At 40.8% G+C, this 70,529-nt stretch overlaps 3 protein-coding genes and 1 pseudogene across 8 annotated transcripts in view; 3 read left to right on the forward strand and 1 right to left on the reverse strand.

Annotated features, from left to right (window-relative positions):
- Window positions 1-31,372: 31,372 nt before the first annotated feature.
- On the reverse strand, window positions 31,373-48,619 carry LOC111520913 (F-box only protein 43). The gene is given in 6 exon segments (XM_023184024.1): window positions 31,373-31,667; window positions 31,774-31,977; window positions 34,853-34,955; window positions 44,180-45,665; window positions 48,536-48,577; window positions 48,580-48,619. Coding segments are annotated over 6 exon segments (2,124 nt in total). The 3' UTR covers window positions 31,373-31,418.
- Window positions 48,620-49,989: 1,370 nt separating this feature from the next.
- LOC111520914 lies at window positions 49,990-50,790 on the forward strand (annotated as a pseudogene). Its single transcript, XR_002724796.1, has one exon. The product of XR_002724796.1 is annotated as a 60S ribosomal protein L7a pseudogene (transcript).
- A 4,500-nt stretch (window positions 50,791-55,290) lies between these two features.
- Window positions 55,291-58,922, forward strand: LOC111520895 (DNA-directed RNA polymerases I, II, and III subunit RPABC4). Of its 5 annotated transcripts, none has more exons than XM_023183996.3 (4): window positions 55,291-55,682; window positions 56,802-56,871; window positions 57,289-57,381; window positions 58,584-58,922. In XM_023183996.3, the coding sequence occupies exons 2-4, from the start codon at window positions 56,811-56,813 to the stop codon at window positions 58,604-58,606; spliced, it is 177 nt and encodes a 58-aa protein (XP_023039764.1). In that variant the 5' UTR covers window positions 55,291-55,682; window positions 56,802-56,810; the 3' UTR covers window positions 58,607-58,922. The 5 variants fall into 5 exon arrangements, with proteins under 5 accessions (XP_023039764.1, XP_023039762.1, XP_023039765.1 ...); XM_023183994.1 differs by lacking the exon at window positions 55,291-55,682 and adding an exon at window positions 56,065-56,145; XM_023183997.3 differs by lacking the exon at window positions 55,291-55,682 and adding an exon at window positions 56,077-56,168.
- Window positions 58,923-68,351: 9,429 nt separating this feature from the next.
- LOC111520886 (sperm-associated antigen 1) overlaps window positions 68,352-70,529 on the forward strand; it is a 78,225-nt gene continuing 76,047 nt past the window's right edge. The window contains exon 1 of the mRNA XM_023183980.1: window positions 68,352-68,491. Coding sequence (XP_023039748.1) covers window positions 68,352-68,491 — 140 coding nt within the window. The remainder of the gene's footprint in view (window positions 68,492-70,529) is intronic.

Genomic DNA, 70,529 nt, shown 5'->3' on the forward strand with positions numbered 1-70,529 from the left:
AGAGTTAAGAGGATTTCCTGACAAGTTGGACATGGGAGTGAAACAAAGTAGTTGAGAATGACTCCAGATTTGGTCTGAACAGCCAGGAAAGTTTAGTTGCCATCAACAGAGTTGGAGAAAGCTGTGAGTGGACCACATTGAGAGAGAGAGTTTAAGAAGTCTATTACCCTAAACCAAGTTGAAAAACATACTTCAGGATACAATACAGGAGAATGTCACCAACCTAGCAAGACAGCCAACATTCAAATTCAGGAAATGCAGGAAACCCCAGAAAGATACTCCATAAAAAGATCAACCCCAAGACACATAATCATCAGATTCTTCAAGGTCAAAATGTTAGAAAAAATGTTCAGGGCAACCAGAGAAAAAGACCAGGTCACCTACAAAGAGAAACCCCTCAGACTATCAGCGGACGTCTCAGTGGAAACTTTACAAGTTAGAAGAAATTGGGGGCCAGTATTCGGCATTCTCAACTGAATTTCCAACCCAGAATTTCATATCCAGCCAAAGTAAGCTTCATAAGTGGAGAAGTAATAAGATCCTCTTCAGACAAGCAAATGCTGAGGGAATTTGTCACCACCAAACCTGCCTTGCAAGAGCTCCTGAAGGAAGCACTAAATATGGAAAGGAAAAACCATTACTAGCCAGTAAAATAAACAAACACTGAATGAAGTACACAGACCAGTGACACTAGGAAGCAACCACATAAACAAGTCTGCAAAATATCCAGCTACCTTCATGAAGACAGGATCAAATCCACACATAACAATACTAACCTTAAATGTAAATGGCTAAATGCCCCAATTAAAAGACACAGAATGGCAAGCTGGATAAACAACCAAGACCGAGACTGCTGGCAAGATGGCCGAATAGGAACAGCTGTGGTCTGCAGCTCCCCGCGAGATCAACACTAAACGAGGGTGATTTCTGCATTTCCAACTGAGGTACGCAGTTCATCTCATTGGGACTGATTGGACAGTGGGTACAGCCCACAGAGGGCAAGCCGAAGCAGGGTGGGATGTCACCTCACCCAGGAAGTGCAAGGTGTCAGGGAATTTCTCCCCCACCCAAGGGAAGCTGTGAGGAACTGAGCCTGAGGAACTAGAGCACAGATACTGCACTTGTCCCATGGTGTTTGTGACCCACAAACCAGGAGATTCCCTCTGGTGCCTACCCCACCAGGGCCCTGGGTTTCAAGCACAAAACTGGGTGGCCATTTGAGAAGACACCAAACTAGCTGTAGGAGTTCTTTTTTTCCATACCCCAGTGGCACCTGAAACACCAGTGAGACAAAACCATACACTCCCCTGGAAAGGGGTGCTGAAGCCAGGGAGCCAAGCGGCCTGGATTGGGGGTCCCACCTTCACAGAACCCAGCACACTAAGATCCACTGGCTTGAAATTCTCGCTGCCAGCACGGCAGTAGTCTGAGATCAACCTGGGACACTCAAGCTTGGTGGGGGGAGGGGTGTCCACCATTGCTGAGGTTTGAGTAGGTGGTTTTACACTCCCAGTGTAAACAAAGCTACTGGGAAGTTAGAATTGGGTGGATCCCACTGCACCTCAGCAAGGCTGCTGTGGCCAAACTGCCAGATTTCCCTTCTCTGGGCAGGACATCTCTGAAAAAAATGTGGCAGCCCCAGTCAGGGACTTACAGATGAAACCCCCATCTCCCTGGGACAGAGCACCTGGGGAAAGGGGTGCTGTGGGCACAGCTTCAGCAGACTTAAATTTCCCTGCCTGACAGCTCTGAAGAGAGCAACAGACCTCCCAGCACAGCATTCCAGCTCAGCTAAGGGTCAGACTGCCTCCTCAAGTGGGTCCCTGACCCCCGTGTATCCTGACTGGGAGACACATCCCAGTAGGGGCCGACAGACACCTCATACAGGAGAGCTCTGGCTGGCATCTGGCAGGCACCCCTCTGGGACTAAGCTTCCAGAGGAAAGGTCAGGCAGCAATCTTTGCTCTTCTGCAGCCTCTGCTGGTGATACACAGGCAAACAGGGTGAGGAGTGGACCTCCAGAAAACTCCAGCAGAGCGGCAGTAGAGGGGCCTGTCAGAAGGAAAACCAACAGAAAGAAATAGCATGTCCACTCAAAGACCTCATCTGAAGGTCACCAACATCAAAGACCAAAGGTAGATAAATCCACAAAGATGGGGAGAAACCAGCGCAAAAAAGGCTGAAAATTTCAAAAACTAGAACGTCTCTTCTCCCGTAAAGGATCACAACTCCTTGCCAGCAAGGGAGCAAAACTGGATGGAGAATGAATTTGACGAATTGACAGAAATAGGCTTCAGAAGGTGGGTAATAACAAACTCCTCCGAACTAAGGGAGCATGTTCTAACCCAATGCGAGGAAGCTAAGAACCTTGAAAACAAAGGTTAGACAAATTGCTAACTAGAGTAACCAATGTAGAGAAGAACATAAATGACCTGATGTAGCTGCATAACACAGCATGAGAACTTTGTGAAGCATACACGTTTCAATAGCTGAATCAATCAAGCGGAAGAAAGGATATCAGCTCTTGAAGATAAACTTAATGAAATAAAGAGAGAAAACAAGATTAGAGAAAAGAGAGTGAAAAGGAATGAACAAAGCCTCCAAGAAATATGGGACTATGTGAAAAGATCAAATCCACGTTTGACTGGTGTACCTGAAAGTGACGAGGAGAACTGAACCAAGTTCAATTTGCAAACCAAGTTCAGGATATTATCCAGGAGAACTTCCCCAACCTAGCAAGACAGGCTAACATTCAAATTCAGAAAATACAGAGAACACCACAAAGATACTCCAAGACACATAATCGTCAGATTTGCCAAAGTTAAAATGAAGGAAAAAATGTTAAAGGCAGAGAGAAGGGTGGGGTTACCCACAAAGGGAAGCCCATCAGGCTAACGGCAGATCTCTCTATAAGCCAGAAGAGAGAAGGGGTCAATATTCAACCTGCCTAAAGAAAAGAATTTTCAACCCAGAATTTCATATCCAGCCAAACTAAGCTTCGTAAGTGAAGGAGAAATAAAATCATTTACAGACAAGCAAATGCGGAGAGATTTTGTCACCACCAGGCCTGCCTTACAAGAGAAGGAAGCACTGAACATAGAAAGGAACAACTGGTACCAGCCACTGCAAAAACATGCCAAATTGTAAAGAACATTGACACTGTGAAGAAACTGCATCAACTTATGGGCAAAGTAAGTAGCTAACATCATAATGACAGGATCAAATTCACACATAACGATATTAAAGTTAAATGTAAATGGGCTAAATGCCCCAGTTAAAAGACGCAGATTGGCAAATTGGATAGAGTCAAGACCCATCAGTGTGCTGTATTCAGGAGACCCATCTCACATACAAAGACACATAAAGGCTCAAAATAAAGGGATAGATGAATATTTACCAAGCAAATGGAAAGAAAAAAAAAAAAGCAGGAGTTGTAATCCTAATCTCAGCTAGAATAGACTTTAAACCAACAAAGATCAAAAGAGACAAAGAAAGACATTACATAATGGTAAAGGGATCAATGCAGCAAGAAGAGCTAACTATCCTAAATATATATGCACCCAATACAGGAGCATCCAGATTCATAAAGCAAGTTCTTAGAGACCCACAAAGAGACTTAGACTCCCACACAAGAATAGTGGGAGACTTTAACACGACATATCAACATGACAGAAAATTAACAAGGATATTTAGGATTTGAACTCAGTTCTGGACCAAGCAGACCTAATAGACATCTACAGCACTCTCCACCCCAAATCAGCAGAATATACATTCATCTCAACATCTCATTGCACTTATTCCAAAATTGACCACATAATTGGAAGTAAAACACTCCTGAGCAAATGTAGAGAACAGAAATCATAACAGTCTCTCAGATCACAGTACAATCAAACTAGGACTTAGGACTAAAAAACTCACTCAAAACTGTGCAACTACATGGAAACTGAATGACCTGCTCCTAAATGACTACTAGATAAATAACAAAAAGAAGGCAGAAATAAAGATGTTCTTTGAAACCAATGAGAACGAAAACACAATGTACCAGAATCTCTGGGATATATTTAAAGCAGTGTGGAGAGGGAAATTTATAGCACTAAATGCCCACAAGAGAAACCAGGAAAGATCTAAAATTGACACCCTAAAATCAAAATGAAAATAACTAGAGAAGCAACAGCAAAGAAATTCAAAATCTAGCAGAAGACAAGAAATAACTAAGATCACAGCAGAACTGAAGGAGATAGAGACACTAAAAACCCTTCAAAAAATCAATGAATCCAGGAGCTGGTTTTTTGAAAAGATCAACACAATTGACAGATCACTAGCAAGACTAATAAAGAAGAAAAGAGAGAAGAATCAAATAGATGCAATAAAAAATGATAAAGTGAATATCACCACCGACCCCACTGAAATACAAACTACCACTAGAGAATACTATAAACACCTCTACACAAATAAACTAGAAAATCTAGAAGAAATGGATAAATTTCTGGACACATACACCCTCCCAAGTCTAAACCATGAAGAAGCCAAATCCCTGACTAGACCAATAACAAGTTCTGAAATTGAGGCAGTAATTAACAGCCTACAAACCAAAAAAAGTCCAGGACCAGACAGATTCACAGCCTAATTCTACCAGAGGTACAAAGAGGAGCTGGTACCATTCCTTCTGAAACTATTCCAAACAATAGAAAAAGAGGGAATCCTCCATAACTCATTTTACGAGTCCAGCATCATCCTGATATCACAACCTGGCAGAGACACAACAAAAAAAGAAAATTTCAGGTCAATATCCCTGATGAATGTCGATGCCAAAATGCTTAATAAAACACTGCCAAACCAAATCCAGCAGCACATGAAAAAGCTTATCTACCATGATAAAGCTGGCTTCATACCTGGGATGCAAGACTGGTTCAACATACACAAATCAATAAACGTAATCCATCATATAAACAGAAACAATCACAAAAACCACATGATTATCTCAATAAATGCAGAAAAGGCCTTCAACAAAATTCATCACTCTTTCATGCTAAAAACTCTCAATAAACTGGGTATCAATGGAACATATCTCAAAATAATAAGAGCTATTTATGACAAACCCAATATCATACTAAATGGGCAAAAACTGGAAGCATTCCCTTGGAAAACCAGCACAAGACAAGGATGCCCTCTCTCACCATTCCTATTCAACATAGTATTGGAAGTTCTGGCCAGGGCAATCAGGCAAGAGAAAGAAATAAAGGATATTCAAATAGGAAGGGAGGAAGTCAAATTGTCTCTATTTGCAGATGACATGATTGTATATTTAGAAAACCCCATAGTCAAAATGCAAAATCTCCTTAAGCTGATAAGCAACTTCAGCAAAGTCTCAGAATACAAAATCAATGTGCAAAAATCACAAGCATTCTTATACACCAATAACAAACAGAGCCAAATCATGACTGAACTCCCATCACAATTGCAACAAAGAGAATAAAATACCTAGGAACACAACTTGCAAGAGATGTGAAGAACCTCTTCAAGGAGAACTACAAACCACTGCTCAAGGAAGTAAGAGAGGACTCAAACAAATGGAAAAACATTCTATGCTCATGGATAGGAAGAATCAATATCGTGAAAATGGCCATATTGCCCAAAGTAATTTATAGATTCAATGCTATACACATCAAGCTACCACTGACTTTCTTCACAGAATTGGAAAAAACTACTTTCAAGTTCATATGGAATCAAAAAAGGGCCCGCATAGCCAAGACAATCTTGGGCAAGAAGAACAAAGCTGGAGGTATCACACTGCTTGACTTCACACTATACTACAAGGCTACAGTAATGAAAACAGCATGGTACTGGTACCAAAACAGATACATAGACCAATGGAACAGAATAGAGGCCTCAGAAATAACACCACACATCTACAACCATTTGATCTTTGACAAACCTGACACAAACAAGGAACGGGGAAAAGAATTCCCTATTTAATAAATGTTGTTGGGAAAACTGGCTAGCCATATGCAGAAAACTGAAACTGGACCCCCTCCTTGCACCTTATACAAAAATCAACTCAACACGGATCAAAGACTTAAATGTGCTAAGACCTAGGGCCATAAAAATCCTAGAAAAAAACCTGGGCAATACCATTCAGGACATAGGCATGGGCAAAGACTTCATGTCTAAAACACCAAAAGCAATGGCAACAAAAGCCAAAACAGACAAATGGGATCTAATTAAACTAAAGAGCTTCTGCACAGCAAAAGAAACTATCATCAGAGTGGAGAAATAGGAATGCTTTTACACTGTTGATGGGAGTGTAAATTAGTTCAACCATTGTGGAAGACAGTGTGACAATTCCTCAAGAATCTAGAACTAGAAATACCATTTGACCCAGTGATTCCATTATGGGGTATATACCCAAAGGATTATAAATCATTTTACTATAAAGGCACATTTTTATCGCAGCACTATTCACAATAGCAAAGAATTGGAACCAACCCAAATGTCCATCAATAATAGACTGGATAAAGAAAGTGTGGCATATATACACCATGGAATACTATGCAACCATAAAAAAGCATGAGTTCATGAGTTCACATCCTTTGCAGGGACATGGATGAAGCTGGAAACCATCATTCTCAGCAAACTGTCACAAGAACAGACAACCAAACACCACATGTTTTTACTCATAAGTGAGAGTTGAACAATGAGAACACATGGACATAGGGAGGGGAAGATCACACACCAGGGCCTGTCAGGGAGTGGGGGGCTAGAGGAGGGATAACATTAGGAGAAATACATAATGTAGGTGGCAGGTTGATGGGTGCAGCAAACCACCATGGCACATGTATACTTATGTAACAAAACTGCACTTTCTGCACACGTACCCCAGAACTTAAAGTAAAAAAAAAAAAAAAGAAAAGATATTTTTAAAATAATAATAAATAAAGAGGTAACACACACAAACAAGAACCAAGAACCATCAATATGATGTCTTTAAGAGACCCATCTCACATGCAAAGACACACAAAGGCTCAAATAAAGGGATGGAGTAAAATTTACCAAACAAATGGAAAACAGAAAATACCAGGGGTTGCAATTCTAGTTTCTTACAATAAGGACTTTAAACCAACAAAGATTAAAAAAAAAAACAAAGAAGGGCTTTACATAACGGTAAAGGGTTCAATTAAACAAGAAGAGCTAAGTATCTGTGATGGTTAGTACTGAGCGTCAACTTGACTGAAGGATACAAAGTATTGATCCTGGGTGTATCTGTGAGAGTGTTGCCAAAAGAGATTAACATTTGAGTCAGTGGGCTGAGGAAGGCAGATCCACCCTTAATCTGGTGGGCACAATCTTATCAGCTGCCAGCGAAAATAAAGCAGGCAGAAAAGGCCTAGCCTCCCAACCATCTTTCTGCCATGCTGGATGCTACCTGCCCTCGAACATTGGACTCCAAGTTCTTCAGTTTTGGGACTCAGACTGGCTCTCCTTGCTCCTCAGGTTGCAGACAGCCTATTGTGGGACCTTGTGATTGTGTGATTGTGTAAGTTAATACTTAATAAACTCCCCTTTACATACATACATCTGTGTGTGTGTGTGTGTGTGTGTATCCTAATAAATTCCCCTTTTATATATATATATATATATAATTTTATATATATATATAAAATTAGGATATATAGGGATCTCTCTACACCATAGGGATATATATAGACACACACACCCCTATATATAAATACATATATATCCTATTAGTTCTGTCCCTCTAGAGACCTGTAATACACTATCCTAAATATATATGCACCCAATACAGGAGCACCTAGATTCATAAAGCAAGTTCTTAGAGACCTTCAATGAAACTTAAACTCCCATACAATAATAGTGGGAGACCTTAACACCCTACTGACAATATTAGACAGATCATTAAGATAGAAAATTAACAACGATATTCAGGACCTGAACTTAGCTCTGGATCAAGCGGACCTGATAGACATCTACAGATCTCTCCACCACAAAACAACAGAATATACATTCTTCCCATTGCCACACAGTACTTACTCTAAATTTGACCACATAATCAGATGTAAAATAGTCCTCAGCAAATGCAAAATAACTGAAATCCTAACAATCTTTCAGACCACTGGGCAATCAAATTAGAACTCAAGATTAAGAGATTTACTCAAAACCACACAACTACATGGGAATTGAACAATCTGCTTCTGAATGACTCTTGGGTAAATAATGAAATTAAGGCAGCTATCAAAAAGGTCTTTGAAACTAATGAGAACAAATTTACAACATGCCAGAAACTCTGGGACACAGCTAAAGCAGTGTTAAAAGGGAAATATACAAAACTAAATGCTCACATCAAAAAGATAGAAAGATCTCAGTTTAACAACCTAACATCACAACTGAAAGAACAAGAGAACCAAGACCAAACAAACCCCAAAGCTAGCAGAAGACAAGAAATAACCAAGATTAGAGCTGAACTGAAGGAGATAGAAACTTGAAAAACCCTTCAAAAGAGTATCGAATCCAGAAGCTAGTTTTTTTTTTTTTTTTTTTTTTAAGTAACAGACCACTAGCTAGACTAATACAGAAGAGAGAAGATTCAAATAAACACAATCAGAAATGTTAAGGGGGATATCACCACTGATTCCACAGAAATACAAACCACCATCAGATAAGACTATAAACACCTCTATGCACATAAACTATAAAATCCAAAGGAAATAGATAACTTCCTAGACACATACACCCTCCCAAGACTGAACCAGGAATAAATCAAATCTGTGAATAGACCAATAATGAGTTCTGAAATTGAGGCAGTAATAAACAGTGCAACAACAACAACAACAACAACAACAATAAAAGTGCTTAGGACCAAACAGATTCACAGCTGAATTCTACCCAGAGATACCAAGAATAGCTGGTACCATTTCTACTGAAACTATTCCAAACAGTTGAAAAGGAGGGACTCCTCCATAACTCATTCTATGAGACCAGCATCATCCTGATACCAAAACCCGGCAGAGACATAACAAAAAAAAGAAAACTTCAGGCCAATATCCTTGATGAACATCAATGCAAAAATCCTCAATAAAATACTGGCAAACCAAATCCAGCAGTACATCAAAAAGCTTATCCACCATGATCAAGTAGGGTTAATTCCTAGGATGCAAGGTTGGTTCAATATACACAAATCAATAAATGTGATGCATCACATAAACAGAACTAAAGAAAAAAACCACATGATTATCTCAACAAATGTAAAAAAGGCCTTCAATAAACTTCAACATCCCTTCATGTTAAAAATTCTCAATAAACTAGGTATTGAAGGAACATGCCTCAAAATAATAAGAGCCATACCTGACAAACTCACAACAAATATCATATATAATGGGCAGAAGCTAGAAGCATCCCCCTTGAAAGTCAACACCAGGATGCCCTCTCTTGCCACTCCTATTCAACATAGTATTGGAAGTTCTGGCCAGGGCAGTCAGGCAAGAGACAGAAATAAAAGGTATTCAAATAGGAAGAGAGGAAGTCAAGCTATCTTCGTTTGCAGATGACATGATCCTATATCTAGAAAACCACATTGTCTCAGCCCAAAGGCTTCTTAAGCTGATAACCAACTTCAGCAAAGTCTCAGGATATAAAATCAATGTGCAAATATCACTGGCATTCTTATACACCAACAACAGGCAAGCAGAGAGCCAAATCATGAATGAACTCCCATCACAATTGCCACAAAAAGAATAAAATACCTAGGAATACAACTAACAAGGGAAATGAAGGACCTCTTCAAGGAGGACTACAAACCACTGCTCAAATAAATCAGAAATGACACAAACAAATGGAAAAACATTCCATGCTCATGGAAAGGAAGAATCAATATCGTGAAAATTGCCATACTGCCCAAAGCAATTTATACATTCAGTGCTATTCCCATTAAACTACCATCAACATTCTTCACAGAATTAGAAAGACTATTTTAAAGTTCATATAAAACCAAAAAGGAGCCCAAATAGCCAAGACAATCCTAAGCAAAAAGAACAAAGCTGGAGGCATCACGCTACCTGACATCAAACTACACTACAGGGCTACAGTAGCCAAAACAGCATGGTACTGGTACAAGAATAGACACATAGACCAACTGAACAGAATAGAAGCCCAGAAATAAGATCACACATCTACAACCATCTGATCTTCAACAAACCTGACAAAAACAAGAAATGGAGAAAGGATTCCCTATTTAATAAATAGTGCTGGGATAGCTGGCTAGCCATATTCAGAAAATTGAAACTGGACCCCTTCCTTACACCATACACAAAAATTAACTCAAGATGGATTAAAGATTTAAATGTAAAATCCAAAACTTGGCCAGGTGTGGTGGCTCATGCCTGAAATCCCAGCACTTTGGGAGGCCAAGGCGAGTGGATCACTTGAGGTCAGGAGTTCGTGACCAGCCTGGCCAACATGGTGAAACACTGTCTCTACTAAAAATACAAAAATTAGCTGGGAGTGGTGGCACACACCTGTAGCCCTAGCTATTCAGGAAGCTGGGGCAGGAGAATCACTTGAACCTGGGAGGCAGAGGTTGCAGTGAGCTGAGATCGTGCCACTGCACTCCTGGGCCACAGAGTGAGACTATAGCAAGACAAAACTATAAAAACTCTGGAAGACAACCTAGGCAATACCATTCAGGACATAGGCACGGGCAAAGATTTCATGACTAAAACACCAAAAGCAATTGCAACAAAAGCAAAAATTGATAAATGGGATCTCAGTAAACTAAAGAGCTTCTGCACAGTAAAGGAAACTATCATAGTGAACAGACAACCTACAGAATGGGAGAAAATTTCTGCAATCTATTCATCCGACAAAGGTCTAATATCCAACGTCTGCAAGGTACTTAAATAAATTTACAAGGAAAAAAAGCCATTAAAAAGTGGGCAAAGGACATGAACAGACACTTCTCAAAAGAAGATATACATGCAGCCAACAAACATGAAGAAAAGCTCAACATCACTGATTATTAGAGAAATGCAAATCAAAACCAAAAGGAGATACCATCTCACACCAGTCAGAATGGCAATTATTAAAAAGAAGTAACAATAAACGTTGACAATATTGTGGAGAAAAAGGAACACTTTTATACTGTTGGTGGGAGTGTAAATTAGCTTAACCATTGTGGAAGACAGTGTGGCAATTCCTCAAAGACCTAGATGCAGAAATACCATTTGACCCAACAAATGCATTACTGGGTATATACCCAAAGGATTATAAATCGTTCTATTATAAAGATATGTGCACACATATGTTCACTGCAACACTCTTCACAATAGCAAAGACACGGAACCAACCTAAATGGCCATCAATGATAGACTGGACAAAGAAAATGTGGTACATATACACCATGAAATATTATGCAGCTATAAAAAGGAATGAGATCATTCCCTTTGCAGGGATATGGATGGAGCTAGAAGCCATTATCCTCAGCAAACTAACACAGGAACAGAAAACCAAACACTGCATGTTCTCACTTATAAGTGGGATCTGATTGATAACACATGGACACATGGCGGGAAACAACACACACTGGGGCCTGTTGGAGGGTGGGAGATGGGAGGAGAGAGCACATCAGGAAGAACAGCTAATAGATGCTGGGCTTAATACCTAGGTGATAGGATGATCTGTATAGCAAGCCATCATGGCACACATTTATCTATGTAACATATCTGCACATCCTGCACATGTACCCCAAAACTTAAAAAGTTTGAAAAAATTTAAAAAATCTATTAGTCATCCAAATGAAGATTTTCAGTTTGCATTTGACATAGGAACTCAGAATTTGGGAGACAGCAGTTTGAGAGTTAGCATGTAAGTGGGCTTTTCAGGCTTTGCTTGTGCTATTTCCACCGCCAGAGAAACTCTCCTGGCCTTTCTTTACCAGGCTAAATTTTCTCATCCTTCAAAACTCAGCTTGGGTCTCATCTCCTTCAGTATACCTTCCCATGAATTATTTTCATTTGTCTCTCGTCTTGCTCTTGAATACTTGGTGCAAACCCACATCTCAAAAATGTATTAAAATCACTGGTACGAAGAGGTACACCCTCTTCCCCTAGTGCCACCAACCAGGCAGTGAATTCCTGGGGACTGAGGGAGCTATATTTTATTTTAATCTCCTCCCAGCCCCCACCACATCCCCTGCTGAGTGCCTACCACTCACTAGATCTTTGTTGAAATGAACTTCTGGAGTTACTCTCCATTGCGATCATTCTGCATGGTGCTTTGCTCACAGGCAGGATTTGTTCATCCCTTTTTAGATAGCCCATGCTGATGGGAAGTCAATATGTTTTAACATTAATAGTAGCTAACACTTATTACATATTTGCTGTGGTTTCCTAACAATAGCCCAAAGAGATTGATATTAGTCTCAATTTACAGTTTAGAAAACTTAGAAAGGTGAGGTAATTTGCTCAAAGATACATAGTTTGAAAGTGCTGAAGCCGAAAGTCTGATTCCAAAGCCCTTGCTCTTTACCACTATGTTATGTGACCTTTCTCTCTAAAAACAATCTCACGAGATTAAAGAACGGCGTGAGAACCACAAAGACAGGAATTTGAACCTAAATGCCTAGGTTATAAACTGTTATAATGTTTTCTTAATTTCTTTGGTAACAACTTCACTGAGATATAATTGACATATCACAGTTCACCCATTTAAAGTACACAGCTCAGCTGGGCACGGTGGCTCACGCCTGTAATCCCAACACTTTGGGAGGCTGAGGCAGGCAGATCGCCTGAGATTGGGAGTTCAAGACCAGTCTGGGCAACATGGTGAAACCCCATCTCTACTGAAAAAAAAAAAAAAAAAAAAAAATTAGCCAGGTGTGGTGGCACACACCTGTAATACCCAGGCATGAGAATCGCTTGAACTATTTATTTTAGCACATTATATTCTGTCTTTGCCCCCAAGTGATAAACTCTGGCCAGTTTTTCTTTTTTCTTCTTCTTCTTTTTTTTTTTTTTTTTCTTGAGATGGAGTCTCACTGTGTCATCCGGACTGGAATGTAGTGGTGCAATCTCGGTTCACTGCAACCTTCACCTGAGTTCAAGCGATTCTCCTGCCTCAGCCTCCCAAGTAGCTGGGACTACAGGCACGCATCACCATGTCCAGCTATGTTTTGTATTTTTTCTTAGTAGAGATAGGGTTTCACCATGTTAGCCAGGCTGGTCTTGAACTCATGAGCTCAAGTGATCCACCTGCTTCGGCCTCCCAAATTGCTGGGATTACTGGCATGAGCCACTGCACCCAGCCCCTAGCCAGTTATTCTAAAACTGTAGAAATGCCTTTTTACTCTATCATTGTTGAAACCAAGATAGTTTAAAATCAAAGTCTTTAATGGCAAATAGAAATGTAAGCATAAATGGACTTAAGCCTCTCTGTTTATTCTCTTCTAACTCTGGACATATAATCAGCAAATTTGAAGGGTTTGTTTGGGATGTTTTTACATAGATATTTTTTGTACACCTGAAATTCAGCTTGGGGAATCCTAGAGAGCATCTCAGACAATCACCCTGCAAAACAGCTAAAACTATGATATGAGAAACCAGCATAATTGCGGGACAAAAGTGATATCATATTAAGCTGTTATAGACAGAGAAAAAGACCATAGGTTTTCTTTACTTTTTTTAAAAAAAATTTTTTTATTCTACTTTAAGTTCCAGGGTACATGTGCACAACGTGCAGGTTTGTTACATAGGCATACATGTGCCATGCTGGTGTGCTGCACCCATTAACTCATCATTTACATTAGGTATATCTCCTAATGCTATTCCTCCCTACTCCCCCTATCCGACGACAGGCCCAGTGTGTGATGTTCCTCACACTATATCCAAGTGTTCTCATTGTTCAATTCCCACCTATGAGTGAGAACATGGGTGTTTGGTTTTCTGTTCTTGGGATAGTTTGCTGAGAACAATGGTTTCCAGCAGCATCCATGTACCTACAAAGGCCATGAACTCATCCTTTTTTATGGCTGCATAGTATTCCATGGTGTATATGTGCCACATTTTCTTAATCCATTCTATCATTGATGGACATTTGGGTTGGCTCCAAGTCTTCAATATTACGAATAGTGCCTCAATAAACATACATGTGCATGTGTCTTTATAGCAGCATGATTTATAATCCTATGGGTATACACCCAGTAATGGGATAACTGGGTGAAATGGTATTTCTATTTCTAGATCCTTGAGGAATTGCCACACTGTTTTCCACAATGGTTGAATTAGTTTGCAGTCCCACCAACAGTGTAAAAGTGTTCCTATTTCTCCACAACCTCTCCAGCACCTGTTGTTTCCTGACTTTTTAATGATCGTCATTCTAACTGGTGTGAGATGGTATCTTATTGTGGTTTTGATTTGCATTTCTCTGATGGTGAGTGATGATGAGCATTTTTTTCATGTGTCTGTTGGCTGCATAAATGTCTTCTTTTGAGAAGTGTCTGTTCATATCCTTTGCCCACTTTTTGATGGGGTTGTTTTTTTCTTATAAATTTGTTTGACTTCTTTGTAGGTTTTGGACATTAGTCCTTTGTCAGATGAGTAGATTGCAAAAATTTTCTCCCATTCTGTAGGTCGTCTGTTCACTCTGATGGTAGTTTCTTTTGCTGTGCAGAAACTCTTTATTTAGATCCCATTTGTCAATTTTGGCTTTTGTTGCCATTGCTTTTGGTGTATTAGACATGAAGTCCTTGCCCATGCCTATGTCCTGAATGGTATTCCCTAGGTTTTCTTCTAGGGTTTTTATGGTTTTAGGTCTAATATTTAAGTCTCTAATCCATCTTGAATTAATTTTCATATAAGGTGTAAGGAAGGGATCCAGTTTCAGCTTTCTACATATGGCTATCTAATTTTCCCAGCACCATTTATTAAATAGGGAATCCTTTCCCCATTTCTTGTTTTTCTCAGGTTTGTCAAAGATCAGATGGTTGTAGATGTGTGGTATTATTTCTGAGGGCTATGTTCTGTTCCATTGGTCTGTATCCCTGTTTTGGTACCAGTACCATGCTGTTTTGGTTACTGTAGCCTTGTAGTATAGTTTGATGTCAGGTAGCGTGATGCCTCCAGCTTTGTTCTTTTGGCTTAGGATTGTCTTGGCAATGTGGGCTTTTTTTTGGTTCCATATGAACTTTAAAGTAGTTTTTTCCAATTCTGTGAAGAAAGTCATTGGTAGCTTAATGGGGATGACATTGAATTTATAAATTACCTTGGGCAGTATGGCCATTTTCATGATATTGATTCTTCCTATCCATGAGCATGGAATGTTCTTCCATTTGTTTATGTCCTCTTTTATTTCATTGAGCAGTGGTTTGTAGTTCTCCCTGAAGAGGTCCTTCACATCCCTTGTAAGTTGGATTCCTAGGTAGTTTTTTCTCTTTGAAGCAATTGTGAATGGGAGTTCACTCATGATTTGGCTGTCTGTTATTGGTGTATATGAATGCTTGTGATTTTTGCACATTGATTTTGTATCCTGAGACTTTGCTGAAGTTGCTTATCAGCTTAAGGAGATTTTGGGCTGAGATGATGGGGTTTTCTAAATATGCAATCATGTCATCTGCAAACAGGGACAATTTGACTTCCTCTCTTCCTAATTGAATACCCTTTATTTCTTTCTCTTGCCTGATTGCCCTGGCCAGAACTTCCAACACTATGTTGAATAGGAGTGGTGAGAGAGGGCATCCCTGTCTTGTGCCAGTTTTCAAAGGGAATGCTTCCAGTTTTTGCCGATTCAGTATGATATTGACTGTGGGTTTGTCATAAATAGCTTTTATTATTTTGAGATACGTTCCATCAATACCGAATTTATTGAGAGATTTTAGCATGAAGGGCTGTTGAATTTTGTCAAAGGCCTTTTCTGCATCTATTGAGATAATCATGTGGTTTTCGTCTTTGGTTCGGTTTATATACTGGATTACGTTTATTGATTTGCATATGTTGAACCAGCCTTGCATCCCAGGGATGAAGCCCACTTGATCATGGTGGATAAGCTTTTTGATGTGCTGCTGGATTCAGTTTGCCAGTAGTTTATTGAGGATTTTCGCATCGATGTTCCTCAGGGATATTGGTCTAAAATTCTCTTTTTTTGTTGTGTCTCTGCCAGGCTTTGGTATCAGGATGATGTTGGCCTCATAAAATGAGTTAGGGAGGATTCCCTCTTTTTCTATTGATTGGAATAGTTTCAGAAGGAATGGTACCAGCTCCTCCTTGTACCTCTGGTATAAATCAGCTGTGAATCCGTCTGGTCCTGGACTTTTTTTGGTTGGTAGGCTATTAATTGTTGCCTAAATTTCAGAGCCTGTTATTGGTCTATTCAGGGATTCAACTTCTTCCTGGTTTAGTCTTGGGAGAGTGTATGTGTCCAGGAATTTATCCATTTCTTCTAGGTTTTCTAGTTTATTTGCATAGAGGTGTTCATAGCATTCTCTCATGGTAGTTTGTATTTTGGTGGGGTCGGTGGTGATATCCCCATTATCATTTTTTATTGTGTCTATTTGATTCTTCTTTTATTCTTTATTAGTCTTGCTAGCAGTCTATCAATTTTGTTAATCTTTTCAAAAAACCAGCTCCTGGATTCTTTGATTTTTTTGAAGGGTTTTTTGTGTCTCTATCTCCTTCAGTTCTGCCTTACTAGTTATTTGTTGCCTTCTGCTAGCTTTTGAATGTGTTTGCTCTTGCTTTTCTAGTTCTTTTAATTGTGATGTGAGGGTGTCAATTTTAGATCTTTCCTGCTTTCTCTTGTGGGCATTTATTTCTATAAATTTCCCTCTAAACACTGCTGTAAATGTGTCCCAGAGATTCTGGTATGTTGTATCTTTGTTCTCATTGGTTTCAAAGAACATCTTTATTTCTGCCTTCATTTCGTTATTTACCCAGTAGTCATTCAGGAGCAGGTTATTCAGTTTCCATGTAGTTGGGCAGCTTTGAGTCAGTTTCTTAATCCTGAATTCTAGTTTGATTGCACGTGGCCTAAGAGTTTGTTATAATTTCTGTTCTTTTACATTTGCTGAGGAGTGCTTTACTTCCAACTATGTGGTCAATTTTGGAATAAGTGTGACGTGGTGCTGAGAAGAATGTATATTCTGTTGATTTGGGGTGGAGAGTTCTGTAGATGTCTATTAGGTCCACTCGGTGCAGAGCTGAGTTCAATCCCTGGATATCCTTGTTAACTTTCTGTCTCATTGATCTGGCTAATGTTGACAGTGGGGTGTTAAAGTCTCCCATTATTCTGCACATGAGATGCGTCTCCTGAATACAGCACACTGATGGGTCTTGACTCTTTATCCAATTTGCCAGTCTATGTCCTTTAATTCGAGCAGTTAGCCCATTTACATTTAAGGTTAATATTGTTATGTGTGAATTTGATCCTGTCATTATGATGTTCGCTGGTTATTTTGCTTGTTAGTTCATGCAGTTTCTTCCTGGCATCGATGGTCTTTACAATTTGGCATGTTTTTGCAGTGACTGGTACCGGTTGTTCCTTTCCATGTTTAGTGCTTCCTTCAGGAGCTCTTGTAGGGCAGGCCTGGTGGTGACAAAATCTCTCAGCATTTGCTTGTCTGTAAAGGATTTTATTTCTCTTTCACTTATGAAACTACGTTTGGCTGGATATGAAATTCTGGGTTGAAAATTCTTTTCTTTACAAATGTTGAATATTGGCCCCCACTCTCTTCTGGCTTGGAGAGTTTCTGCGGAGAGGTCCGCTGTTAGTCTGATGGGCTTCCCTTGCTGGGTAACCCAACCTTTCTCTCTGGCTGCCCTTAACATTTTTTCTTTCATTTCAACTTTGGTGAATCTGACAATTATGTATCTTGGAGTTGCTCTTCTTGAGGAGTATCTTTGTGGTGTTCTCTGTATTTCCTGAATTTGAATGTTGGCCTGTGTTGCTAGGTTGGGGAAGTTCTCCTGGATAATATCCTGCAGTGTTTTCCAACTTGGTTCCATTCTCCCCATCACTTTCAGGTATACCAATCAGACGTAGATTTGTTCTTTTCACATAGTCCCACATTTCTTGGCGGCTTTATTCTTTTTTTTTTCTTTAAACTTCTCTTCTCGCTTCATTTTATTCATTTGATCTTCAATCACTGATACCCTTCCTTCCAGTTGATTGAATCAGTTACTGAAGCATGTTCATTTGTCACGTAGTTCTCGTGCCATGGTTTTCGGCTCCATCAGGTCATTTAAGGACTTCTCTACATTGGTTATTCTAGTTAGCCATTCGTCTTTTTTCAAGGTTTTTTGCTTCTTTGAGATGGGTTCGAACTTCCTCCTTTAGCTCGGAAAAGTTTGATCATCTGAAGCCTTCTCTCAACTCATCAAAGTCATTCTCTGTCCAGCTTTGTTCCATTACTGGCAAGGAGCTGCATTTCTTTGGAGGGGGACAGGCACTCTGATTTTTAGAATTTTCAGCTTTTCTGCTCTGTTTTTTCCCCATCTTTGTGGTTTTATCTACCTTTAGTCCTTGATGATGGTGATGTACAGATGGGATTTTGGTGTGGATGTCCTTTCTGTTTGTTAGTTTTCCTTCTAACACTCAGGACCCTCAGTTGCAGGTCTGTTGGAGTTTCCTGGAGGTCCACTCCAGACACTGTTTGCCTGGGTATCAGCAGCAAAGGCTGCAGAAGAGTGAATATTGCTGAACAGCATATGTTGCTCCTGATCATTCCTCTGGAAGCTTTGTCTCAGAGGGGTACCCAGCCATGTGAGGTGTCAGTCTGCCCCTACTGGGGGGGTGCCTCCCAGTTAGGCTACTCGGGGGTCAGGGACCCACTTGAGCAGACAGGCTGTCCATTCTCAGATCTCAAACTCCATGCTGGGAGAACCACTACTCTCTTCAAAGCTGTCAGACATGGACATTTAAATCTGCAGAGGTTTCTGCTGCCTTCTGTTTGGCTATGCCCTGTTCCCAGAGGTGGAGTCTATAGAGGCAGGCAGGCCTCCTTGAGCTGTGGTGGGCTCCATCCAGTTTGAGCTTCCCAGCCACTTTGTTTACCTACGCAAGCCTCAGCAATGGTGAGCGCCCCTCTCCCAGCCTTGCTGCCACCTTGCAGTTAGATCTCAGACTGCTGTGCTAGCATTAAGGGAGGCTTCGTGGGCATAGGACCCTCCAAGTCAGGCGCAGGATATAATCTCCTGGTGTGCCATTTGCTAAGAACCTTGGAAAAGTGCAGTATTAGGGTGGGAGTGACCCAATTTTCCAGGTGCTGTGTGTCACAGTTTCCCTTGGCTAGGAAAGGGAATTCCCTTACCCCTTGCAACTCCCGGGTGAGGTGATGCCTCGCCCTGCTTCAGCTCTCACTCGGTGGGCTGCACCCACTGTCTTGCACCCACTTGCCGACACACCCCAGTGAGATGAACCCGGCACCTCAGTTGGAAATGCAGAAATCACCCATCTTCTGTGTCACTCACACTGAGAGATGTAGCCTGAAGCTGTTCCTATTCCATCACATTGGCGATTTCGACCATAGGTTTTCTAATATGAGCCTCAAACCAAAAACCAAAAGGGCTGACCTTCTGAAGTACAAGGATTAATTTGCTTTAGGGCATTTTATGTAGCTTATTTACGGTGACAAACTGCATGGATTTATTTAGTGATTCTCCCAAGTACTGTTGGAGAGACTGGCTAGTATATGTATGTGTAAATATCTCCTTGACAATCAGGAGCATATTTCAGGCATCCTACCTATTGTTTAATGATTTTAGAGTATCAATCCTTCTTTGAGTTTGGTGTGGTAGGCTCCAACTTAAGCCTTGTTATTAACTTTTCTGAGTGTGAACAGGAATAGCACCAAGAGACAAAATTCATATTATCATTGTGATTTTAATTTTTGATGGAAATTGGATATTCTATATGGCTGAGAGTCTGCATATACAAATGGACAGTGGCCATGCCATGTATGACAAAACTCTGGTGGCAGTCAGCCTTGGAAGCCAAATCACAACTTTTGCAGCAATAGGCTCAGAATGGTATGGACTTGGTTGGTAACTGCCAGCCTCCCTAATTTTGCCCTCTGTTGCCACTCAGGACCAACAACAACAAAAAAGCCCAGTATGTTCCCTAAATCAATCACATAGGATGCCCACTAGATTCTAGTTAACTCATTTTCAGCTTCCTATGTTAACAGCCTCCAATGGGAGTATGCCTAAAATCTTCTCTTTTTTTCACTATAAAGATTTCCCACTACTTTGCCTATATCTGAGTCTCTGCAAAATACAAGTGATGGAGGCTGACTCCCTGGCTATAGCAAGCTCTGAATAAATAGCCTGTGTTCTTACTGGGGCTGTCTTCATGTATTTCCACACAGCTAAGGCATACTTTAAATTTGTATACACAAAAGAATATGAATGACAGGACAGTGCATTAGAGTGTTTTTCCTAGGAACTGGATGGCAACTCCACATGGAATGATATGTGGTACCACCCCCACATTCCAATCTCTAAAGTAACTTCATGTGGTAGGAAGATTTAGAAACAGAGGTTATAAATATTATATATTGCTTATTTCCATTTTTAAAATAATCATTGGTTATTTTTACTTTTATTAAATTATGTATCTTATCTATAACGGATAACAACTACCCACATCATTATCACATTTATCTGGAAAACAAATTTTTTCCCCTATTTCCTATCTTAACAGTTCATAATTTTTTTCAAAAAGGAACATAATTAGTTTAATATATTCATTAGGCAATTTCTTAACTTATCCAAGATAACTACCATCTGGACCTGCTGGTTTAGATTTATTCTAATTGTCAATATATTCCATTACATTACTTTGTTTCTTGCACAGACCGATGAGATAATTCAATTTTTAACCCTTCCCTAGTCAAAGTTTGAAAACTCTTAATATTGCTTTAGGATGTTATAATTTTTACTAGTAGAGAATAATTTATTTTTCTCCTCTCCTCCTTGTTTCTTCTTCCTCCCACCTCTTTTTTTAAAATGGATTTTAGCTCTAAGGAGTTTTTTTTAACTGTGTTGGTCTCTCCTGTAACCCCAGCACCTAGAACAAAGCCTGGCATAATGCAGTAAATGTTCAATAAATATTTGTTAAATGATTGGACCATATTTAATGAAGAAATAAAGATTATGTTATTAAAACTTATAAAAGAATATTAGATTGGTCAAAATAAATGATCTCAACTTTTAATCCCCCAATCAGGTATCAGTGGCCAGAAAAAAAGAAGTCCAATAACTTGAATTTCCAATCTCCTTACCCAAGGCCAAAATAACAGCAAGTGATTCTCTAGTAAATCAGGGGTTAGCAGTACCAAAGTTGGGCTGATGCAGGAGAGAGGTACTATTCAGGGCAGTATGAGCAGGCAGAAAGCCAAGGTGAAATATTTGGAATCAAACAGCCACCAGTTTTTTCACCCCAGCTCTAAATTTATTAATGTGGAATGAACATATCTTTAAGCTCCTCTAAGCCTTAGTTTCCTTCTCTGGAAAAGGAATTGCAGATAATAACGGTACCACCTCATAGGGTTGCTCTTAACATAAGGAGATCATGTCTGTAAGACATATAGTTTACTGCCTGGCCAAACTGAAAATTAGCCACCAATGATACAGATCTATAAAATACATGCATACTGATAGCAAGGGGAAAGAAAGGAAAAAAGATATATATTTTAATTGGTGTCACTGTTTCAGGATTCTACAGCCCTTTTATTCAACATTTACTGTGTCTCTATCTGATTATAGTACCTGTAGCAGACACTAGAGCACTGGAGGGAGGTAAGCACAGCCCTTGCCCTTGGAATATTTACACACCTCATAAAACAATTCAAGAGTACTTATAAAGTAACTGGAAAATGAGTGCAAATTATACTCTGTATCACTACATAAAAGGGAGGTAGCAGTTTATATATTTCTCACAGCACAGGAGAAAAAATGAGATCTTTCACATCAGCAGCCTTCACATCTCATTTTTTTTTTTGAAACAGAGTCTCACTTTGTTGCCCAGGCTGGAGTACCGTGACACAATCTTGTCTCACTGCAACCTCTGTCTCCTGGGTTCAAGGAATTTGGCTGCCTCAGCCTCCCAAGTAGCTGGGATTACAGGCATGTGCCACCATGCCCAGCTTTTTTGTATTTTCAGTAGAGATAGGATTTCACCATGTTGCACAGGCTGGTCTCGAACTCCTGACCTCAAGTGATCCACCCACCTTGGCCTCCCAAAGTGCTGGAATTACAGGCATGAGTCACCGTGCCTGGCCTACATTTCCTCATTTTTAACAATAGGGAAGAACTGTTTGACTTAGGCGCTCCCTCTTTGCCCCATAGCACTGTGTGTATACCTAACTTAGACTGGGAACAGAAGAGATGGCAGGAAAGGCTTTTGCCAGACTGAACATCTGTTCAGTGCTGAGACACTAAACTAAGTAAGGACTGGGGATACAGACACAGGTCAAAGGGAATCACTGTCTAATAAGGAAAACATAAAAGATCTGATAAATGCTGTGATAACACAGTATAGAGGGGCTCCAGCTATATTGAGGAGAAAGATACAACCGGCCTGGAGGTAGTGGGGAGGTGATCAGTTGAATGACCCCTGAGTAGTCTTCAAAGGCAAGTTTGACTGAGACACATCGGGTAGGGAGAGAATAACAATCCAAGAGGGAAAACAGCATTGGCAAAGGCAAGGAGGAATACAAAAATGGAATGCTGTCCAAACTCCAAGTAGTTGGAGGGTTAGAGCAAAGGGAGTGTGAAGAGGGTGGTGTCTCTATTTTAGCTCTCTCAAAAACAACTGTATTTCAGGTTCCCCGGGATACCAGCTGAAAGTAAAGAAAATTGAGATTTGGATGAAATTTATCATATCACATGACAACCAGTCATCATTACTTCAGCAATTCAATTAACCCGCTGCACATTTTTGTCATGCACAAGATACCATGCTAAAGGAGGTAGAGAGAGAAAACAGTTTGGCCCTTCAGGAACTTGCTAATGGTAGAAGACAAGTAAAGAATTTAACACAAATAAAACATGCCAGAAATACCATCAGAAAAGTATAAATACACACCAGATCCAACGAAGGTAAATATCTCATCTTGTTGGAGAGATCAGAAAATGATTCATGGAAATAAACTAAGGATTAGCAGGATTTTTATATGATTTAACATGGCAAGGAGGAAGGAAGTAGAGAAATCACATGGGAAGTTTAGAAAACAACAAGCAGTCTAGTTTGGCTAGAACAAAGTGTACAGAGTAGAATGATGGGGGAGATTGCTAGAAAGTTAGGACCATTAGGAGACTCTAAATTCTGCTACAGTTTTAGTAGGAAGCAACATGACTGGGGCCATATTTTGGTACAAATAACCAGGCAGTGTACGTTTGGGAGAGACTCAAATGGGGAGAATTTGAATCTCCCCAAATTCAAATTCTCATGTTTGAAACATGAGAAGAAAGAAAGAAACGTGTTAGGAGGCATTTACAGTAATCTAGGCAGGATGAGATTAGGACCTGAACTGAACACTACCTTTCTTCAGGAATGAGAATGCCAGAGGGAAACCATTGGTAGCATGCCACCACCATTCATAACAGCACTCACCTGCCAGGTTTCCACTGCTCCTTCTACTCCTCTGGCTCCACAGTCCATGCTGAGGGAGCCAGGATTGTAGAGCTGTTGGGCAAGTAAACACAGATGGCCAAAGCACAAACCAGGGCCCACCAATAGGTGTTCTGGGGAAACCAATAAGGTGTTCCAGGAAAACAGTACACTCTCGCAAGCCAACTAAAATATTTTAATTACCAACTCTAAGTAGTAACTATTACCAAAATTTATTCTATACACACTTTAAAAATTAACTCAAGGAACATTTCCCCTATTTGGCAATGTCACAGCACATCAACCTCAAATATATAAAAGCTACATTTACTTTTTTGAAGAAAAGCCAAAATCATCATAAATGAGTCTTTGGTGCCCCCTTGTGAAATGTTCAATGTAATCCTTGAAATACTCTCCATACAGAAATAACAGGTATTTCAATTTTTAAAAACACTTAAAGCATTTTCTATTTATGATACACTATTTTTTAATGGAAATAATTGAAAATAAAGCCATAATAAATAACTTAGTGCAAACCAGGAACATAACAGATAAATTTTTTTGAAGTTCAGTACATTTTTGTGTCATACATTTATGATAATTTTGCTTTGTGTCGTAAACTAAGCAAAGGTAGTGAAAAAACTTAGCTTTACACAGTGCTAAGTATCAAAATATTTTCTCAAGAGCAATTCAATCCTTAAATTATTGCTAGGAAATCCATAGTAAGACTTAAGTCTTTCAATAGCTAGGATAAATGTAAATCTATATTTGTGTCCATCGAAATGCTAGTATAAAATTATCAGATAGCTCTTAAAGGGTTGTTTCTCTTTACATTATCACAAGTTTCTGGCAATTTTTTCTAAACTATGGTGTCAGAGAATACCTGCCCTTCCTGAAACTAAGTAGAAGTCAAATAGGACGAATAATCTTACCCATCAGTTAGTAAGACTGTCAAGGCAACAGACCACAGGGAGAAAAGATTGAGAGGTTATTACCCCAAATCAATAAAAGGTAAAACATTTATTGGCTTTCCTCCTAATTCTCATTCTTTTCTTCTATCCTTATTAAGAAGTGACACAAACCACAAAAATAAAGTGCTAAATTTAATCCTTCCTCTTGTTTTGGTACCTCCTTGGGAACCCACAGTACATCTATCAATAAATGTTTGGTGAATTTTTCTTATTGCTTTCCCTCACCTAATAATAAAAAAACTGGTAAGAATGTAGCAATAACTGGAATGTTGTAATACTTACTCTTGTTTTCATGCCCTGTGCCTTTAAATTATAAAGACTTTGGAACTGGAGCAGTTCTCTCTTTTGAGCTGAGTTGTTGGATAATAGTATGCTCATTTCACTCATTTAAATTTTCAAGTAATGAAGTTGTTTAAGCTACTCATGAGCTAAGGAACTACTTTATTTAAGCAAAATTATTCTCAATTAGAATTATTTTTTCCCTGGGTAGACCAACTTATTTTTTAAAATGGGAAAATTTTTTTCCATTTATGACATTGTAATTACATGTGTACTGAGTTTATCAATAGCTCTACAAAGAGTTTTGTTTTGTACTAATGGCAGACTGCTTGTTAGAATACTGGCCCCAACTTTCTATATGATTTTTTTGTTTGTTTGTTTTTTTGTTTTTTGAGACAGAGTCTTGCTCTGTCTCCTAGGCTGGAGTGCAGTGCTGTGATCATGGCTCACTGCAGCCTCGGCCTCCTGGGCTCAAGTGATCCTCCCACCTCAGCTTCCTGAGTAGCTGGGACTACAGGCAAGGCATGCACCACCATGCCCAGCTAGTATTTTTTAAATTTTTGGAAAAACAGGGTCTCACTGTGCTGCCCAGGCTAGTCTCACACTCTTGGGCTCAAGCAGTCCTTCTGCCTCAGTGTCCCAAAATGCTGAGATTACAGGTGTAAGCCACCATGCTCGGCCTAAGCCAGACATTTTTTTGCAAGCTGGTTAGAAGATGATTTTATAGTTTCATTTGGCATGACGATGATATCAAGGTTATATGTTCTATCCCACAAATGCTATTTCATTTTATTCTATTCACATGCAGCCAAATGTGTAGTAACACAAATTGGTGTAAGAGTTTCCAGAATGAGTTCACAATACATCATGCCTTTTAACTTTCCATTTATAAAGGAAATAGGCTCAGATGCAATAAGTAACTTGCATAAGGGAACAACTAGTAAGTAGTTCAGGAGACCAACCCAAGCTTTTTTACTTCTAGCCTAAGGTTCCTTCCATTATACCGTAAATGGTTCTAAGAAAGATCAGCTAAAAGAATGAGTAGACGAAATATATTCATGACTATATGTTTACATGGAATTTAAGAAATCATTTAGATCCTACTTTTTGTATATTAAAGCATTAATCACTGAAAATCAAACATTAATAAATTATTAGGATAAAATTGTTTAGTTACTATTTTGTAGTGGTTTACTTGGATGAAAGTACCAATAGCACCAACTCGTTCAATAACTATTTACCAAGCACCTTTTACTTGGCTGGCTACTATGCTAGGTGCTAGGGATGCAATGGTATTTACATCAAACATAAGATAGTCTAGGACTTCACAGAGCTTACCGGGAAATAAAGTTAACAACTGATTTAAATAAAGTGAACTAAGTGCCATGACAGAGTGTGTACAAGCTGCTATGGAAGTACACAGTTGGGATAACTGGTCCAGTCAGTTACGACAATACACAATAACGATATGTCACTTTTTTCTGGGTAGCTGGATCCTCTGTTCGATAAAGTTGTACATAATACTGTATGACTTTCTTCTAGTTAACCTATCTCTTGACCCCATCACAAATATAAAACCCACCAAAAAGAAATGCCTTTTGAATTCCTACTTTGATCCCTTTTCTTCAGAGTTTTATTACAAAATCATTACAATATGGGTATTCAGTCTTTATACTATTTCATTCACATATACTTGATTGTAATATTTAAACCCCAAATAAAATCAGAAATATAAAAACATCAATTTCCATTGTTTCACAGTACTTGTAGTAAAGAGAACCACTTACTGTTAATTTCTAAAATTAAATGTGATAAAATCTTTTTCACCACCAAAGTGAAATGAAAGATTACATTCTAATGGGCTGGTGCATTAGTCCGTTTCATGCTGCTGATAAAGACATACCCGAGACTGGGAAGAAAAAGAGGTTTAATTGGACTTAGGCAGTTCCACATGGCTGAGGACGCCTCAGAATCATGGTGGGAGGAAAAAGGCACTTCTTACATAGAGGTGGAAGAGAAAATGAGGAAGAAACAAAAGTGGAAACCCCTGATAAACCCATTAGATCTCCTGAGACTTATTCACTATCCTGAGAATAGCACAGGAAAGACCTGCTCCCATGACTCAATTACCTTCTCCTGGGTCCCTCCCACAATACGTGGGAATTCAAGTTGAGATTTGGGTAGACACACCACCACACCATATCATTCTGCCCCTGGCCCCTCCAAATCTCATGTCCTCACATTTCAAAATCAATTATGCCTTCCCAAAAGTGCCCCAAAGTCTTAACTCATTTCAACATTAACTCAAAAGTCCAGCCCAAAGTCTCATCTGAGATTAAGGTAAGTCCCTTCTGCCTATGAGCCTGTAATACAAAAGCAAGCTAGTTACTTCCTAGATACAATGGGGGTACAGGTATTGGGGAAATACAGCTGTTCCAAATGGGAAAAGTTATCCAAAACAAAGAGGTTACAGGGCCCACGGAGTCCAAAAACCAGTAGGGCAGCCAAATTTTAAAGCTCCAAAATGATCTCCTTTGATTCCAGGTCTCACATCCAGGTCACGCTGATGCAAAAGGTAGGTTTCCATGGTCTTGGGCAGCTCTGCCCCTGTGGCTTTGCAGGGTATAGCCTCCCTCCTGGCTGCTTTCATGGTCTGGCGTTGAGTGGTTGAGTGCAGCTTTTCCAGGCACATGGTGCAAGCTGTCGGTGGATCTACCATTCTGGGGTCTGAAGGACAGTGGCCCTCTTCTCACAACTCCACTAGGCAGTGCCCCAGTAGGGACTCTGTGTGGGGGCTCCGACCCCACATTTCCCTTCTGCACTGCACTAGCAGAGGTTCTCCATGAGGGCCCCACCCCTGCAGCAAACTTTTGCCTGGGCATCCAGGCATCTCCATACATCTTCTGAAATCTAGGCGGAGGTTCCCAAACCTCAGTTCTTGACTTCTGTGCACTCACAGGCTCAGCACCACGTGGAAGCTGCCAAGACTTGGCAGCTTCTACCCTCTGAAGCCACAGCCCAAACTGTACACTGGCCCCTTTCAGTCATGGCTGGAGTGGCTGGGACACAGGGCACCAAGTCCCTAGGCTGCACACAGTATGGGGACCATGGGCCAGGCCCATGAAACCACTTTTTCCTTGTGGGCCTCTCGGCTTGTGATGGGAGGGGTTGCTGTAAAGGTCTCTGACATGGCCTGGAGACATTTTCCCCATGGTCTTGGGGATTAACATTTGGCTCCTTGCTACTTATGCAAATTTCTGCAGCTGGCTTGAATTTCTCCCCTGAAAATGGGTTTTTCTTTTCTATTGCATAGTCAGGCAGCAAATTTTCCCAACTTTTATGTTCTGCTTCCCTTATAAAACTGAGTTCCTTTAATGACACCCAAGTTAACTATTGAATGCTTTGCTGCTTAGGAATTTCTTCTGCCAGATACCCTAAAGCATCTTTCTCAAGTTTAAAGTTCCACAAATCTCTAGAGCAGGGGCAAAATGGCACGAGTCTCTTTGCTAAAACATAACAAGAGTCACCTTTACTCCAGTTTCCCAACAAGTTCCTCACCTCCATCTGAGACCACCTCAGCCTGGACTTTATTGTCCAGACTGCTGTAAGCATTGGGGTAAAGCCATTCAACAAGTCTCTAGGAAGTTCCAAAATTTCTCACATTTTCCTGTCTTCTTCTGAGCCCTCCAAAGTGTCTCAACCTTTGCCTGTTACCCCGTTGCAAAATCGCTTCCACATTTTCGGGTATCTTTTCAGCAACACCCCACTTTACCGGTACCAATTTACTGTATTAGTCCATTTTCACACTGCTGATAAAGACATACCCGAGACTGGGAAGAAAAAGAGATTTCATTGGACTTACAGTTCCACATGGCTGGGGAGGCCTCAGAATCATGGTGGGAGGCAAAAGGCACTTCTTACATGGTAGGTAGAAGAGAAAATGAGGAAGAAGCAAAAGTGGAAACCCCTGTTAAACCCATCAGATCTCCTGAGACGTATTCACTATCCCAAGACTAGCACAGGAAAGACCTGTCACCATGATTCAATTACCTCCTCCTGAGTCCCTCGCACAACACATGGGAATTCTGAGAGACACAATTCAAGTTGAGATTTGGGTGGGGACACTGCCAAACCATATCAGCTGGGTAACCACAAAATGACAAAGGTGATCAAACCAAGAGGTCAGTATGACTGCAATATATAAAAGACAATAACAAAGTGTTTCATGATGGACTAGAAATAGGATTCCAGATTCCTTCATTGTACTACTGATATTTTTCACATGTAAAGTAAAAGAAATGTTTCTATTTCCTTTTGCATTATTCTGTAATAAAATAATAAAAATTCATAAGATATTGGGAAATGTGAGTATTTAAAATGACCCATTAAACTGAATAAATGTTGCTTTTCATTTTTTAAAAATATGTCAAGGAACTGGATCTGTGATTTTTAAGATCTAAAAAGTCACTGAAGGAATGTCATTTAGGCCAGGCAGAAATCAAGAGTATAAAACAGCAATACTGTTCGTATGACAAATGAAGACATGTTTTGATCTGAGCCACAGAAAAAGAGGGCTTAGGTCAGGCGCAGTGGCTCACATTTGTAATCCCAGCATTTTGGGAGGCCAATGCGGGCAGATCACTTGAGGTCAGGAGTTTGTGACCAGACTGCCCAACATGGTGAAACCCCATCTCTACTAAAAATACAAAAATTAGCCAGGCGTGGTGGCAGGCACCTGTAATCCTAGCTACTCAGGAGGCTGAGGCAGGAGAACTGCTTGAACCCAGGAGGCGGAGGTTGCAGTGAGCTGAGATCATATCACTGCACTCCAGCCTGGGTGACACAGTGAGGCTCCATCTCAAAAAAAAAGAAAGAAAGGGCTTAAATAAATTAAATAATTAAATTAATTAAAGATCAACTTCATAAATTAAGAGAATCAAGACTGAAATAAATTTCCTAAAAACAAAGAAACTTCTCTTATAGAGAAAAAAGTTAAGACTAAGTGAAGAATATTAATTAGTAAGTTGATCCTGATGTGAAAGATGTCTCAGAAAATTTATGAATAAATATAATTTACATAAATATAATTTAGCCTCCAAAAACCCTTTGTGGAATTAGAAAGGATATAGATGAAAATTTAATATTTAGCAGCTAATCTAAATTTTATAGCAAGTTAAGTAACAAGTTAAAATTTCAGACATTTCCCTCACATATGTCTATATCTAACTCATACTTCAAATTGCTTTGTTAAAAAAACATATAAGAGCTACATTTAAATCTATGCATAGATTGTGAACACAGATATGTATATATATCAATTACCCATATAAAAACAAAAAAATTATGAAACTATCTTCAAATTTTCCCCTGGTATTAGTAATTTGTTCAACAGTAGAACTTATCTCTTTCTTAGCCCAGCGCAGTAGCTCATGCCTGTAATCCCAGTACTTTGGGAGGCCGAGGCGGGTGGATCACTTGTAGTCAGGAGTTCAGGACCAGTCTGGTCAACATGGTGAAATCCCATCTCCACTAAAAACACAAAAATTAGACGGGCATGATGGTGCGCGCCTATAATCCCAGCTACTCTGGAGGCTGAGGCAGGACAATCACTCGAATCTGGGAGGCGGAGTGTGCAATGAGCCGAGATCCCGTGAGATCATGCCACTGCACTCCAGCCTGAGAAGACAGAGCTAGACCATGCCTCAAAACAAAACAAAACAAAACAAAAACTTATCTCTTTCTTGCTGCTGTTCTATAAACGGAACATGCAAACTCAAATCATTTTTGGAAATGATTTATAAATCATTTAAGTACTTTTTAAAGTACTTTATAAATAACTTAGTAAACCTTCTTACTTAAATCTGTCTTTTCCAACCAGCCCAAATTTGTCAGAATATCCAGATTAGATTAAATAAATGAAATCTGTGCCTATAGTTCTAGAATTTTTTAAAGTACTTATTTGAAATGTGTTACTTATAAGGGTATATTAACTAAGACTCCCATTATGAATAACTACATACTTCCAATAAGTTACTCTTTATGTCTTCCTAGTTATTAATATTCAGTAAATTTTACTTAACCAGAGACTGAAATTATAGAATAAATTCAATAGAACTTCTGAAAATATTTTATTTATATTTCATTTCAGTCAAGTACTCATTTTCCAAATCTATAAGGCCATCTGTCTCGAGTTCAAAATCTTTAATACTATTTGAAAAACTATTTTTTAAAAAATGATTGAAGAACATTTCAACACAGTGATGAAATGCACAAATTTAAAATGTTATATAAAACAATAAAATACATACATATAACAACAATGAAGATTCTTTATTTAAAACACCAAGTTATTAAAATGGGTAAAATGACATAGTAAAATAAAGTTTTTTCAAAACTAACTTTAAAGAAAACATACAATGCCATGGATTATAATATATACAAAATAGGAAATAAATCATCACCTGTCATTAATGGGAATATTTGCATGTATTCAAAATATTCATAATTTTAAGTCAGATAAATAGAACACTGCATGGGGGAGTGCTTCTATATTTAGTCTCTTCAGAGGCGTTTTAAATTCCGCTTACTCTGGGCACTTCCTGGGAGAGCATCTTTTCTATTTCTTGGCTTTGCTGCTCCTCTACTACATTCTTCAGACCCATGATAAGCACACAAACATAACACACAAAAGTCAAAACCACAGGCTGTGCGGCTACACAGTCCCCTTTTCTTATATGGCTGGTATTTAGCAGGGGACTGGCACCTTGGGCAAGGTTTTAATGCTTCATCAATAAAAAGTGTTTTGGCAACCTGCAGTGAAAGCACACACACTAAATCTTCTGGTTTCATATAGAGGAGCACTTTATTTCAAACTCTGTAAATATTTCTAATAACTTATTATATAATAAATACTCACCTTAACATATTCTTCCTGTTTACTACTTAAGTGAGTAACAGAAGAGCTTGCTAGAGGTGTCAAAACTTCTCCCCAGGGAGATAATGTTGACCCTTGCTCTCTCTGAGAACCAGGTATCCTAGCCTGTGCCTGCACAGATCTTAAAGCTGAGCGATTTAAAAGCTGGAGCCGAGTGGCAGCATCCTCGACATTTAATACAGCCCCCTGTGGTAAAGGACAAGAGGCATCAACACTGCAATACCAAAACAGTTCCAGGATAGCTTTCTGTTGCACACGGATTTACAAGCTTTGAAGAGGTTTTTTTTTGCCATCAGAATTCTCTCCCTAGGTCATTCCTTTTTAGAAAAAAAAAAAAAAAAAAAGACCTTTTCTCACCTAACATATAAAAGTTAAATAAATACAAAAAGAAAAAAATTTTAAATTAAATTCTACATCTAAGTTTGTATGTCTGGTTACTTTTCCATTTTTTAAAGTTTGGTTCAGCAAACCTTTCCTGTAAAGGACCAGATAATATATAGTCTAGACTTTGTGGGCCATGTAGTTCCAGCTACTTAACTCTGCGGTCGTAGAAAAAGCAGCTGTAGGCAAGAAGTAAACAAGAGTGGAGAAAACCATCAAATAATTTTCTTGTATAATTTTTTTTGTTTTGGTTAATAGTACATTGGAATAGTTCAAGTAGGAAGCAACCAGTCTATGTTGGAATAGGACAGCAAAGGGCCCCAGGAAGGATGTCTCTGAGGAAAAGAAGGAACAGGCAGAATACCTGATTTGTTTGGACTTACACAGAGGAGACTTTCAGTTCTGGTGGATAATGGGAGATGAATCAGGGATCTGTATAGAGAAACACTAAGCAAAAATAAATAAATAAAAGAGAGAGACAGAAAACTAGGCAATTATTAACTCTGGAGGGAAAAAGTTATGCAAGAACGAAAGTGTAATCATAGTGTACAACATACTAAAGCTGTGAAAAAAGTTATAATAATCTCAATACAATCTTTATAATGTCAGCACCTAATTTTGATTCATTCCCAAATGGTGGTGTAATTATAGTCATAAGATAGGAAAAGAGAGAAAAGAACTGAGAGAGAGAGGGGTTATGTTGGTAGTGGTAGTAGTAGTGAGAGGTTAGAAACCTAATCCTTCTATAGAAAATAGTAAAGAAATGACAAGAAAATAAAATCATTTAGAAATATGGAGCTAAATACTAGAAGAAAGTGTTGAAAATGATTGTCTTAATAGAACAAGACTCAAGAGTATGAAGGCATAATGGTATATTTTGTTACAATAGTCCAATTTGACTTTGTAAACCATGTATTACTTTGAAAAAGATTTTAAAAAGCAAGTCAAAATAAGAAAAAGAGCATAAGAAAGGAGGAAAAGTATAGTTCTTTAAGAAACTGAGTTTTTAATAAAGTGATTGCAGAGTATGAGGATAGAATTTTTTCTTTTTCCTTTTTTTTTTTTTTTTTTGTTTTAGACAAAGTTTAACTCTGTCACCCAGGCTGGAGTGCAGTGGCATGATCTCAGCTCACTGCAACCTCCACCTCCCAGGTTCAAGCGATCCTCCTGCCTCAGCCTCCCAAGTAGCTGGGATTACAAGCCTGCACCACCACACCCAGCTAATTTTTGTATTTTTAGTAGAGACAGGGGTTCCACCATGTTGGTCAGGCTGGTCTCGAACTTCTGATGTCAAGTGATCCACCAACCTCGGCTTCCCAAAGTGCTGAGATTATAGGCATGAGCAACTGTGCCTGGCCAAATATGAGAATATTTCTTTTTTTTTTTTCTGAGAATTGAATATTTCATTATCTGGAGTTACATGGAGGGTTGCCAGCACAACCAGATGCTTCTTCCTTAGAGGAGTTAAGGAGTATATGGAGCCAAATGTTTAAATATTAATAAGTGCATGCTTAAACAACTGTTTTTCAAGTCTGTCCTTAGCATACAGGGCAGCATTCAAAAAAGAGATGTTAAGAAGGCAATTAATATCTTCCCTATTATAAACTCCCAGAGCCAGTAGCTGCAGAAGTAGCCAGGAGCTCTGAACGGGTGAAAAGGTAAAGCTTTTCTTCAAAATAAAAAAGAAAGTCAAAGTTTTAGTTAATGGCAGTCCCTAATAGTTCACTGTAATGAAAACCCTGCCAATCTATATCTAGGTGTTCATATTTGTTTATGCCATGCTTCATTCCAATTATTATATTTAGTCAAATTAGAAATTTACTTACAGTATGTTATTAAATATTTTTCACTAGAACAGGAATGAATTAGTGAACTCTCAGAATTTTTTTGGCCTAAAGTTAAATCTATAATCAAACATGGATGCTAGAGTCATCAGATACCTATTACACAAAACAGCATGGCTGACAGGAATCCATCAGCTTCTGTAGGACTTTTCTTGCAACTTTAAAGCCAGAATTCAAATCCTCAAGGGAGTGCAAGTTTATGATGCTTCACAGGTACTGATCTGCTTTGCTCACTTACCTCCAGGCTTGTACATATGTTATTTTCTCTGCTAAAACCCTCTTCTCTGTGTTCACCTGGCTAATTGCTAACTCATCATTCAGTTCTCAGTAGAGACGCACTTCTCTTGATTCCCAAGTATCAGTCAAAAACTCCTTTAAATAACTCTGGGCTTCCTTTAACACACCTGGATTGTAGTCACCTATTTGGGTGTGTGCTCCAAAAGAGCAGGAACCATATCAGAAATGTTCACCATTATAATCTGAGTACTGGCACAGTTACTAGCATGTAATGTCCACTCAAAAGACTGGATTAAAAATGCTATAAGGATATCTCATTATGATTAGGATCCAGCATATAATTCGTATTCAAATGTTGCTAAGAGCACATACACGTAAGCAGCAACAAAGCCCAAAAAGATGTTCTTGATGCTATGTTGTTTATTCCATTTACAGACTGGGTGAAAATTGAGTTTGGGAAAGCTAAAGAATTTATGAGTAAATGTTTGTTAAATGGAAAAGGTTAAAAGATAGCAGGAAAACCAAATTAGGTTGTCTAGCAACATGAGATTATTATGTATTTATACAAATCCATTTTAGAGAAGTACTATATACATTACCTCGGAATCTGTTTTCAGTTGTGTGATATAAAATTTTCTCCTCCGATTTGCATTTTTATCTTGAACAACAATTTCACGCCAATTTCTGCTTACTTTCCAAACACTATAACAAAAAGATCCATCCTTATATTGCATACATTCTATAGGATTAACATTTTGTTGTGTATGCTAACTAATGAGAAAAATTTGTCTTAAAGATTTCGGGCAGTAAATTTAAACCTAAAAATTTAGCTTAAAAATATGACTTAGTCAACACTGTTATTTCATACTGATTCATCATATAAAAGAATTCCTATTAAAATGTAAAGTATATGCCAGCATTATATAGATAGATTACTCTTTTATAAATGGTCATATAAAGCCAGTATGAATCTACTGGGAGACTGATTAAGAGGATTTAACTTCAAATGTAACATTAAAAATTTGGAACAAGAGATACAGGAAATGATTGTCATCTATAACACAAGAGGTTTCATCAATTTCTCCTATTCCTGTGTTTATCTCTGTCATTTTGATTACATAAACACAAGCACAATTAATCCGTCATTGGCATTACTAAGTGCCAAATATAAATACTATTATGGGTCGCACCAGAGTTCCTACTTCATTAACCAAAGTTTATGAGAATGAAGCAGCTAAAAACACAATTTTTGTCCAGTGATTGCTGATTTATCAATAACTTTGATAATATTATTATTAAAAAGTAACACTTTGTTAATTTGGTCTTTTTTTTTTTGTTATTCTAACAAATCAAAAGGAGTAAGGTCAGAAAAGATTGAAATAAAAAAGTCACTTCTTACAGAGGGTCCCAGTTGTCAAAACTACTATTCTTCCAGCTACCATGGCCACTTCAATTGCCATTGACTCTCTCTAAGCTGATATGTGTGCCCTATATCAGAGGGAAGGAAAGGAACACACATAAAGTCACCCAATAATGGGGAAGAAATGAACTACATAATTGGGTATTTGTCACAGATACTGCAACTGGTCATCAACTCTCAAGTTACCAGGAAGAACAGTACTGCCAACATAGTTACATACTTTGTAGTACCAATACTGTACTTTTGGAGAGATGGGAAGGAGAGACAATTATTGCAATATGACTGAAAATCAACTGCTCATATAAGCAAGCACCCAAAAGTGTCACCCAATTTTAATTTTAACTGATGCAAATACTCCAGCATATAAAAATAGCATTCCTGGCCGGTCACAGTTGCTCACACCTGTGACCCCAGCACTTCGGGAGGCCAAGGCAGGAGGATTGCTAGAGCCCAGGAGTTTGAGACCAGCCTGGGCAACGTAGTAAGACCCCATCCATACCAAAAATATTTCTAAAATCCTGTATCTCAGCCATCTCCTTAATTTTTTAAACAGTTTATCATTTGAACATTTTTAAAAGGCATACAACATGGGTACACTAATCTGTTTATTATCCTACTTAAGATATACCAAATACATTCTTGATCAAATCTATTTCAGAAAGCCTTAAACCTTAATAAAAGTTCATGGAAAAATACTAGATTAGAAATCAGAGAGCTCGGGGGCGGAGCAAGATGGCCGAATAGGAACAGCTCCAGTCTCCATCTCCCAGCACGAGCGACATAGAAGACCGGTGATTTCTGCATTTTCAACTGAGGTACTGGGGTCATCTCACTCGGGAGTGCCAGACAATCCGTGCAGGTCAGCTGCTGCAGCCTGACCAGCGAGAGCTGAAGCAGGGCGAGGCATCGCCTCACCTGGGAAGCGCGAGGGGGAAGGGAGTCCCTTTTCCTAGCCAGGGGAACTGAGACACACAACACCTGGAAAATCGGGTAACTCCCACCCCAATACTGCGCTATAACACCGGCACACCGGAGAATATATCCCACACCTGGTCGGGAGGGTCCCACGCCCAGGGAGCCTCCCTCCTTGCTAACACAGCAGTCTGCGGCAATCTAACGGCAAGGCAGCAGTGAGGCTGGGGGAGGGGCGCCTGCCATCGCTGAGGCTTAAGTAGGTAAATAAAGCCGCTGGGAAGCTCGAACTGGGTGGAGCTCGCAGCAGCTCAAGGAAACCTGCCTGTCTCTGTAGACTGCGCCTCTGGGGACAGGGCTCAGCTAAAGGAGCAGAAGCCTGTGCAGACGCGAACGACTCTGTCTGACAGCTTTGAAGAGAGCAGTGGATCTCCCAACACGGAGGTTGAGATCTGAGAAGGGGCAGTCTGCCTGCTCAAGTGGGTCCCTGACCCCTGAGTAGCCTAACTGGGAGACATCCCCCACTAGGGGCAGTCTGACACCCCACACCTCACAGGGTGGAGTACACCCCTGAGAGGAAGCTTCCAAAGCAAGAATCAGATAGGTGCACTTGCTGTTCAGCAATATTCTGTCTTCTGCAACCTCTGCTGCTGATACCCAGGCAAACAGGGTCTGGAGTGGACCTCAAGCAATCTCCAACAGACCTATAGCTGAGGGTCCTGACTGTCAGAAGGAAAACTATCAAACAGGAAGGACACCTATACCAAAACCCCATCAGTACGTCACCATCATCAAAGACCAGAGACAGATAAAACCACAAAGATGGGGAAAAAGCAGGGCAGAAAAGTTGGAAATTCAAAAAATAAGAGCACATCTCCTCCTGCAAAGGAGCACAGCCCATCGCCAGGAACGGATCAAAGCTGGTCAGAGAATGATTTTGATGAGATGAGAGAAGAAGGCTTCAGTCCATCAAACTTCTCAGAGCTAAAGGAGGAATTACGTACCCAGCGCAAAGAAACTAAAAATCTTGAAAAAAGAGTGGAAGAATTGACAGCTAGACTAATTAATGCAGAGAAGGTCATAAACGAAATGACAGAGATGAAAACCATGACACGAGAAATACGTGACAAATGCACAAGCTTCAGTAACCGACTCGATCAACTGGAAGAAAGAGTATCAGCGATGGAGGATCAAATGAATGAAATGAAGCGAGAAGAGAAACCAAAAGAAAAAAGAAGAAAAAGAAATGAACAAAGCCTGCAAGAAGTATGGGATTATGTCAAAAGACCAAATCTACGTCTGATTGGGGTGCCTGAAAGTGAGGGGGAAAATGGAACCAAATTGGAAAACACTCTACAGGATATCATCCAGGAGAACTTCCCCAACCTAGCAGGGCAGGCCAACATTCAAATTCAGGAAATACAGAGAACGCCACAAAGATACTCCTCCAGAAGAGCAACTCCAAGACACATAATTGCCAGATTCACCAAAGTTGAAATGAAGGAAAAAATCTTAAGGGCAGCCAGAGAGAAAGGTCGGGTTACCCACAAAGGGAAGCCCATCAGACTGACAGCAGATCTCTCGGCAGAAACTCTACAAGCCAGAAGAGAGTGGGGGCCAATATTCAACGTTCTTAAAGAAAAGAATTTTAAACCCAGAATTTCATATCCAGACAAACTAAGTTTCATCAGTGAAGGAGAAATAAAATTCTTTACAGATAAGCAAATGCTTAGAGATTTTGTCACCACCAGGCCTGCCTTACAAGAGACCCTGAAGGAAGCCCTAAACATGGAAAGGAACAACAGGTACCAGCCATTGCAAAAACATGCCAAAACGTAAAGACCATCGAGGCTAGGAAGAAACTGCATCAACTAATGAGCAAAATAACCAGTTAATATCATAATGGCAGGATGAAGTTCACACATAACAATATTAACCTTAAATGTAAATGGACAAAATGCTCCAATTAAAAGACACAGACTGGCAAACTGGATAAAGAGTCAAGATCCATCAGTCTGCTGTCTTCAGGAGACCCATCTCACATGCAGAGACATACATAGGCTCAAAATAAAGGGATGGAGGAAGATCTACCAAGCAAATGGAGAACAAAGAAAGCAGGGGTTGCAATCCTACTCTCTGATAAAACAGACTTTAAACCATCAAAGATCAAAAGAGACAAAGAAGGCCATTACATAATGGTAAAGGGATCAATTCAACAGGAAGAGCTAACTATCCTAAATATATATGCACCCAATACAGGAGCACCCAGATTCATAAAGCAAGTCCTTAGAGACTTACAAAGAGACTTAGACTCCCACACAATAATAATGGGAGACTTCAACACTCCACTGTCAACATTAGACAGATCAACGAGACAGAAAGTTAACAAGGATATCCAGGAATTGAACTCATCTCTGCACCAAGCGGACCTAATAGACATCTGTAGAACTCTCCACCCCAAGTCAACAGAATATACATTCTTCTCAGCACCACATCGCACTTATTCCAAAATTGACCACATAATTGGAAGTAAAGCACTCCTCAGCAAATGTAAAAGAACAGAAATTATAACAAACTGTCTCTCAGACCACAGTGCAATCAAACTAGAACTCAGGACTAAGAAACTCAATCAAAACCGCTCAACTACATGGAAACTAAACAACCTGCTCCTGAATGACTACTGGGTACATAACGAAATGAAAGCAGAAATAAAGATGTTCTTTGAAACCAATGAGAACAAAGATACAACATACCAGAATCTCTGGGACACATTTAAAGCAGTGTGTAGAGGGAAATTTATAGCACTAAGTGCCCACAAGAGAAAGCAGGAAAGATCTAAAATTGACACTCTAACATCACAATTAAACGAACTAGAGAGGCAAGAGCAAACATATTCAAAAGCTAGCAGAAGGCAAGAAATAACTAAGATCAGAGCAGAACTGAAGGAGATAGAGACACAAAAAACCCTCCAAAAAATCAATGAATCCAGGAGTTGGTTTTTTGAAAAGATGAACAAAATTGACAGACCGCTAGCAAGGCTAATAAAGAAGAAAAGAGAGAGGAATCAAATAGACGCAATAAAAAATGATAAAGGGGATATCACCACCGACCCCACAGAAATACAAACTACCATCAGAGAATACTATAAACACCTCTACGCAAATCAACTAGAAAATCTAGAAGAAATGGATAATTTCCTGGACACGTACACTCTTCCAAGACTAAACCAGGAAGAAGTTGAATCCCTGAATAGACCAATAGCAGCCTCTGAAATTGAGGCAACAATTAATAGCCTACCCACCAAAAAAAGCCCAGGACCAGATGGATTCACAGCTGAATTCTACCAGAGGTACAAGGAGGAGCTGGTACCATTCCTTCTGAAACTATTCCAATCAATAGAAAAAGAGGGAATCCTCCCTAACTCATTTTATGAGGCCAACATCATCCTGATACCAAAGCCTGGCAGAGACACAACAAAAAAAGAGAATTTTAGATCAATCTCCCTGATGAACATCGACGCAAAAATCCTCAATAAAATAACTGGCAAACCGGATTCAGCAGCACATCAAAAAGCTTATCCACCATGATCAAGTGGGCTTCATCCCTGGGATGCAAGGCTGGTTCAACATTCACAAATCAATCAACGTAATCCAGCATATAAACAGAACCAAAGACAAGAACCACATGATTATCTCAATAGATGCAGAAAAGGCTTTTGACAAAATTCAACAGCCCTTCATGCTAAAAACGCTCAACAAATTCGGTATTGATGGAACGTACTTCAAAATAATAAGAGCTATTTATGACAAACCCACAGCTAATATCATACTGAATGGGCAAAAACTTGAAAAATTCCCTTTGAAAACTGGCACAAGACAGGGATGCCCTCTCTCACCACTCCTATTCAACATAGTGTTGGAAGTTCTGGCTAGGGCAATCAGGCAAGAGAAAGAAATCAAGGGTATTCTTTTAGGAAAAGAAGAAGTCAAATTGTCCCTGTTTGCAGATGACATGATTGTATATTTAGAAAACCCCATCGTCTCAGCCCAAAATCTTCTTAAGCTGATAAGCAACTTCAGCAAAGTCTCAGGATACAAAATTAATGTGCAAAAATCACAAGCATTCTTATACACCAGTAACAGACAAGCAGAGAGCCAAATCAGGAATGAACTTCCATTCACAATGGCTTCAAAGAGAATCAAATACCTAGGAATCCAACTTACAAGGGATGTAAAGGACCTCTTCAAGGAGAACTACAAACCACTGCTCAGTGAAATCAAAGAGGACACAAACAAATGGAAGAACATACCATGCTCATGGATAGGAAGAATCAATATCGTGAAAATGGCCATACTGCCCAAGGTTATTTATGGATTCAATGCCATCCCCATCAAGCTACCAATGACTTTCTTCACAGAATTGGAAAAAACTGCTTTAAAGTTCATATGGAACCAAAAAAGAGCCCGCATTGCCAAGACAATCCTAAGTCAAAAGGACAAAGCCGAAGGCGTCACGCTACCTGACTTCAAACTATACTACAAGGCTACAGTAACCAAAACAGCATGGTACTGGTACCAAAACAGAGATATAGACCAATGGAACAGAACGGAGCCCTCGGAAATAATGCCACACATCTACAACCATCTGATCTTTGACAAACCTGACAAAAACAAGAAATGGGGAAAGGATTCCCTATTTAATAAATGGTGCTGGGAAAATTGGCTAGCCATAAGTAGAAAGCTGAAACTGGATCCTTTCCTTACTCCTTATATGAAGATTAATTCAAGATGGATTAGAGACTTTATGTTAGACCTAATACCATAAAAACTCTAGAAGAAAATCTAGGTAGTACCATTCAGGACATAGGCATGGGCAAGGACTTCATGTCTAAAACACCAAAAGCAACGGCAGCAAAAGCCAAAACTGACAAATGAGATCTAATTAAACTAAAGAGCTTCTGCACAGCAAAAGAAACTACCATCAGAGTGAACAGGCAACCTACAGAATGGGAGAAAATTTTTGCAATCTACTCATCTGACAAAGGGCTAATTTCCAGAATCTACAAAGAACTCAAACAAATATACAAGAAAAAAACAAACAACCCCATCAAAAAGTGGGCAAAGGATATGAACAGACATTTCTCAAAAGAAGACATTCATACAGCCAACAGACACATGAAAAAATGCTCATCATCACTCGCCATCAGAGAAATGCAAATCAAAACCACAATGAGATACCATCTCACACCAGTTAGAATGGCAATCATTAAAAAATCAGGAAACAACAGGTGTTGGAGAGGATGTGGAGAAATAGGAACACTTTTACACTGTTGGTGGGATTGTAAACTAGTTCAACCATTATGGAAAACAGTATGGCAATTCCTCAAGGATCTAGAACTAGATGTACCATATGACCCAGCCATCCCACTACTGGGTATATACCCAAAGGATTATAAATTATGCTACTACAAAGACACATGCACACGTATGTTTACTGCGGCACTATTCACAATAGCAAAGACTTGGAATCAACCCAAATGTCCATCAGTGACAGACTGGATTAAGAAAATGTGGCACATATACACCATGGAATACTATGCAGCCATAAAAAAGGATGAGTTTGCGTCCTTCGTAGGGACATGGATGCAGCTGGAAACCATCATTCTTAGCAAACTATCACAAGAACAGAAAACCAAACACCGCATGTTCTCACTCATAGGTGGGAACTGAACAATGAGCTCACTTGGACTCGGGAAGGGGAACATCACACAATGGGGCCCATCATGGGGAGGGGGGGGGGGGGAGGGATTGCACTGGGGAGTTATACCTGATATAAATGATGAATTGATGGGTGCTGACGAGTTGATGGGTGCAGCACACCAACATGGCACATGTATACATATGTAACAAACCTGCACGTTATGCACATGTACCCTAGAACTTAAAGTATAATAAAAAAAAAAAAAAAGAAATCAGAGAGCTCATTATAGACCTAGATCTATTCGTATCTCCTTGAGTGGCTGTCAGAAGGTCACTTCTCTGGGGCTTATTTCCTCCTCTGTGAAACATGTGATTGAACTAGATACCTTAGAAGACTTCCAGCTAAGAAATCCTACAGTTCTCTACAATAGCCATACAATTAATGTGTGGAGGAAAGATAAAGAAGGGCTTTGATAGAAGTAGTGGCCATAAAAACAACAAGGACAGAACAAGCAGTGGCTCACACCTGTAATCCCAGCACTTTGGGAGGCTGAGGTGGGAGGATCACTTGAGCCCAGGAGTTCCAGACCAGCCTGGGTAACACAGTGAGACCCCATCTCTACAAAAACTAAAAACAAAACAAAACAAAAAAACCAAGGACCCTATAAAAAACTCTTGACATATACCTGTCAAGAAAGAGGTTCACTAACTTCCTGCATGTTCCTCCATAACCATCACTTTGCAGAAATTCTGTTCCACATGACTTCTCTCTTCATTGCCATGGCATTCCCATGGGTCTTGTCTTCTGACTGTCCTGTAACTCCCCCAAATTGGCATGAACAGAAGCTCATTTTAGTCTTTGTAACCCTAGTTCCCACCCTCAATATTCTGAAATGTCTTTCTCTTTATTATGCAGCAGCATTCAATCTACTGCAACACCTGTGAACACAAATTCTTCAGTTTCTAATTTCTTGAAATTCCCCAAAGTAATTAACTTTCACTGCTGTGTTAACAATAAAAATGAAATAATCCATATTCCCCTGATCTCTGGAAAGATCAAACCCTAAAATGAAAGCTAACCACTGTTTTTAAATTCTAGAACTTAAATAATTAAGTGGTATTCTTTGTACACTGCCATTTCTCAGTCACCACAATGCATTACATTATTTCTGACAAAGTGTCATAACTTTAATACTACTTGCTATCTGACAATATGATCTGAACTATTAAATCATTAAACAACTTACATGGAATAGAGCTTGCCATCTTGAAAATTTAAAATTCAACTTTTAGCAACTCTCTTTCCAAATGACAGAGATAAGAACTTTATTCAGAAAAAAAGACTATATTATTGCTACTTAAGCAGGCTTTTAAACAGAAGGATTGGCCGGGCGTGGTGGCTCATGCCTGTAATCCCAGCACTTTGGGAGGCCGAGGCAGGTGGATCACAAGGTCAGGAGATCGAGACCATCCTGGTTAACATGGTGAAATCCCATCCCTCCTAAAAATACAAAAAACTGGCCGGGCATGGTGGCGGGCACCTGTAGTCCCAGGTACTTAGGAGGCTGAGCCAGGAGAATGGCATGAACCTGGGAGGCTGAGCTTGCAGTGAGCCGAGATCACACCACTGCACTTGAGCCTGGGTGACACAGCAAGACTCCATCTCAAAAAAAAAAAAAAAAAAAACAAACAAAAAAACAAACAAACAAAAAAAACAGAAGGATCTGTACTAGCTAGCTTTGCTGGGAAGTTCACTTAAACTACCTTTGATATAAGACAACAAAAGATAGAGATAATAAAACAAATAAAATAAAGGACAACCACTCAAGTCACAGAAAAACTTTCCAACTTAAAAAAAGATAAGTTTTATTTCATAAATAACTCTTACTTCTTACCTGCATAGGCTCTCTGCAGTCAAGGAATCTAAAACCATAGCAAGAATATGCTTTAAATTTCTGTATTTTAATTCTGTTAAGATGTCCAGTTTTTCTATACCCATTTTCTTGCCAATCAGTCCTGCAAGTATACACTGTAGCACAGCTATTTTCTCCCCATCCCCTTGCTCTAAGAATTCATGTGCACTATTTTCCTGGAATCTTTTTCTTTTGCTTTTCATGAACAGCTCATGCACCAATTGCAAGGCTGGGGTCTTCGATAAATTCTTTAAGCTAAAGGTCAAATCCCCACTCTCATCACCGCTCAGCTGACCCTCTGAGATGGCAGAAGCAGCTGCTGCTCTTTTTTCAGAGTCAGGGTGGACAATCTGCTTTTCCTCTTCTGTCTCTGACTGCGAGCTTTGCTCCCGAAGGGTGGACAGTCTTCTCGACCTTCCAAGATGTCTTGTCTTTCTTATGGTGTCCCCCACTTTGGGAGTCCCCTTATGTTTCTGAAGTAGTTCTTGAAAAGAACCCTCCTGGTCAGAGAGGGAATCTTCTGATTTCTCCAAGCTAAGTGAGTTAAAACCACTGTCTTCAGGCGTTGAAATATTGCCTCTCACTTCAGGTGAAGGAGAAAGTATTTGACTTGCATTAAATCTAATGTTTGCCACAAGATTACTTATCGGAGTCACAAATATGTCCTCATCTGTTCCACAAGTTGTTCCACTAACAGAGGAGCCCAGGAGCTCTGGACATGTATTCTCATCATTAATGCATAAACTGCTATCACTAAAGTCATGCGTGATAGAGTCTTTAAAATTATTGCCCTGAATTGGAGATATACATTCAACTTCAAATAGGCTACAATCATCTTTGGAATCATCAATTGTGGAAGTCTTTTGCTGAGAAAAATTAAGCCTCAATTTTTGACTGCATGAAGTCACTTCTTCTGTTTTTAAAGTGCTAGTAACTAAAGGGCTAAAATTATTTGCCCTGGAAAAACCTGAAGCACTGCTTGGAATATTTTTTTCTAAGTTGAGAACTTGGCTTATACTACTTTCTAGAGCACTGTTTTGTGATTCAAAGTCCCCCTTTAGAAGAGAGAAAGATACATGCAACCTTCTGCGAGGTAAACATTTTTTCCCACTGATTTTAGGTGTTTCACAAAGTTCTGGGGTTTTATCATTTTCCTTCCTAGGCAAGATAAATTTCTTTTTTTGAGTGGGAGACTCTAAAGAATGAGTTAAGCCCAGGCCTGAAGTTTCAGGGTGCTCATGGAGTAATGTTGGGCATTTTTCTTTCTTTCCAAGATATCCTTTATCTATATTATCAAAGCTACAAGATTTTAACTCATTGTAGCCACTATCTTGAAATGAAGATGTGGAACAAAAATCTCTGAAGGTGGAGTACTTGGAGTTGACAATTGGAGGAGAGTCCACCCCATTTCCTGCTTCAGTGCCAGCTTGACCTGAGTGTTTTTGAGACATCTTCAAAATTTCTGTTTCTGCAAAGTGACAACAAAGTTATTCTGCCTTTGAAATGAGAATCCAGGCAGCTTACACCAAAATACATTATTTGTTATGAGTACAGATAATAATGGAAAATTGTAAGACAATTTTTGAAAAGTTACTTAAAAAAAAATTCTACTCCATAAAAAACTGTTGTATATCCTACTTAAAATGAGTTCTTGACATCAAAAAGCCAAAATGTTCAGGTTATAAATATTCAAAGATCACTTGATTAACCATAGGCTAAGCACCATGTACACATATTTTATTGAACTACCCTAAAGTGAAAAAACCTAGAAGCATTATTTTGATATTATTACCTTATGATTTTCACAGAACTAAACAATTTTCATTTTAATATTCCAGCTTATTTGTGCCAGCCTATATTAGTCTACTCAAAAAACACTATATGCTACTTTTTAAACATCTTTGGGAAATGTGTCAAATAATGAGTGCTGCCACTACATCTACCTGCAATCAGGCTGAGCAACTCGAGTAATGTTCAAACATGTAACATAGACCTGCTATAGAAATCTAGTCCCCATAACCATTCACAAGGTGTGAATTCCCAGGCTTAAGCCTTTACAAAGACTCTGGCTCATCAATAAACTACTAACACATTCTTCTTGAGCTAACCATAATGCACCACAGATAGGGCCATTTCAAACTTGGCATGTTGTACTTATTCATATCTCACTTTCTAAATATTTTGTGATGCAAGGTCCAGTTTCAGCCTTGAATTCACAGTTAACAGGCAACTATTTATGGGAAAACCACCATTTAAAATATTCTTGAAGTTGCAAATAAAGAATCCAACTCAATTACTTAAAGAACAGTTACTCAGTAGTTACATGAGCAAGGAATGACACTAAGAAATATTTTCCTCTTTAACCTTTTCAACAGTATCATCACATTCCTTCTTTTTAGAAACTTGAAATAAATCTCAAAGAAAGCTAACAAATTTGTTTTGACAAAAATAGTGTTAAGAAAAAATTTATTACAGTTTTTGATATTTTTCCAGATGATTCAAAGGACACGAAGAAGACTGTCATTCCTTCAAAGTTTTCTCCAGGACAAATGCACAATTTTTCTCCATTAAAGATCCTGGGAAGATCTATTTAGTTGGCTGTAATGTGACAGTAATTTATTTATGCTTACATTTAATCAAATATATGAGTGAATGATCTTTGTTACAAAAGCAAATTGTTACTCCAACCACAAATTATTTCTTTATGGTTTGATGACCATTAAAAGATTATTTTTACTAAACAAAGTCTAAGTATTTTTTAACCTTTTAAGTCTGTACTCATTTTTGATAAATGTCATACATGTCCCCTTCTGATCTACATCGTCTCAGATCACTGCTAACTTCTGCATATGGTCACAAGCCAAGAAGATTTATCAAACTGCTTTTTATAATTTTGTTCTCTTTTTAAACAATTTTGTTTTACAAATATGAATAAACTAGAATGCATATTCAAACTACACCTCCACCCATGAACTGTTTTCTCCCTCTCTGAAAGTTATTCTGCTAAATAACACTTTTCACTCAATTTGGATCACAGTCCTTTTGTTTTTATTTTTATATTATTTATTTATTTATCTTTTTGAGATGGGAGTCTCGCTCTTGTTGCCCAGGCTGGAGTACTGTGGCGCGATTTCGCCTCACTGCAGCCTCTGCCTCCCGAGTTCAACCAATTCTCCTGCCTCAGCCTCCCCACTGGCTGGGATTAGAGGCGCCCACCACCACGCCCGGCTAATTTGTGTATTTTTAGTAGAGACGGGCTTTCGCCATGTTGGCCAGGTTGGTCTCGAACTCTTGACCTCAGGTGATCCACCCACCTTGGCCTCCCAAACTACTGGGATTACAGGCTTGAGCCACCCCACCTGGCCGGTCAGAGTCCTTTTAGAAGGTTATGGCAATTGTACTGCTACTTCACCACTAGGTGTCTCACAATGCTAGAATTTGGGAAACTCAAGAGGCAAATTGTTAAAAACAAAGTGGGGAATGCAGATATTATCTCTTCCCCTAAAATGTTATCCAAAAATCTAATCTGGCCGGTGGCTCACGCCTGTAATCCCAGAACTTTAGGAGGCCGCGGCGGGCGAAATGCTTGAGTCCAGGAGTTTGGGACCAGCCTGGGTAACATAGTGAGACCCCATCTCTTCAAACAAACAAAAACACAATTTGTTTCTGTTCATCTACACACTTAAAGTTGCCTCCAAAGTCCTTTCTCTGCTATCATTTTCATCTTTCTACTACCCCAAGACGTTGGTGTCAAACGTGGTTCTTCCCAACTGAATTTTAAAATCATTCATGTAAAATCATGGACTGTGTGTTTATTTTACGGACTCAAACAGTCCACGGATAAATTCAATCAAGCCTCTTCCACATTCATTTCAAAAAACTAGGCTTCTGATAAAAGGCTGTGAAAATTTATCCCTAAAGAGTTCTTCAAGAAAAAAAGAAAGAAAGAAAAAAGCAGCGGCCCGGCGCGGTGGCTCACGCCTGTAATTCCAGCACTCTGGGAGCCCCAGGCAGACGGATCACGAGGTCTGGAGATGGAGACCATCCTGGCTAACATGGTGAAACCCCGTCTCTACTAAAACTACAAAAAATTAGCCGGGCGTGGTGGCGGGCGCCTGCAGTCCCAGCTACTCGGGAGGCTGAGGCAGGAGAATGGCGTGAACCCGGCAGGCGAAGCTTGCAGTGAGCTGAGATCGCGCCACTGCACTCCAGCCTGGGCAACAGAGAGACAGAGACTCCGTCTTAAAAAAAAAAAAAAAGAAGCACCTATCAAATCAGAGAATGAAATACTTACATTAAACCCAAATGTCCTTCATTTGTTAAAGTGGAAACTCTTACCATCAGTAAATCTTGAGCTCTTAGATGTCAAAGTTACGTAGCTTCCAAACAAGAAATTCTCTCATCTTTGTCTTTGAAATTCATGCCAAAATAATGCCAAACAGGAAAACTTTCGTTTGCACAATTAATTGAAAGGTGCGGCAGCACCATGACTGCTCAAAGTCGAAGGGTACACAGTGTGCATGCCGCAGGGATTATTCCTAACATTTGAGAAGGTCTAAATCATTTTGAATTCAGCCCTCCAGAAAATAGTTATCGTAATATCCTTGTTTTCTCCAGCAGCACTTAGACATGACTAAACTCCCCAAATTCGGGCTCCTGAAAAGGCAGTGTGTGCTGCAGCCTGGCACTGACTCCCGCGAGGAGCTATGGCGGGCGGGTGGGTAACGGTCTCAGCAGGGCGTCAAAAATCCGCTAGGCCCAGAAAGCCAAGGGCGGCAGCGGATGGGCTGGCGTCACCGGGAGCGGAGGAGTGAGGGATGCCGTGCGCCTCCGTAGGCCTACCACCTGGAAGACACAGAGGGACGCAGGGCCGGGGCCGCCGGGAGACCCGCTAACTGGCACTCGCCTGGGGTCCCCCCGCCGCCCGCCTGGAGGCCGCAGGGTCGGGCGAAGCGCCGAAGCGGACAGGTGGGAGGGGAGCCGGGCAGCCGCTGCTGGATGCGCCGGGGAGGAGCCCCGTCCTCGCCCCCTGTGATGCGGACTATGGCAACCCCCACGCCAGCTTCGTTTGGGGCCGCCGCCTTTCACTCCTCGGGTTTGAACGGCCCGCCCGGAGTAACCGCTACGCGCAGCCCCGCCCCGCGTCTCCCCGCCCCGCGTCGCCCCGCCCCTTCCTCCGGTTCCGCAGCGCCCCCGCGCGGCTGCCCGCAGGCCTCCGTCCTCGCCTGTGCGGAAGGCGCCCCCCTCTCTTGCTCACCTCTGTACCCGCCCTAATGCGAGTCAGAAAGGCTCTGCCTCTCTCCATTCCCACATTGGGAAGCATTACCGTATTTAGGAAGGCTAACGTGGCCTACAGTGGGATGCCATTAGAAATCATGTATAAGAATGTTCGCCTGGAAATGTTTTTCCAAACTGTCAAATGTAAAAAGCAAGTTACAAACTGACCCCTTTTAGGTTAAAAATATGGATATACACAGGATGAGGTCTGAAAGGTATGAATAACTTGGGTACGGTACCTTTGTACAGGATTATGCTTACTTTTTAGTTGTGTCTTTTTATCTGTGTTTTCTTCTCGTGTTTCAACAATGAATATATACAGATTTTGTGATAAAAAAGTTGAGCTGGGCCTGGTGGCTCACGTCTGTAATCCCAGGACTTTGAGAGGCACACATGAGAGGATGACTTGAACCAAGGAATTCGAGACTAGCCTGGGCAACATAGACCCCTGTCTCAAAAAAAAAGATTTTTAAAAAATCTATTAATAAAAACCGGACTGACTCTCGCCGCCCAAAATGCTGAAAGGAAAGAAGGCCAAGGGAAAGAAGGTGGCTCCGGCCCCTACTGTCGTGAAAAAGCAGGAGGCCAAGAAAGTGGTGAATCCCCTGTTTGAGAAAAGACCTAAGAATTTTGGCATTGGACAGGACATCCAGCCCAAAAGAGACCTCACCCGCTTTGTGAAATGGCCTCCCTATATCAGGTTGCAGCGGCAGAGAGCCATCCTCTATAAGCAGCTGAAAGTGCCTCCTGCTATTAACCAGTTCACCCAGGCCCTGGACCGCCAAACAGCTACTCAGCTGCTTAAGCTTGCCCTCAAGTACAGACCAGAGACAAAGCAAGAGAAGAAGCAGAGGCTGTTGGCCCTGGCCGAGAAGAAAGCTGCTGGCAAAGGGGATGTCACCACTAAGAGACCACCTGTCCTTCGAGCAGGAGTTAACACCGTCACCACCTTGGTGGAGAACAAGAAAGCTCAGCTGGTGGTGACTGCACACGACGTGGATCCCATCGAGCTGGTTGTCTTCTTGCTTGCCCTGTGTCGTAAAATGGGGGTCCCTTACTGCATTATCAAGGGGAAGACCAGACTGGGCCGTCTAGTCCACAGGAAGACCTGCACCACTGTCGCCTTCACACAGGTGAACTCGGAAGACAAAGGCACTTTGGCTAAGCTAGTAGAAGCTATCAGGACCAATTACAACGACAGATACGATGAGATCCGCCGTCACTGGGGCGGCAATGTCCTGGTCCCCAAGTCTGTGGCTCGTATCGCCAACCTCGAAAAGGCAAAGGCTAAAGAATTTGCCACTAAGCTGGGTTAAATGTACACTGTTGAGTTTTCTGTACATAAAAATAATTAAAATACAAATTTTCCTTCAAAAAAATAATAAAAAAAATAATAAAAACCGGACTGAAATGTGTTCGTTGTTTACAAACATCCCTTTTTGGGCATCATGAACTCCCAAGTACCCTCAATGCCAAATAAATTTTTTAAACCCTAATTTTTTCATTCAATAAATATTTACTGGGCATCTATTATATGCCAGGGACACTCCTGCTGCTCTTGGCAGCTTCTTCCTAGTCTCCTTTTTCTGGCTTCTTTTCTTGGCCTACTCCCTAAATGAGAGGTCCTACCTCAGCATTTTTATTAGTTTATCATCCCATGCTTATGTAATTCTTATTCAGAACTTCAACCATCACTTTTAAGCCAGTAACAGGCACTGCCACCACTCTTCTCTGACTGGATATTTCTCCATCTGGATGTTCCTCAGTCATCCAAAATCAAACTAACATTATTATTATTATGAGACAGGGTCTTGCTCTGTCACCCAGGCTGGAGTGCAGTGGCATGATCTTGGCTCACTGCAACCTCCACCTCCCAGGTTCAAACGATTCTCCTGCCTCAGCCTCCTGAGTAGCTGGGATTACAGGCGCCCGCCACCAAGCCTAGCTAATTTTTGTATTTTTAGTAGAGACGGAGTTTTGCCAGGTTGGCCAGTCTGGTCTCGAACTCCTGACCTCAGGTGATCCACCGCCTCAGCCTCCCAAAGTGCTGAGATTACAGGCGTGAGCCACTGTGCCCGTCCACTAACGGTTAATTTCCAACTATGTGCCAATTACTGGGCTAGGTACTGGGAATACAAAGCTGACACAGCCACAGTTACTGCTGTTGAGGAGCTCATTAGTATACAACAAGTGCTGTAACAGAGGAACAGTAGCAGCACAAAGAAGAACCAGCTAATCCTACTGGAGAACAGAGTGCATGAGATAGATTTTGATGTACAAGTGGCAATTTAAAAGGCAGACAACAGGAAATTCCTAACTTAAAATGTGCAAGGGCAGGAAAATTTCAAACTCAAAACAAAATGTGCAAGAGCAATTGGGCACATGGAGAAACTGCAAATAATTTGTTATATGCAGAAACTAAGAGTTGTTGGAGGAAAAGATTAGAGAAAATTCCTGAGAAGTGAAGAAGCTAAGTCTTGGAAAGTTCTGTTTGCACATTAAGAGTTTGAAGAGCGTTTTTAGAAAGCCCACTCCGGTGGCAGAATGGAGGACAGAATGAAGAGAGGCAAGGGTGGCTGCCAGGAGACCAGTAGAAAGCTACTGCATTTCTCCAGAAGGCAGTGGGGGTGGAGCAGAACCAAGACGCGACATTCAGTTGGCAGAATCAACTGCATGGGGCAAGGAGTGAGGGAATGAAGAGTATAGGCTTGGGAGAAAATAAGATGCATTTAGTGTGAGGTTAAGTTTGAGGTACCTGTAGGACTGTAAAGAATTAATGAATTACACATTCTTCAAGACAGCACCTCTCTGAAGCCTACCCTCACACGCACTGGTAGAGATCTCTCTAGTTCTTCAAACAAATCTCTACTACAGCCATTTTACTCTTTCCTGCCCCACATCTGCAATTCTGCAGAATTCTACTGAATTTTCTCTGTGTAGTTTATTATCTTCTAAAATCCCATACTATCTACTCATTTTTGTTTAATGTCTGCTCCCCATCTCCATCCCAATGTAAACAGGGCAGGGAATTTTGCCTATGGTTAAATAAAATCTACATAACCCCAAAACCATTTAAACTTTGCCCTTTTCTTTTTTCTCCAGTTAATTAATTTTTCTTGAGATATTTTTATTATGATTGAGGAGTAAAAGACCATATCATATCTCCTTTATATTGTTCAAGGAAGAATCATTTTCACCTCTCCCCACCTTTAAAAACGGGCAAAAAGACACCTAGTTACATGTAGTATGCCTGAGCTTTACTTACATACTCCGGATTTAAGTCACTGAGCTGTAATTTCATATTTTTTGCTCACCACAGTCTTTTTGCCTTTTTGCTTCCCTTTTTTTTTTTTTGACAGAGTCTCGCATTGTCACCCAAGCTGGAGTGCAGTGGGACAATCTCAGCTCACTGCAACCTCTGCCTCCCGGGTTCAAGCGATTCTTGCAACTCAGCCTTCTGAGTAGCTGAGATTACATGTGCATGCCACCATGTCTGGCTAATTTTTTGTATTTTTAGTAGAGAGAGGGTTTCACCATGTTGGCCAGGATGGTCTTGAACTCCTGACCTGAAGCAATGTGCCCACCTCAGCCTCCCAAAGTGCTGAGATTACAGGCATGAGCCACCATGCCCAGCCCTTTGCTTTCCTTTCTTGCATTGGGTGTCATACCATCATTGACTTCAGAACTCTAAAAGCTGTCTGCTTACCACAAAATCTGATGCTTCTTTTTGGGACCATCCAATAAAATGTAATGGGAGATTTCCCAAATTACCATGATATTCAAGCTCTCTGGATATATTTAAGTGAATATAATCAAGGAAAAGGGAAACATAGAGATTCAGGTGAAAAAAACCAGCAACTTGCATCTCCATAACCTTCTGAATAAAGAGTTAAAAAGCACTATTGTCCAGGAGGGCAAGACAACTACCCCCATTAGAACAGAGCAATACAATGATGTCTGGCATGTAGTACATGCTCAGAAAAAGTTAGTTAATGCTATCATTGATAATAGGGTAGCTTACACTGACCATACTCCCAAGTGATCCTAAAATTACCAGTCTTTGCTGATAGGAAAGAGTATGTTGGATCGGGAACTAGCACCAACATGAATTCTTGTTGAAATTCTGAATCTTCTTGCTATGACTTGTCATTACCTTGCCCTTTTGTAGGGCCCCAGGACCCATTTGTATTCTACCTATGTTGATTCATTCTGATCTCCATAAATTGTTCTGCACCAGAATTATCTTGATATTTCAACTGGAGAGTTAGAATACAAGATAGCTTGTAAATATGAAAGTATGACTTTTGGGAACACTCTGTCATCTCTCTTAGGTTAACAATGGTTCCATCTAATAGTTCTTAAAGGCAAGCCTATTGTGCCTCTTCTGTTAGATCACCTCTTTGGTTAAGAGGAGAGTTACTTTGTAACAGTGCTAATGGTTAAAATATTTATGCTCTGTAAGCCTGTCTGTGAAGAAAGAAGCCAGGAACTGCTTGTTTCCCTGAAAGGTTTTTAAATGGCATCTTCCTGGAAAGATCAACCTAAATCTCTCAAGCTGGTCTGGGGAGATGCAACAGAAGGAGTTTGAACTTCTGGAACTGAAAGATGAAGCTCAAAGCTCTCAGATTTCTGGATGGAGAGCCCGAAAGGAGTATAACCTGCTTAATAAAATATCAGACATAGTGCGTGTTGGGGGAAAGAGTGCCTACTTCTTTCATTAACTTTAAAATAGTTATTAACAAGTTGTTTTTAAATTTTTTTAGGTAGCTTCATTTTCTTCACCCTACTAAGTAAAATATCTTCTGCAAAAAAGGGAAACCAACGTAAACGTTCTGAACCCAACTGATCCATCATATTGAAATTTTGATATTTGAAAGAACACACCTCCACTGAGCAGAGTGTTTTGTTGTTCTATGGTGGAATACATAGAACGCAGGGAGGGAGAGTAGACAGCAAAAGCTACCAAAATCTCTCAGATTTAAGTGGGAGTTGTTCATGTAGCTATCATCACACTAGCCTTTGCTTTAAAACAAGTAAACGGATTTGGCAAAGGATGTAACAGTAGTGTGTCCAGAATTGGTGGGTTCTTGGTCTCGCTGACTTCCAGAATGAAGCTGCAGACCCTGGCAGTGAGTGTTACAGTTCTTAAAGACAGTGCGTCTCAAGTTGTTCGTTCCTTCCAGTCGTTCGTTCCTTCATGGTCTCACTGGCCTCAGGAGTGAAGCTGCAGACCTTTGTGGTGTTACAGTTCACAAAGGTGGCCCATCCGGAGTTGTTTGTCCCTCCTGGTGGGTTTGTGGTCTGGCTGGCTTCAGGAGAGAAGCTGCAGACCTTTGCGGTGAGTGTCACAGCTCATAAAGGCAGCTGGGACCCAAACAGTGAGCAGCATTAACATTTATTGCCAAGAGCAAAAGAACACAGCTTCTCCACCAAGCTAAGGGACCCCAACCAGGTTGCCGCTGCTGGCTCCGCTGGCCTTTTATTCCCTTATCTGGCCCCACCCACATCCTGCTGATTGGTCTATTTTAGAATGCTGATTGGTGCATTTACAAACCTTTAGCTAGACACAGAACACTGATTGATGCGTTTACAGCCCTTTAGCTAGACAGAAAAGTTCTCAAAGTCCCCACTGGATTAGCTAGACATAGAGCGCTGATTGGTGCGTTTACAAACCTTTAGCTAGACACAGAGTGCTGATTGGTGGGTTTACAATCCTTTAGCCATACAGAAAAGTTCTCCAAGTCCCCACTCGTCCCAGAAGCCCAGGCGGCTTCACTTCTCACTGGCACTGGCCCGGGGACTTTGCAGCACCGAGTCCCGGGCACTCCCGCAGCCTAGAGGGGACTCCTCCCCAGATCAAGCCCAATAGGCGCCGGCGGGCCGCGCCCACCCGGAAACAGCGCAGGACCGCGAGCGCCCTGCGCAGCCCCGGCTCCCGCCCGCCCGTCTCCCTCCACACCTCCCAGCGAGCAGACAGAGCCGGCACCGGCCTCGGCCAGCCCCAGAGAGGGGCCCCCACAGCGCAGCCACGTGCTGAAGGGCACTTCCAGCGTGGCCAGAGCGGACGCGGAGGCCGAGGAGGCGCTGAGAGCGAGCGAGGGCTGCTGGCACGTTGTCACCTCTCAGTAGCCTATGAGAGAAAGGGCCAGAAAGCAACAACAAAATCAAGAGAAGGATAAGCGGCAGCTGCCCCACTGCCACACCACAGGTATCAGTTTTTTAAAACAATCTGGAAAAGTGTTTTCCCATGTGAAAATCATTGGTGTAGTCGATTCTATTACGTTCGTCCGAGTAACGGCTAGCCCAGTACTTCATGAAAAGTGTCATCTCGGTTTTTCTCCTAACCCTCTACGCTTCTGGAAAAGTGTTACTTTGTACTACTACATTAGTCAGAAACACACACCGCCTTGTACTTGCATAACTGTTACAATGCTCTGCTTTCCTGCAAAATTAAAATAGCTGGGGACCAAACAGGCACTTAAACCCGTAAAATCTAATAGAAGGCCCCTGCTTTACCGCCTTTGCGCAATCCGGACTCTCGGGCCACGCCTGGGGCGGAAGAGGCGGGGAGGGAGAGAGAGAGAGACACAGACTCCGCTGTGCGTCATGTACCAGCGCCGGAAGTTGGTCTGGACGCCTAGACGAGAGGGTTGTATTTCGAAACGCGCAGTGTAAGTTTTTCCGTGCTGTGTAGGTAGCGAATTGGCGGATTGGGGTTTGTGGTGGATATTTGGGCCAAAACTGGAAGGACACTTGGGGTAAAAAGGTCCGGTATGAGGTAGAGTTGAGAGTGCCTGGGGATACAGTCCATGCTATCGTTCTTTTCCCTATTTTCTTTTAGTTTAGATGTTTAGCCAATAGGAGTTATTTCATTGTTCTTCCCTTCGGTTAGCCTGTTCCCCTGTTGAGGGATGTAATTGTTTTTGGCTAACTTCTACTAGAGTTTGGGAAAAATAGAACTTGTGTTAAACGAAGACGCGAACTTTACAGTCAGATCTGTATCCCTTTGACTTTTAGTAGCTGAGTGATTCTGCGGAAATTAACGTGTCTAAGTATCGGTTGCTTCATCTATAAGATAAGAGTGATGTCTCCGAGCATTGTTACGAAGATTATAATGGCCTATCATGTATGGAGTAGTTATTATGTCCAGTTTCGGGTAAACTCTCAATACTTGTGTATATGCGTTTCGTGCTTGAGACCTATAGGATTTGGGGAAAGGAGCAGATTAGGAATTGGGATCTTTTTAGCTTTTCCTGAGAAAAATGGGCCCAGATGGACTTGTGAGAAGCCGTTTTGAGATATTAAGTATTTGAGTCTGTGATTTCAGGGGCTAACAATGGACACCCAGAAGGACGTTCAACCTCCAAAGCAGCAACCAATGATATACATCTGTGGAGGTAAGAGTAACACTTACATAAAGTAAGAATATTTTATTTAAATTTTTTTGAAATTGTTACATTTATTCTTTGCTTAAATGAGTTACTGGTCTTCAAAGTTATACAGTAGAACACTTAGCAACCATAAAAAAAAAATCTCCTTGAGGTCAGTAGACCTGGGTTCGTCCTTGGTCTTCCGTTTACTAACAGAAAAAAACAAAACTCGTTGAGATTTCATTCTCTCTCCTGGAAATATGCATGGCCTACAACCCTTTTCTTTCCTACCTAATACATTTAATAATAGCAGCACACCCTTGAGATTGAGTATATTTTAGTGTTTTGAATTGCCTTAGGTGAAAAATATAGTTAAGATAATTTGTCTGTAATATTTTCCTTTTAGGCATTGAGTAAATTTTTTTTTTTTTTTTTAAATTCTAGAATGTCACACAGAAAATGAAATAAAATCTAGGGATCCAATCAGATGCAGAGAATGTGGATACAGAATAATGTACAAGAAAAGGACTAAAAGATGTATCCTTTTAACTGTGCTTTCTAAATATGAGGTAGGAGGAAATGAGTAATGCTGGGGTTGATAAAGATGAATGATAGGGATACATTCTGAGAATTGTGTCCTTAAGCAATTTCATCATTCCTACAGAAACCTAGACCGTATATCCTACTATACATACACATCTAGGCTATATGGTATAGCTTATTGCTGCTAGGCTACACACCTGTACAGCGTGTTATTGTACTGAATACCATAGACAGTTGTAATACAGTGTTTTTGTATATCTGAACATAGAAAAGGTACAGCAAAAATGTAGTATCATCTTATGTGACCACTGTTTATATGTGATCCATCTTTGACCAAAACGTCATTATGGATGCATGACTACATTTGTATAAGTATTCATTCTTGAGCTTGATTTTATGGACAAGCTAAAGTTCACAAGGAGAAATACAAATTTGTTTATACTACCTAATGGAAAAAGTTGAGCATACGAATTGTTCAAACATTGAGAGTAGGCCAAGCATGGTGGCTCACACCTATAATCCTAGCACTTTGGGAGGCTACAGAAGTTCAAGACCAGCCTGGGCAACATAGTGTGACCCCATGTAGAAAAAGAAAATACTGAGTAAATTGTTATAACTAACACATTTTTTTTCTAGATCGACAGATTATCACCTTTAACATTGCTTTAGTGTTTTTTTTTTTTTTTTTTTTGAGACGGAGTCTCACTCTGTCGCCCAGGCTGGAGTGCAGTGGTGCAATCTCGGCTCACTGCAAACAGCCTCCCGGGTTCTCGCCATTCTCCTGCCTCAGCCTCCCGAGTAGCTGGGGCTACAGGTGCCCGCCACCATGCCTGGCTAATTTTTTTGTATTTTTTAGTAAAGATGGGGTTTCACCATGTTAGCCAGGATGGTCTCCATCTCCAGACCTTATGATCTGCCCACTTCGGCCTCCCAAAGTGCTGGGATTACAGGCGTGAGCCACCGGGCCTGGCCTGCTTTAGTGTTTTTTGATACATTTTATGGAAAAGGTGGTGATAAAAATTGAAAGTGTTTTTAGTTTATTTAAAAACCAGTTGTCATAGTAAATAGTGAATTCCATTCTTTTTTGTATTTTAAGTTAAATAACAAACCAGCTTATTGCAAAGAGAAAGTGACTGAAATCTTCAGTTTTAATAATGTTTAAGTACCGTTTTTGTCCTTAACTCAAATTAATACAGTGGTTGTTTTTGATGCTCGATGAAACCTGGGAATTCAGAGGAGTATCTTCACTTATACTTGGATTTGCTCTCTTAACGTTTCTGATTGTTGTATAGCTTTCGATTTTGCATACAGTAGTTCTCCCTTATCTTTGGGGGATACATTCCAAGGCCCCCAGTGAACTCCTGAAACCTCAGATAGTACCAAACCTTTATACGCTGTTTTTTCTATATATACTATGATATATATATGAGATATATATATGATAAAGTATAATGTATAAATTAAGCATAGCAAGAGATTGATAACAATGTAATAGGACAATGATAACATACTGTAATAAAAGTTATGTGAATGTGGTTGGTCTCTCTTGTTCTCAAAATATCTTCTTTTATAGTACTCACCTATTTTAAAATGTGGTTGACTACAGGTAACTGAAACCACAGAAAGGGAAACTTTGGATGAGGGGGGCACTACTGTACTTAGGAATACAACTATATATACATATGATTTTATTTTTAAGACCATATTGTATTTGGGTATCTACTAGTATTTTGTATAAAGCAATTTTTTGTTCCATTACATTACTTTTTGTTTTATTGTATATGTAATCTGACACACAATAAAGGGTAAAGTTGCTTCCCCAAATCACACTTTTAATCAAAACCTAGAATCATCTGCATTCCTTGTTAAAAATGCAGGTTTCAAAAAGTACAAAAAAAACACTAGCCGGGCGAGGTGGCGGCACCTGTAGTCCCAGCTACTCAGGAGGCTGAGGCGGGAGAATGGCGTGAACCCGGGAGGCGGAGTTTGCAGTGAGCTGAGATCTGGCCATTGCACTCCAGCCTGGGTGACAGAGCAAGACTCCGTCTCAAAAAAAAAAAAAAAAAAATGCAGGTTTCTAGAACCCTCTGAAGTTCTGATTAAATAAATTTATTGGAAACCACTCTCCTGTGTCACTGTGTCATTTGATATGGAGTATACCATTTTGCTTGTCAATGTGCATACATCATCTTGAGTTCAGTTTTTCATTTATTACTAGGTATAGGCCTTTCTGTATTTTCATATAATGTTTGACTGTCTTTTAAATCTCAGAATCATGAAGGGAAACTTTGTTTTCTGTAAGGCAAAATCAACCCCAAGCAAAGTGAATGAAGCAGGCTATTAAGCCAAGTGCAGTTTCCCAGGTGTAACCACGCATTAAGGTCAGCAGTTCTACTTTTAGGATATAAAAAGAACAGGCAGTGACTCGGGAGGCTGAGATGGGAGGATCACTTGAGCCCGAGTTTGAGGCTACAGTGAGCCACAGTCGTGCTGCTGCACTCCAGCCTGATGGACAGAGCAACACCCTGAGTCAAGGGCTGGGGAGGGGAGCATTGGTTTACACTGAATTATTGGATAAATGTTTAAGTCTTTAACCTTGATCTTTGGGATGTACAATTAATGGTCACACCTATATGCTATTCTGTTCAAGGATTCCATGGTTGTGAAATGTCATGTTGGCCAGCCTGATGTGCATTTTAAAGATTAGATGTATTCCAACTTTATTATAGCTATGTCTGTCTTTGGCATTCAAAATGTTGTCCATGATATTTTGTGGAAAAAAAAAAAAAACCTGTATTTTTACTACCATCTTCATATATTAAATTCTATAAATTTATTACATGCTATATGAAATACTGCCATGCTCAGATTTTTTTTTTTTTAAGACAGTGTCTCCCTCTGTAGTGCAGACTGGAGTGCAGTGGCATGATCATAGCTTACTACAGCCTCCATCTCCCAGGGTTACACAATCCTCTCACCTCAGCTTCCTGAATAGCCGGCAAGCACACACCACCATGCTGGCTGATTCTTTTGATTTTTAGTAGAGATGAGGTCTCACTACATTGCCCAGGCTGGTAATGAAATTGAGGTTTCATAATTTTATAATTCTGGTATATTACTTCTTGGACTTTTTAGATATGGGAGTCCCAATACATGGTATTTCTTTATGACAGTTCCCTAAACAGATAAACCCCAACTTATGGGATAATGTACTTCTCTTAACTCTTCTAATTTTAGACTAAGTCCTTTGCATATCAGTAGTTTAATTAAATATTGTTAATCTGGTTAACTGGACAGAAGAACTTAATGCAAAAAGTATTACAGTTTTGAACTCAGACTGCTTTCAGTCAGCCACTTACCTTTTTGTGCTCCCTTCATCTATTAACTAGAAATTTTACCTCTTACCTACCTAGACAGTTTCAAGGAAAAAACTGGTACAAAATTGCTTTAAAAATATTCTTTTGAATAGTGCTCTATCAATATGAAAATTAGTAAGTTTGAGCTTGATGTTAGCACATCACTTGGTACCCTATAAACTGCTTACTGACTGGACACACTGAAAAGCACATCCTTGTCCATGGGAAAAGTACTGAATGGAGATTTGTTCAAATTCAGCCCTGCCCCTCAATGACTGGCCAATTCACTTTATTTCTTTTAACTTCAGCTTCATTATCAAACTGAAAGAATTATGATTATAAGTAATCTTAGGGAGTATAGAGATAAAGTGCCTTAAGATAGCTATCTTAAGAGATTCGAATTATGAAAAATTCAAAAATGAAATCAGAAATGAAGCCAGGAGTGGTGGTTCACACTTGTAGTCCTAGCACTTTGGGAGGCCAAGGCGGGAAGATCGCTTGAGCTCAGGAGTTCAAGACCAGTCTGGCCAACGTGGTGAAACCCTGTCTCTACTAAAAATACAGAAATCACCTGGGTGCGATGGTACATGCCTGTAATTCCAGCTAATCGGGAGGCTGAGGCATGAAAATCGCTTGAACCCAGGAAGTGGAGGTTGCAGTGAGCCAAGATTGCACCACTGCACTCCAGCTTGGGCGACAAGTTGCCTCATCATACATAATACACACATGTCCTCACCCTTCCTTAGAATAAGTTCTGTGTAATAAGTTTAGGTGGAGTAGTTATTTGAACAAAGTGGACTGAAGAATGAGAAAGAACATTATTGAAACAGGGAAAACACTCCATGTAAAAGCCCTGGGGTGGAAAGTGAGCGTAATCTTGTTCCTACTTCAGAATGAGGCCCATGTGACTCCAACTTCATGACAGGAGGGATAATGGAAGGAGATGAAGTTCCAGAGATGGGCAGAGGCCAGCTCACTTAGGGTGTTGTGATGCGAAGCCATTGGGACAGTAAGCAGGAGAGTGACCTGGTCTGATGTGAAGAATCACTAGGCTGTTGTGTGAGAATAGACTATATAGGACAGGTGGCAACAAAGAAACAACAGACCATCTGTAATAGTTAAAAGTTCGTGGTAATGGTGGTTGGGCCAGGGCTGTAGTTGTGGAGGTGGTGAGAAGTATCTGGCTGTGGGTTACATTCTGAGATTGAGCCAATGGGACTTACTGATGGACTGGTTAGTAATTAAGAGCTCAGTAAACAATATGGTCTTTGGTGTAAGGCTTTGAGTCCAAATACCCACACCACCCCTTGTTACTTGACTAAGTGACCTTACCGGGCCTTGCTTTATCTCCTTGTTTCTTGGATGATACCTTCTTTTATCTCTATGAAGACTAAAGTGATCTTTTTTTAAAATTTTTAAATTTCTTTTATAGAGCAAGCCTCTCACTATATTGCACAGGCTGGTCTGAACTCCTGGGCTCAAGCAATCTGCCCACCTTGGCCTCCCAAAGTGCTGGAATTATAGGCATGAGCCACCATGTCCTGCCGAGCATTAGAATTTTTGCCACTAACAGTGCTTGGTAGCAGACTGCAGGTCTGTAATTTAAGTGCAAAAGGGAAAGAGAAATAAATTTACAGAACTGCCAGGCACTGTAAATGAACTTTGATTTTCATGATCTATTTTAACTATTTGAAATTATACAACTGAAGTAAATTTCCTGACAAGTAATCTCTATTGTTTTACTCATCTGAGTTGTATTAGTATTTTGTCTTATTCACCTTTTCATCCCTGTGCTGAGTATGGTGCCTGACTCATAACCAGCACTCAGAAAATGTGGAATGCATGAAAAGGAAGAGGGAATCGTGTGTTTCATTTACTCTTTTGTTTAAAGAGGAAGAGGTAAGTAAATCTTGGTTGCAGTGCACTCTGAAATTTTCATTACATTTTTATAGTTAAATAGGAGTAATCAATTTACTTAGCAGGGATAATAGCAGTCCAGGATAACAGACCAGTAACAGCATTTAAAAAAATATTTTATTTATGGGCCAGGTGTAGTGGCTTATGCCTGTAATCCTAGCACTTTGGGAGGCCAAGGCTGGCAGATCACTTGAGGTCAGGAGTTCAAGACCAGCCTGGCCAACATGGCGAAACCCATCTCTACTAAAAATACAAAAAAATTAGCCGGGCATGGTGGCGGGCACCTGTAATCCTAGCTACTTGGGGGGCTGAGGCATGAGAATCGCTTGAACCCGGGAGGCAGAGGTTGCAGTGAGCCAAGATCACAACACTGCACTCCAGCCTGGGCGACAGAGCGAGACTCTGTCTCCAAAAAATTAAATACATGAATACAATAAAAAATTTAAAAAATTATATATAAATAAAATATTTATATATTATATATATATTTATATATATATATGTTGTAGAGGCAGGCTCTCACTGTGTTGCCCCGGCTGGTCTCGAACTCCTGGCCTCAAGCCCTCCTTCTGCCTCGGCCTCCCAAAGTGCTAGGATTACAGGCCTGAGCCCCCTGGGCCTGGCCGGTTCCAGCGTTTTAACTCTCTACAACAAACTGAAACTCAAACGAGAGCAAGGGGACATCTCACACCAACTCTTATGCCCAAATGGTCCTCTGCCAGTGAAGGAGGGGAAGGTGAACCTGGGGCCGGTGGGCAGATCTGCCGGACTGCGGGTCGGGGCGTGGCAGAGGCCTAGTCTCCGCCCCGGCCATCAGCCTGTCGCCTTTGGCTCGGGCCGGGCGACCAGCCCCTCCCTCAGCACCTGCAGCGTAGCCAGAGTCTGTGCGGCGGCCGCGACCTCCCCGAGGCGGCGCGCTGAGAACCAGGTGAGTGCCTGTGTGTACCTGCCGGCCGGGAATAGAGGACCTGTCGCATCTCAGTCCTTCCTTCCCGGAGCGGGGGTGAGAGGTCGAGGCGGGGAGGCGAAGGGGCGGTGGGCCGCGAGGGAGAGGGAGCCATGGGGTGGACGATCCTTAAGGGCCGGGGTACACACGGGGCTTTCCAGGCCGCGGGGGAAGGTGGCGGGTGTCGGGGCGCAGTGGCAACGCTGGAGTTCCCGGGTCCACTAGCGCAGTCAGCCCTGGTGACCCAAGCCAGGGACTGGGGAGCCATCTGAGACCGTTGCGGCTGGGCTGTGGTGTTCCCCGGTCCCGGCGGGTCCTGGCGCGGCTGTACATAGAAACCATTGCCACGGCGGGAGGATGCCGTTTCTTTTCGGTCCCCGACTGCAGGGGGCGCTCGGCCCCGTGGATGCAGGAAAGAGGGTGCCTCGGTGGGTGAGACCCGGCTTTTCGCGTTAGTAGGCCCCAGCGGTTTGAACTGGAGGTATTACTAAGCTGTAAATCCAGCTGGGACCGAAGGTTTTCCCAGTCAGAGACAAAGACTTTGCAAACAGAGGTGGAAGAGTTCTAAAGTATTGTATAATTTGTTTTTTGGAACTTGAGATGGATATTCAGTAGTCTTGAGAAGGTGTATCCTACAGAAAGAAAAGAAAAAAAAAATGGTAGTTTTCAAAAAGGATTCTCAGAGAAACTTGGTCCAAAGGTAGTGAATTCTCTCACTTAATTGTTCAGTTATAGATCCAACTCCTTGTTGTACTCTTTCTCCCCTTCTCACTACTGCACTTGATTAGTCTTTAAAAAAAAAATTCTCAGAAATGTTAAAACGGTGTTCAGAATGAAATTCATTTGATTAGGTAAGAGATGGCTCTATCATTTCATGTGTTTTTAATCACATTTTATTGAAATCATAAAATCTCAGGGGTTGTAAAATACCTTCAATTCAAGGTAATCTATTTTAATCCCATTAGATGCTTACATCTCTCCCACCAAAGATCCCCCACTCTTTGGAAAAATCCTCCTAAGGCAACCCATTCTATTCTGGGCAGCATTAATAATTTACAAGTTCTTCATCTTGCTTTCCTGTAACTTCTACCCTTAAGATTATCCTTGTCATGGGAGCCATTCATCAATAGGCCCTGCAAGTATGGGGTGAAAGCCACATCTAATTTATCAGCTAGATCTCATCCTGAAGCCTAAGAACTGTCATCTATATCTTTTTTTTTTTTTTTTTTTTTTTTGAGACGGAGCCTCACTGTGTCGCCCAGGCTGGAGAGTGCAGTGGCCGGATCTCAGCTCACTGCAAGCTCCGCCTCCCGGGTTCACGCCATTCTCCTGCCTCAGCCTCCCGAGTAGCTGGGACTACAGACGCCGCCACCTCGCCCGGCTAGTTTTTTTGTATTTTAGTAGAGACGGGGTTTCACCGTGTTAGCCAGGATGGTCTCGATCTCCTGACCTCGTGATCCGCCCGCCTCGGCCTCCCAAAGTGCTGGGATTACAGGCTTGAGCCACCGCGCCCGGCCGTGAACTGTCATCTATATCTTATACCTAAGTCAAAGCCGGCAGGAATTTGGAGAAGTGGACAGTGTCATCCTTTTCTGCAGAGGTCTGATATATGAACAGACTCCCAGAGGGTTGAAAGAAATACTTCTATGAATTAGACCTGTTGCTACTTCTTGTTTTTAAAATTATTGCCCAAGTACAGTGGGTTTTGTTTTAACCTTTGACATTGACCCACAATAAGAAATATAGTTTACTTGGTAACCTTGTGCATTTATATACACACATAATTTCCATTTATGTAGACATGAAGTAAAAGTTTTTATAAAGCAGTATTTACTTTAATATTATATGTCAGGTAGTCCATTTTTTATTGTATTCCATCTCATTATAAAACAATGTTGGCCGGGCGCGGTGGCTCAAGCCTTTAATCCCAGCACTTTGGGAGGCCGAGACGGGCGGATCACTAGGTCAGGAGATCGAGACCATCCTGGCTACCATGGTGAAACCCCGTCTCTACTAAAAAATACAAAAAACTAGCCGGGCGAGGTGGCGGCGCCTGTAGTCCCAGCTACTCGGGAGGCTGAGGCAGGAGAATGGCGTAAACCCGGGAGGCGGAGCTTGCAGTGAGCTGAGATCTGGCCACTGCACTCCAGCCTGGGCAACTGAGCGAGACTCCGTCTCAAAAAAAAAACAAACAAACAAAAAAAACAAAAAAAACAATGTTAATTGCACCTCACTAAATTTATTTACGGGTTACTACCTGCAGTTTGAAAATCACTGGTACAGTGGTTAAGTATGTAGGCTCTGTAGTTAGCCTACTGAGACTCGTATCCTTAGTTCACTTGTCGACTTGCTCATTTATAAAATAGGAATAATTATTAATATCCTTTATGAGAGAGGTTTTGAAGATTAGGTGAGATCATCTATGGCACATGGTAATTTAGCTCCATAAATGTTAACTGTTATTTCTAATGTCACTTAAAATAAAATCTACCCGATATAGTAATTGAGGGATTAAAAGAAGTAATATATGTAAAGTACTGAGAATGGTGCCTAGCACACATTAATAACTATATATTTGTTGCTATTATTATTATCATTATCATTAGCAGCAGTATCTTTAAAGTGAAGTTCTCCAAGGCCTCCTTATTCCCAATTCAATTAAATTTAGTGAATGTTTCTGAAGGGGTATAGGCACTACTTATTATGTTAGCCCTGGAGCTATGAGGATAAATAAAGTAAGCTCTTTCACAATCTAGAAGGGAAGACAAATAAACATAATTCAAATATGTGCTAAGAGAGAGGTAAGTACAGAGCCTGGCACGGTGGCTCATGCCTGTGATCCCAGCACTTTGGGAGGCCAAGGCAGGCAGATCATTGAGGTCAGGAGTTCAAGACCACCTATCTCTATTAAAAATACAAAAATTAGTTGGGCGTGGTGGCCCACACCTGTAATGCCAGCTACTCGAGAGGCTGAAGCAGGAGAATCGCTTGAACCCAGGAGGAGGAGGTGGCAGTAAGCCGAGATTGTGTCACTGCACTCCAGCCTGGGTGACAGAGCAAGACTCTATCTCAAAAAAAAAAAAGAGAGAGAGAGAGGTATGTACAGAGTGCCCTTAGTGCCCTTAGAACATAGTTCATTGTGTGGCGGGGAGAAGGAGGAGGCAGGGGGTGGGAAAAAGGATTGTGTTAAGGCAAGTTACAGAAAGGATGTTATTATTTATGTTTGTGGTGAATCACAAAGAATGATTGGGATGTTAACAGACAGCTAAACTAGCAGAAGGTCATTCAAAATTAACATTTAAAAAATCTTAAAAAGCAGTTTTGGCACCACAACCTTCTCTGTCATTGTATTCTAGCTTTGCTTAAGTAAAGATTAAGTGAGGTAATCCATGTATGGCCCATAGTAATTTAACTCCATAAATGTTAACTGTTGTTATCAGGGACAGAGAATTCAAAATTAGTAGACTTCCTCCATGGAAAAAACCCTCTACCTTCTTTTCCTACAGAAGTACCTAGAAGGGCTGGGTGTGATGGCTGATACCTGTAATCCCAGCACTTTGGGAGGCAAAGGCAGGAGGATCACTTGAGCCCAGGAGTTCAAGACCAGCCTGGGGAACATGGCGAAACCCCATCTCTACAAAGAAATCTAAGAGAAATTAGCTGGGAGTGGTGGCACGTGCCTGTAGTCCCAGCTACTCAGGAGTCTGAGGTGGGAGGATCACCGAGTCCAGAAGGTCAGGCTGCAGTGGCCCACGATTGCACCACTGCATTTCAGCCTGGGTGACAGAGTGACACCATCTCAGAAACAAAAACAAACAAAACACTCCACCTCCTTTTATACAGAAGTACCTGTGTGGCAGGCCAGGTCTCACTAACACAGGCCTCCATAACAACGGTTTCAGTACTGACTGAGGGGTTAAGTTAAATATTAAAAGCCAGTGCCCTTAGACAAAGGCTGGGATGTAACAAAATCCCACCAAGAGTTTTGCCTAGGCCTTCCCTGGGCCTTAAAGCATGACAAAATAGCAAAGGAATTTTTAACAGGACCCATTTAGGATTAAACAAGTTTTATTGTGGGTCTGAAGAAACTCCCCAGACCTCCACAAATAAGTTTATGGGGGATCTGAAGGAACTCCCCAAACCTCCGTAATTTAGCAGGAGACAAGATAAGGGTAATCGCCCCAGCACCTGGACCCATTTAAAGTAAGTAAATTTACTGAGACCCCAGAGGAAGGTCTTCAGGACTCAGACCTTAGTTATAGATTAAAAGAAGTTAATCACTTATGTCTTTAGATGAATGCACACTTACCCATGGACATATAGCTTAGAAGGTATATAAGCTCTGGAAAACTTTGTAATTTTGAGTTGGTCTGGCGATAATTTCCAGGCCTTCTCCCTGTAACCAGTTGCAGAAATAAATACTCTCTTCCTCCTCAATTCATCTGCATCTCATTATTGGGCCACAAAAACTAGCAGGCCAACCCTCAGTTTGGTCCAGGAACACCTAGGTGGTACAGGTACAATGGCTCATGCTTGTAATCCCAGCACTTTGGGAGCCTGAAGCAGGAGGATTGCTTGAGACCAGAAGTTAGAGACCAGCCTGGACAACATAGGGAGACCCTGTCTCTACAAAAAAAATTTTAAAACTTCAAAAAATACAAAGAAGTACCTACATGGTTACTACTATCCAAATTGAGTATTATTTATACATTAGATTAATAACTTTTAAATATTGTATTTCAGCTATGACCACCAAAGATTATCCATCATTGTGGGGCTTTGGAACAACAAAAACATTTAAAATTCCCATTGAACATCTGGATTTCAAATACATTGAAAAATGTTCAGATGTTAAACATCTGGAAAAAATTCTTTGCGTGCTCAGGTAAGCATTTAAAAATCATTTCATGTTTTAGTATGACCGTTTTAATTATCCTGTTGTTGCCTTCTAAAGGTAAAAGCTACATTAGAAATTGTAGGGTCCAGCCCCACAGGGTCAGTGGGTTTTTCTCCCCGTGTGCGGAGATGAGAGATTGTAGAAATAAAGACTCAAGACAAAGAGATAAAAGAAAAGGCAGCTGGGCCCGGGGGACCACTACCACTAAGACGCGGAGACCGGTAGTGGCCCTGAATGCCAGGCTGTGCTGATATTTATTGGATACAAGCCAAAGGGGCAGGGTAAGGAGTGTCAGCCATCTCCGATGATAGGTAAGGTCACATGGGTCACGTGTCCACTGGACAGGGGGCCCTTCCCTGCCTGGCAGCCGAGACAGAGAGAAAGGGAGGAGAGAGAAAGACAGCTTACGCCATTATTTCTGCATATCAAAGACTTTTAGTACTTTCACTAATTTGCTACTGCTATCTAGAAGGCAGAGCCAGGTGTACAGGATGGAACATGAAGGAGCGTGACCACTGAAGCACAGCATCACAGGGAGATGGTTAGGCCTCTGGATAACTGATGTCAGGCCCTCCACAAGAGGTGCCCTCCGCAAGAGGTGGAGGAGTAGAGTTTTCTCTAAACTCCCCCAGGGAAAGGGAGACTCCCTTTCCTAGTCTGCTAAGTATCGGGTGTTCTTCCTTGACACTGACGCTACCACTAGACCACAGTCCACTTGGCAACAGGCATCTTCCTAGACGCTGGCATTACCGCTAGACCAAGGAGCTCTTTGGCGGCCCTGCCAGGGCATAACAGAAGGCTTGCACTCTTGTCTTCTGGTCATTTCTCACTGTGTCGCCTCAGCTCCAATCTCTGTATGGCCTGGTTTTTCCTAGGTTATGATTGTAAAGTGAGGAGTATTATAATATTGGAATAAAGAGTAATTGCTACAAACTAATGATTAATGGTATTCATATATAATCATATCTATGATCTATATCTAGTATAACTATTTTTATTTTATATATTTTATTATACTGGAATAGCTCGTGCCGTCGGTCTCTTGCCTCAGCACCTGGGTGGCTTGCCACCCACAAGAAATACTGAAGAAAATTCTCAAATATTGAGATTGTTGCTTTTGCCCATGCATGGTAGGTCCCAGAATAGTGATTTTGATCCTATGGTTAGTTTGGAGAGTTTCACCTAGGTCTACTGCCAGCATGAGACTTAGGCTAATTAGTATGCAGGAGGGCATTTTTCTTGGCTTCTCTACATTTTCTAGGAGAAGGTAAAGTAGCTGTGAAAGCAGCCATTAGGGTGGGGTGTGATGGCTCATGCCTGCAACACTAGCATTTTGGGAGGCCGAAGCAGGTGGATTATTTGAGTTCAGGAGTTCAAGACCAGCCTAAGTAACAGGGTAAAATCTTGTCTCTACAAAAAATATAAAAATTATCTCGACCTGTAATCCCAGCTACTCAGAAGGCTGAGGTGGGAGGATTGCTTTGGCCTTGGAGGCTGTAGTGATCCCTGGTTGTGCCACTGCACTCCAGCCTGGGTGACAGTCTCAAAAAATTAAAAAAAAAAAAAAAAAAAAGCTATTAGGAGATAAGCTTATCTCACCAACCTAGGCTAGTGGCACTTTCCCACTTCATATCACCCGACAACAAACGAGGGTGACCCACCACACGCTGATCACATGGAGGGTGGCGGGGAGGCCTGAAGGTAACATCAGAAGGCAGGGAATCAGGACCTTTTCAGGGTAGAGCCCCATCCTAGTGACTGTCCCACTGAATATACATCAAATGTGGTTATTAAAAATGCACATTTGAGGACCCTATTCCCAGCAATTCTGCTTCAAAAAATCTGGGATAGGGCCAGGGAACATATGATTTAACAGTGGAGCTGGCTGATTGATATGCAGGTGTTCAAGGAACCCACTTCAAGAACACTGTCCTGAGGAGTACCAACCTGTGACACCTCTTTTGGATTTCTTTTCTTTTTTCCTTCCTTCCTTCCTTCCTTCCTTCCTTCCTTCCTTCCTTCCTTC

This window comes from Piliocolobus tephrosceles, chromosome 7 (assembly GCF_002776525.5).
Source record: "Piliocolobus tephrosceles isolate RC106 chromosome 7, ASM277652v3, whole genome shotgun sequence".
Lineage (NCBI taxonomy): Eukaryota > Metazoa > Chordata > Mammalia > Primates > Cercopithecidae > Piliocolobus > Piliocolobus tephrosceles.

Coding starts and splice junctions, on each gene's coding strand:
- LOC111520895 (XM_023183996.3), top strand. CDS start 56,811: ATGGACACCCAGAAGGACGTTCAACCTCCAAAGCAGCAACCAATGATA. Junction 56,872..57,288: donor AATGATATACATCTGTGGAG/GTAAGAGTAACA, acceptor TTTAAATTCTAG/AATGTCACACAGAAAATGAA. Junction 57,382..58,583: donor CAAGAAAAGGACTAAAAGAT/GTATCCTTTTAA, acceptor AAATTAATACAG/TGGTTGTTTTTGATGCTCGA.